General features: G+C 43.6%; 1 protein-coding gene across 2 annotated transcripts; it reads left to right on the forward strand.

Annotated features, from left to right (window-relative positions):
- Positions 1-46,182: 46,182 nt before the first annotated feature.
- Positions 46,183-59,925, forward strand: LOC115170153 (chromodomain Y-like protein). Of its 2 annotated transcripts, none has more exons than XM_029726495.1 (8): positions 46,183-46,472; positions 51,700-52,504; positions 53,168-53,433; positions 53,802-53,974; positions 54,334-54,544; positions 56,417-56,518; positions 57,058-57,633; positions 57,801-59,925. In XM_029726495.1, exons 1-7 carry the CDS (start codon positions 46,449-46,451, stop codon positions 57,214-57,216), a joined length of 1,740 nt encoding a protein of 579 aa, XP_029582355.1. In that variant the 5' UTR covers positions 46,183-46,448; the 3' UTR covers positions 57,217-57,633; positions 57,801-59,925. The 2 variants fall into 2 exon arrangements, with proteins under 2 accessions (XP_029582355.1, XP_029582353.1); XM_029726493.1 differs by having other exon boundaries at positions 46,186-46,472; positions 56,417-56,560.
- Positions 59,926-60,948: the final 1,023 nt, after the last annotated feature.

Here is a 60,948-nt window from a genome sequence, read left to right on the forward strand (position 1 = left end):
TCTGGACTTGTCTTCATACCCTTTGTCATGGCAAACCTAAACGAGTCACTTGTTTAACATTTCTTCAAAGATGCACTGTGCAGGAATTGCGCTGCCATTTCCTGTTTGCAAAAGCACTAATAGTTCCCCTAATTTTAGTTTGTGACAAAACAAACAAGGATACTGTAGAGAATCATTGTACCATCTAAACCGCTGTGAAATATATATTTCCCAAACTGTATTTTCAGCTGGTGTACCAAAGCAAAAGTAATAATAATAGAAATAACGCACATAGAACAGATCTACCACTTCTTAGACTTGCTTTCAATAAGAATGACAGATCTATAATGTACATTTCTGTGAATTTTGTCAGGTCACCCAAAAAGTTACATATTGCAGCTTTAAGAAGGCACATAAGTTGATTAGACTCTTCCTGTGCCCAATCACAGTGGTTGAAACCATTTAAATACACCAATGAGAAGAAACAAGTTCTCTCTATGGTCCCCATTTTATTAAGTGAATTTCCAGCAAAGATCAAAATTTAAGGAGGAAGAAACTGCCAAAAGAACTCTGATAAGGTTGTTGAAAGATTAGGAGAAGGCTACAAGGAAATGTATTACTCATTGAATATTCATTTGGGCACTGTTAGGGACATTATTGTAAAGTGGAAAAAGTTTACACCACCCACACATGACCTAGATCAGGCTGTCGAATTCCCGAATTCCAAGAAACTGAAGGCATGTGCAGCCTGTGTGGAGGTGAAGGCCTCACGTTCTTCCAATGTCAAGTGTCCGACATAGCAAGAAGAGATCCAGCCTCTAACCCAAAGCCTGACGAAGAGAGAGCCCACAGCATTTAACCCAGCACCCCAGACAGTCAGCGAAACCACTACCGTGACGTCACCGCTGCTGGTCCAGGGACTGTGAGAGAGTGATCCCAGCAGAGAGAGAGATGGAACCATGAATGTCGACCACCAGAGCTCCAAAGCAGATGTCTCCCACCAGCCTTCGAGCTGCGATATGAAAGAAAGTGACAGCAGTGAGAGCGAGACCGACAGTGAAGATGAGATGAAGACGTCACCTGCGAAAATGTGCAGACAGCGTGTACACCGACCACTCCCCACAGTCCAACAGCAAGTAGGAAGATGACCCTGCCCCCGTCCCCTCCATCCCTACCTCACAATGACCAGACCACCAGCATCCCCATCGTAGAAAGTATGAAAACAATTAAACTGAATTATTTATTACAAAACATTTCAATAGTCTCTGCAATGTCACTATTGAAAGAGGTATAATCTCTGGAAGACTGAATGATTGACATTTTTGTCAAGTCAGTAATTACTATGGTTAAAAATAATACGAGTTTTGGAAACTTCATGTGAAATGTCTGGAAAACAAAGATTTAAATGAATTGAAGTATGAAAGACAGAAAATATGTTAACTGAAAATATTAACGAAATCTGACAGCTTATCCAGAACAGTAATTAAGCATAAAAAAACTTTGAAGAGGAATTATATTAATTGAAAAATGAAAGATGCTTTTAATGACTCATCTCTTTTCAACATTCACATTTAAGCGGGTTTTGCCAGAATACATGCACCTAATGCCATATCAATGTGTAACAAGAAAAATAATGAAAATAAGACGTGAAACTGTTACTGATGAGAATGGGAAAAGAAAAGCTGTAAAATTTAATTTAAAAAAAACATGCTCTGACATGTATAATAAAATTGTCTGAAACAAAAATGAATATATACATTTAAAAAAAAACTCTTCAGCCATTAGGGGGGAAATAAATTATCTTTTGGGTGAAATTACCAGAGAAGTTTTTCATGCATTTATTAAGCAACCTAACGCGGGAAGTCTCCTGGCCCCAATGGTCTACCTGCCAAATTGTATGTTATTTATCAAGGATGTGATTGACTAACGACTGCTTTTAAATCAAGGTGTAAAACAAGGCAATCCATGTAAATCATTTTACCATGGGGTGATTACAATGCAGGACAGTAAACAAATCCATGTAAATCATTTTACCATGGGGTGATTACAATGCAGGACAGTAAACAAATCCATGTAAATCATTTTACCATGGGGTGATTACAATGCAGGACAGTAAACAAAGTACCGCGGCACCTTTTGAACCTTTGATATCCAGTCACACCTTTTTGTTTTGCACACACAATTAGCATGATCCAGCACACAAACTCAAGAAGAAGTTAACAATTATTGTCTTTTATGTTATTGAATTTGTATAATATGAAATGCCTTTCCTCTTGACGTATTTGTGCAATTAGGATTAATAAAAGCTCTTTAAAAAGCACAAGGCCTCTGCCAACTCTTGGCAATGTTGCTACAAAATCCTTTAGTAAGGGGGAGGCATTTCTCACGTTGGAGCCTTGCTATTGTGCCTCTGTTTCCATTCCACTACCTGTCATTATCTTCCTCCATCTGGGCTGATTTTAGGAGACTATAAAAAGGGAAGTCACTGTGAGGCCTATGACAACTAAAAGCCCTACAAAAGTCGCTAGCAGAGAAAATGTTGACGGTTCAACAACGTGGAACTCCCCACAAAACTGGCCTGTATGGGAGGGTGGCAAGAAGAACCTTTAAAGTAACTGTCCAATGAAAATCGCATATATATGTTTGCTCATACCCAGATAATGTTGTTGACTTGTCCTTTACTTGTATTTGTTTCCAATGGATGTAAAAACACTTTGTTTACTTGCTGTTTGAGGTGAAGGAAATACTTTGAGAAGCTCCACAGTTCAGTAGTGGTGGTGAGTTAAGACGATCAGAAATACTATCAGATCCCCAAATGGGAACATTTATAAGCCTACATTTGTGCGCAGGCCAGGTAGCCTAGGTCTACTTCTATGCGTAATCAGGTGAACATCCTTACTCAACATCTGTCACGCCCTGATCTGTTTCACCTGTTCTTGTGATTGTTTCCACCTCCAGGTGTCGCTTATTTTCCCCAGTGTATTTATCCCAGTGTTTCCTGTCTCTGTGCCAGTTTGTCTTGTATGTTTTCAAGTCAATCAGCGTGTTTTCCCGGGATCCTGTTTTCTAGTCTTCCCGGTTTTGACCCTTGCCTGTTTTTTCTGGACTCCATACCCGCCTGCCTGACCCTTCTGCCTGCCCTGACATCGAGCCTGTCTGCCACACTTTACCTCTTGGACTCAGAATCTGGTTTTGACCTTTTGCCTGTCCACGACCATTCTCTTGCCTACTCCTTTTGGATTATAAATAAACTACAAAGGACTACCATCTGCCATCTGTGTCTGTGTCTCGCCTTGTGCCCTTATAGTACGAACTGGCCAGGACAGATCCAGTGGACTTGGACCAGCTCTGCCATGCTGTCTCCCTGCAGGGAGCCGCTATTGGGAGACATGAAGAGCTGTTACAGGACCTTCTGGAAGGGCTCCGTTCCTTGACAGAACGCCACGACCAAGGGTTTAAGGAGATTATGGAGCAATCAAAGAGTTAGCTCAGGCTGCCTGCTACCTCAGAAACCCCAACCACCCAGTCATTTTCCCCCTATTAGTGGTGGTCTTGTACAGCCTACCTCGCTTACCACCCCCGGAGCAATATTCTCGTACCTGCCGGGGTTCTCAGTGCTCTCTTATTTTTGAGCTACAGCCATCTTCGTTTCCTTCAGACTGATCTAAGATAGCTTATGTTATTACGCTAATGTCAGGAAGGACGTTCTCCTGGGCTATGGCAGTTTGGGAGCAACAATCCGCCGTCATCTGGAGTATTTCATGGCAGAAGTTAGGAAGGTATTTGATTCTCCGGTATCCGGGAGAAAGGCGGCCAGTAAACTTCTTGAATTAGTCAAAACTCCCGTAGTGTGGCAGACTACGCAGTTGATTTTCGCATGTTGGCAGCTGAGAGTGCCTGGAATCCAGAGCCTCTTTTCGATACCTTTCTTCACGATTATCTGAGGTGGTAAAAGATGAGCTAGCTGCTCGGGAACTACCAGTGGACCTCAACTCCATCGTCCTCACCATTTAGAATTGATGGATGCCTAAGGAGTTGTAATTTCTCATATTAGGCCAAGAACATACAGGCAAATCAAAATTACAAACAAATGGCTTATCTTTCTGGGCCAGATTACCCTGGACAGTTGTTTTTACTTGTTAGATCAAATCCCCAGAGACTTGGATGGTCCCTTTTCGGGTTCCATGCGGATGTCTGATAGTGAGTGACTGTGGCTCAGAGTCCTATAATATAGCAGAGTATATAGACTTACATTAACCCTCTCTCTCAAACATTCCAGTTATGCTAAAGGTACTTATGAATTCGTAAGGTTGGCTTGTGAATACTCTTGCTTTAGAGACAATTGCCCTTCTGATTCCTAATAAGGCCCCTGGACAGGCCCGTAGCACTTATGCTATTTGACAACCTTGGTTGGATTGTTTGAATACCTATAGCCTGTTTTGGGCATGCAGTGCTTATTACTACTGATGCCTTCATTTAAAGACTTGGCACTTATTTTTCCTTTTTGTTTATATATTTAAATTCTTCTTCAGACACTGCATGGTCTCAGGTCTTCCCACCACAGCGACAAATTACTCCTTATATGGGACCACTGCGCGCCTCTTGGGCTCTAATCCCTATCTTTAGTTCAACCTTAACCTCCGCATCCTGTCTTCTAACCCATCTTCGGGCGGTAGTTCAATAGCCCCCTAAACCGTAACTAACCCTCATAAACTTAACCTCCGAAACGTCTCTTTTTGGGGTGGATAAAATGATAAAAACACCCATTCCACCTTTCAGTTTAATGTCTTATTTTAAAATGTATTTACAAAAAAAATGGGGTATGATGGACTTCCCTATTCCCCTAACCTTAATCTCAACCCTAGCTTCATGTTCAAAATCTGTCAGTTAAAGCTAGAGATATGTTTCTCTTAAAGTCAGTTATGCTGGCCTACTTCTGCAGCCAGTAGTAAGAAGCACAGTACAGCCTCAAGTACACAGGGTAAACTCATCACAACATGGTCAGGGGTTCGAGAGTGGTAGAGCTGAGGCTCATTTCAGCCCAAATCCTAACCTCAATCTTGAAGGGGAAGGTAGCTCACCCGATCAACCCTTGGTTAGATCTGAGCCTAATCTTAACCAATCAGGGGAACATGGCTTACTCCCAACACCTTCCAGTTACCTCAGGCCCTGATTAATTTGGGGCACTGGTTCCAACTCTAATCCTAACCTGAACCAAACTGGAGTAAATGGCTCACTTCCAGAAACCCTTGGTTGATTCTGAGACTAACCTTAACCATTTAGAGGAAAATGGCCTACTCAGCTCTAGTCATGACTCTGCCAATTACCTTTTACCTGGGCAATGACCCTAACCTCAACCACACAATATTTTTTTTTTACCACAGCAACCTTTGGTTAGCTCTTATTTTGATACTAATCTTAACCAGTCAGGACATGGCCCACTCCACTACCCCCCAGTTGGTTCCGGCCTTGGTATTGACTCTGGCCTAGAATCCAACCTTAACCACACAGGTAGAGACAGCTCCCTTCAGCAGTTGACAGACTGATTTGATTTTTGTCAATTTTGAGTTGGGAATCTTGGCTGATGCCCCACCCCATTCGACATCATACAATCCTCCAGTGACTTCAGGTATAGGAATAAGTGGGGTAACTACTAGTAATGTGGCGGTAATTATGTCTGACGACATTTCTCTTTCCCCCTGTATAGCTGGAGCGTTGGCACCTGGGAGGGGAGCCGCCAAAAACACCCACTCCCGTGCATCCCACACCAACTTCCAGTGGTGGCCCTTACCGAGAATGAAATGAAGGGTCATTCTGATAAAAAGCAAATGCTGGCAGGAAACACCTATTCTGAGTCCTCAAACAGGAGGGTTTCCATCACTAATACTTCCGGTGCTGCTCCCTTCGAGACCTACATCACATGAGAATTCAACTAATAAAGTAAGGGATTGGTCAATAGAGATTAAGATTGTGATAATAGGAGCATTGAATCTGTCGAGAATCAGTAAATATAATAACCCATTAGTACAAGTGGATAGTTTTCAGACACATTTTGTGAGTAAAAAATAAATAAACTGGATCCCCAGGAAACTTCCCAAAAGGTTCTCTTTGCCTTGGGGTATAACAACTATCTTAGTTTTAAATCATGTTGAGTCAACCACAAAAAAAACCCCAGCTCCAGCAGCCTTTGTGTCTGGCTAGGAGGATCTTCCCCCATGCTGAGGTCTTTTGATCTGAAAATTGTATAAGTGACCAGCTGACAGAGACAGCAGGCACTCAGATAGGCAAATTAAAATCATTAAACGATACTGTGGGGAGCTGAATGATGTGCATGAGCTTACATTTTAGGGTGGAATCTCATGAGCTGGTCCATTGGACTGTGGCGACTGCAGATCAGATGCTAGAATCATGGCATAAACAGTTATACTAGAGGTTGGACGAATGGGAGAACCCGCCACCACCCAGTCTAATATTCTTAATTTGTCTCTGATATTTATATTACGAGAGTCAGAGGGATTTGCTTGACAGGGGACTTTTATTCCTACACCTTCAACGACAGACAGGAGGGTTCTGAGAAGGGACCTGCATTCATAGACGTATGAAAATGTGTGATATGATGATTATACTACAGATTCAACACCAATACGGTTTATTAAAAGATCAAAATGAGAACCTGAATTGGACTCAGCCAATACATCAGGCAGGATGAAGAAGACTTTTCTAGTATGTCATATAGAACAGTGGATAAGGACAATCTGACTGGAGAAGAACAGATAGCGTTAAAGAATGAGAAAAAAAAAAATCAAGTCATCTTGATAAAACCAGCAGATAAGGGTTCAAAAATAGTAATAGTTCCCTTCCAGATACCCCCTGGCCGTCCCATTGTTTCAGATTGCGGGAGTGAATCATGTAATGTGTCAGAGTATATTGATTCCTTTCTCAGAAGCACCCCAGTTATGAAAAAGGATATCTATGCATTTGTTAATAAGCTTAAAGAAAGTTTATTCTTGATTGATGTAGACTTGCGACTAATATCGACACTCAATTAGGACTTAGGGACATTTTCCAAAAATTACAGGGATACAAATAGACCAGATGAGGATATCCTTTCTCTCTTAGAAATGGGAATAACACATAATGACTTTGAATTTGATTCTAAAAACACTACTTACAAATCTCAGGTACTGCTATGGGGAAGAAGTTTGCTCCTGCGCCACTCGGGGCTCCCGAGTGGTGCAGCGGTCTAAGGCACTGCATCTCAGTGTGTGAGGCGTCACTATAGACCCAGGTTCATTCCCGGACTCTGTCACAACCAGCTGTGATTGGGAGTCCCATAAGGCGGCACACAATTGGTTAGGGGAGGGTTTGGCCGGAGGGGGCTTTACTTGGCTCATGGCGTTCTAGTGACTCCTTGTGGTGGGCCTGCAGGCTGACCTCGGTTGTTAGTTGAACTGTGTTTCCTCTGACATATTAATGCGGCTGGTTTCTGGTTTAAGCGGGCAGGTGTTAAGAAGCACAGTTTGGCAGGTCATGTTTCAAAGGACACCTTTGCCTCCCAAGCCCGTTGGGGAGTTGCAGCGATGAGACAAGATCAAAAAAGGGGGTAAAATACCACACAAAGAAAGGCTAGGTTGTAGCAACCTCATGGTGAGTATAGGGGACATTTTTGTATCATGTAGTAGCCTAAACCTATCAATGTTACATTGAGCTGGGGTGAATGGAATATGAATGACAGTCCAATATATCCAATATGCTTTAAAAATAATAAGACCATGCTCATATTTTTTTTTATCTCTAATCTCAAAAAGCACCGACCGCCACTGCATACTACCATTAGGGATCCCCTTGCCTACCTACCCCCAGTTAATAATGACCTCCCCACTACCTGACCCTGGTGAATTCATGGACAACTGAACTGAGGAGGAATTTCCAACACACCACAGCCCAGACTAAGACCATTATGGTCCAGGCGCAGGTGATTCACAGACCTTGATGTCAACTTGACCCCCTGAATGTCGCCCCATCGACTGTGCCCCTGGAGACAGCACAACCACCCCACACCAATAATGAATAAATGTAGCCACTCATTCTGACCTGAACATCTACCTATTTAACTCAAGACTAACATCTCACCACTTTTGTTCTCACAGAGACCCAACCCAATATACCCCAACACTCCTCTGAGGTGGTGACTATGGAGAAAGGGGTAAAGGTGGAGAAAGTTGTGATAGGACAAAACAAAGAGAAAACCAATCCCAACAGTTTCCCTTCTGAATCCTCCCCACTCTAACCTCTCCACATATTAGCTACCTCTTACCCACCCCACTCAGACTGTGTCCACAAAATAGGGTTCTTCCAGGGGTGGCAGGTAGCCTAGTGGTTAGAGCGTTGGGCCAGTAACCGAAAGGTTGCTAGATCCAATCCTTGGGCTGAAAAGGTAAAAATCTGTAATTCTGCCCCTGTACAAGGCAGTTAACCCACTGTTAGTAGGCCATCATTGTCAATCTGAATTTATTTTTATTAACTGATCTTCTTGGGGATAGCCCACTTTTTCAATTTTCACCTAAATGACATACCCAAATCTAACTGCCTGTAGCTCAGGCCCTGAAGAAAGGATATGCATATTCTTGGTACCATTTGAAAGGAAACACTTTGAAGTTCGTGGAAATGTGAATTGAATGTAGGAGAACACAATAGATCTGGTAGAAGAAAATAAAGACAAAAACCGGTTCTTTTTCTACCACCATCTTTGAAATGCAAGACAAAGGTCCCAGTTCTAGCCATCACTCTAGTGATAGTGTCCATAAGATGGCAGCAGTATATGTGCAAAGTTTCAGACGGATAACTTGAAGAATGAATGAACCACAATACTTTTAGTCGCCAGGTACATTTGGGCAAATCGTGAAGGAGACAGTCGCTTTTTCATATTACATTTTTCTGCAAGAATATTGTCAAATCTGTATACTTGGACTTTGATTTAGCTTTCCAAGTATTAGTAGCAATATTCTAAGTTAAACATTTGCAAAACAACCAGTTTTCATAACTTTTGTCCAAAATGAAAAGGCATGCTGTCGTACAAGGTTAGTAGCTACATTTTACGACATAGACATGATATTCCCGTAAAGCCCAGCTCATTGGCTATCTAGCTAGCTTTGTTTGACCCCGATTGGTGCTTATTTGACAAAGATAGTCGTTCAAGTGATGACCGACCGCGTCATCGGCGTGCCATGAAGGTGTTGCTCTCTGACCACATATGGTGTCTTATAGGATATAGAACACCACTAATGATATAGTGAAGTCTTGTTACCTTCTAGGATCTCTGGGGAATACATACGGACGTGATTTGACATCGCTGAAACAACGTTAAGGGTGAGATTTTCACAGATTCCTTTCTTTGCAAATTGAATGAGTGGAAATACAAAAAAAAAAAAAAAAAAATTCGATCATGTATGCTATATGTGTCACGTCCTGACCAGCAGAGGGCGTATTGCTTAGTCTAGGTCAGGATGTGGCAGGTGGTTTGTGCTTGTTTAATTTTGGTGATTGGGACTTCCAATTGAAGGCAGGTGTGTATAGTTGCCTTTGATTGGAAGTCCTATATAGGTGTGTGTGTTTGTCCTTGGGGTTGTGGGGAATTGTTTTTGCACTTGCTTTGTGAGCCTGCAAAACTGTTTGCTGTCGTGAGTACTGTTTTTGGTTTTCCAGTGGATACTTTACTTGTTTTGTTAATTAAAAGAATGAGTGTCCACACTTCCGCTGCGCCTTGGTCCTTCTCTCTCCTGTATGACATTTTCAACGACGAGTATGACTTATTTTGTGACAATATGGACCTTTTTGGGATATGAAAAAGGATTTTATCTAACAAAACTTCATGTTCTCTGGGACTCTTTGGATGATAAATCAGAGCAAGATTTCAGAATACAAGTACACATTTTACCTTCAAATGTGAATTTATCAAACCTATCGCGGTGAAAAAAAAGTGTTTTGTTGTTAGGAGCTCTCAAATAATAGCATGCCATTTTTTCACAGTAATAGCTACTGTAAATTGGACAGTGCTGTTATATTAACAAGAATTTAAGCTTTCAAACGATTTCTAGTGCGTCAGTTCAGCCCCAACCGACATTTGTTGTTTCTCTAAAATCTGCGATCTTGACATAACGTGCTGCATGATTTACAACTGTCCCATTGACAGGACGCCGATCCTTAAGTTAACTGATTTGCCTAGTTAAATAAAAGGTTAAATAAAAATTAATTCCAGAGCTTACTGTGAGACTCTTCCCTTACCTTCACCCAGACACTCCACCCCAATATCCCCAGCCAGCCATTCTTGTACCAGCCCACCTGTCACATCCTGACCAGCAGGTGGAGTAGGTGTATAAGTTTTGGTCAGGGCGTGGCAGAAGAAGTGGTGTTTTCTATGTTCTGTCTAGGTTGGGTGTTTCTATGTAGAGTTAATTGGGGTGGACTTCCAATTGAAGGCAGCTGTGTGGTGTTGCCTTTGATTGGAAGTCCTATATTAGTTGTGTGTGTTTGTGGGGAATTGTTTTTGCACTGCGTTTTTGTATAGCCTGCAAATTTGTTGCACTGTTGTTGTTTATTGTTTTTGTATAGTGTTCATGTTAGCGATTAATGAAATTCAAAGATGAACACGACCTCCGCTGCGTATTGGTCTACTTTTTCTGACGAGGACTTTTCTATTTCTTCGGAAGAGGAAGACAGTTGTGACAGAATTCCCCACCAAACCAGGACCAAGCAGCAGAGAGAGGAGCGGCACGCTCAGTATATGGACTATGGGGAAAGATGGACTTGGGAGATTTTGGATGGGGCTGGACCTTGGCATCAGGCTGGGGAATACCGTCGCCCACGGGAAGAGATCGAGGAAGCGAAGGCTGAGAGGCGGCGGTTTGAAGCCATGGCGAGGAAGCCGGAGAGGCACCCCCAAGATTTTTTTTGGGGGGGGCACACGGGTAGTTTGGCTAGGTCTAGGAAGAACCATAAGCTAGCTACCCGTGAGTACATGGAGGAGCGTAGGAGGTGGAGAGCACTGTGTATCGCTGAGGTGCGCAATATCTCGCCTATACGCACGCACAGCCCAGTCCGCCCTGCACCAACACCCCACTCGTGCAGGGCTACTAGTCTCATCCAGCCAGGACGGGCTGTGCAGGCGGTGCGATCACGGCCACCTGCGCGCCTCCATGGCCCAGTCTTTCCGGTTCCTGCCTCTCGTGCTTTCTCGGAAGTGAGTACCTCCGGGCGGGCACGTCCAGTACCAGCTCCACGCACAAGGCTTCTAGTGCGTCAGTTCAGCCCCGCCAGTCAAGAGTCAAGAGCCGCCCGCCTGCCCTCCGGGTCCGCCAGAGCGGCCCGACTGCCCTCCGGGTCCGCCAGAGCCGGAGCCACCTCCAGATATAGGTGGGTTGGGGAGGGGGGATGGGGTGTAGCACAGTGCCGTCGTTGACGGCAGCCACCCTCCCTTCCCTCCCTGTAGTTAGGGGGATTTTTTCAGGTCACTCACGGATCATACTCACACCTCTTGACAAAAAACATTTTTTATTCACAGCAACACTATTTACAGATTCATGGGACAGCGATGGGTAAGAAGGTCAATCCTGCCTATGCTAATATTTATATGGCAGACTGGGAGATGACAGTTTTGGCTAAATGCCCATTGCGTCCCATGTTTTATAGACGCTTCCTGGATGACATCGTCGGGGTGTGGGAACATGATCTGGTAAACTTCACAACATTTATTGACATACTCAACAACCATCATCCCACCATAACAGTAAAATGCGATCCACGCCCACACAATGAACTCTCAACCTCCCACTCCGGAAAGATTTGCTCCATCAAAGCAGAACCGATCAACTCTGTTGCTTATGGATCGCCAGATGTCACCTTGATGTCATAATTCTTTGCAACGAGCAGATTCGCCTTCGTACATTTCTTGCATCTCCCATGTGGGGTTTTCCACAAATACTTGTGTGCCTGTGTGTTTATGCAACTTATAAAATGGATTCCGCCAATCTTTTAACCCCTCAAGGTGGATATAAAAGTGACAAACTCTACCCAAAAGGATATTTTCAACACTCAAATATCTGGGCACAGCAGAGCTTCAGAGTAGGTGACTAGAGTGACTACCATACGCATGGGAAACAATATCCCGGACTAGCCCCCATTTTGTTACGTTCCCACAAAGGAAACTCAAAATGTCACTCACAAAGGGAACTAACAAAGAAAATCACTGACTACTACACAAAACAGAAAGGGGTTCTGAAAAAGGCACCCATGTGGGTGCCCAATGAAAGATAGCAAAGCCACTAGTAAGGGGTTTTAAAAGACACCCACTATGGATGCCCACTAGGTTTTCCTCCAAAAAGACAATCTAAAAGAAAAACCCACAACAATTTATGACAGGGAGGGAGTAAAAAGAATATGGAGCAAAACAGGGAAATGCAAAACTCAGGCTTCTTTCAAACTTGTATATAGGTTGAGCTTGCACTCGCACCTCAGCTGCCATGACCTGTAGCTTTCCCAACATCTCTCAAACTCAACTGGCGCACTGGGCCAGCCACTCCTAAAATAGCACCTGGGCCAACACAGGTGAAACACCTTCCCACTAACGAGATGGCAACCAGCACAGGTGTAAGATATAATGATTGACGTGGTGACACCAATCTGTGTGCCCTACGTGCTAAAATGCTATACGTGCTTAAAGTCCAACCTCAAAACATAAATGGAAAAACCAAAACCTTTTTAATATATGTAATATTATTTTACACATTTAATACATTTCAGATCCAAAAGATTCTCTCTGTTCATTCTCCAAATTCTGCCGCTAAGTGTTTTTTCTATTGGTGTAATTAAACATGATACCGGAGAATGATCCGATATAATGTATAATTACACCAATAGAAAATACACTTAGCGATAGAATTTGGAGAAGGAAGAGAGAATTTTCTGGACCTGAAATGAATTAAATACATAAAATAATATTAATATCAAATATATTAAGGTTTTGATTTTTCCATTTAGCACGTATAGCATTTTAGCACGTAGGGCACACAGATTGGTGTCACCTGTCACAACGGGTGGCTTGAGTAATCAGGAGAGGTTGAGTCAGGCGTAGGAGACGGAGGATTCAGGGAATAAAGTTTAATAAAATATTCACACGGGAAAATATGCAAAGAACGGAGTGCAGGGTGTGCAAAAATAAAGGCACCACCCTTTAAAGAACATTCACCAGGGACGCAGCCCAAAAACAATACAACGTAACTCCAAGAGGGAAAAACACAGAACTTCATAACAAACAAACAACCCTGACAACGAACAATCCCGCACAAACCTAACTCGCTAGCCTAAATACCCTTCCCCACTAACAATTAACACAAAACAGGTACGTAACTAACCTAGGCCTAACTAACAGAACGTGAAACATAAATCGGTGGCAGCTAATAGGCCGGCGACGACGACCGCCGCCCGGGCGAGGAGGGGCGCCACCTTCCGTAGGTGTCGTGACATCACCACGTCAGTCATTATGTGTTACACCTGTGCTGGTTGCCATCTCGTTAGTGGGAATGTAAAATTAATATTTTATAGACTCAGGGTGGGTCTGTATGAGTCATTTGTGGTACCCCTTAGTCCAGGGGGAGGTGATACCTTTACAAGAGTACAGTATGTGGCGGTGTATGCGACAGATTTTCATAGAGTCGAATTAAAATACAAGTTAAATGGGTTTTCATCACATTTTCAACTCTACTGATGGGTTTTGTCACAAAAATGGTTGCGTTATATAGTGTGTGCGCTCTAGCCAACAGCTCGCAGATACGGTGCAGGTAGGATACCTACATTATGATATTATTATGGATAAGAGCGATATTATTTGTTTTAGTCAAATGGCAGCCAAGCATGAATCATTATGTAACCACAAAAAGGCCCTCGATATTTTATTGGAAAGCAGCATTAAGCTCATCACCTTGCACATTCACCACCCTGTGAAGTTCATCATAACGTATTCATCTGTAGCCTAATAAACTGCATGCTTTCCCCGAGTCGTGGTGGTAGACCACACATTTCATCACGTGACTTCAAGTTCAAGTTTACACCGCCGTTTTTCGCACAATTAAATTTACCGACACAAAAAGATCCCACCATATCGAACAAACAAATTGTCTGTCGGCATTTATACAATTTTACCAGTATTTCATGTTTCAATCAGCCTGATGGTTTTTTTTTTGCCGTCAGGTAATTCGTCTGCATGAAATGACTGGATGTAATCCTGGTTATTGATGAGGAGCAACATTTCCTGTACTTCAGGATAACTGCTTGACGTTTCGATGATCATGTGCACCACATTGTCCCCTTTCATCAATCATGCTCCAACACAATGTTCCCCAATTGAAAGATTTAAAATATTTTTCCTTACTGTATATCCCAGCACATGGACCAAGAAGGCTGTTTTCTAATGTTGAATTGTACCTTACATGGTGAAAAATACACATTGGGTGTTTCTCAATATGCAGACTACCGTGATCCACACTCTCATGCTCCAAGTGCATTCTCCAAGGATGTTCTCTTGTGTACGTTCTTGTGAGGACAAGTGTGTAGAACGCATAAAACATTTAATTTGAGAAACACTCGCACTCCCCCTACTGTATTACCTCGCGCTGTATCTCCCCATTCACTGAACCTTCTTCCTGCCAGGACAATGGCAACAATAGAGACGAAACAAGATATACTCAAAGCAAAGTTTTGATAATTATCAGCTAGATATGTGAATCATAATTTAGCTAGCCAGCTAGCTAGTTAAACAGGCAAATATGACCTAAAACTAATGTCATGCAAGGTAGATGTTAATTCTTTGTGGGTAGCTAGCTAACAAACTATTCTTTATGGCTAGCTAGCTAGCCCTATTGACTTACTATGGACTTACCCATTCACTGAACATTCCTTCTTCTAGCCAGCAGAATGGCAATAGAGAGAAAACAAGCAATGTACACAAAGCAAACATTTAACTTCATAACTATCAGCTACAGTGGTTCCTCCTTTAAAAGTTGCGAGTTTACACCGCATCACGGCTTCATTGCTCCAGACCACCACAAGAAGGAGTTAGAACACTCATTATACATTTGGGTCCCAAGGTTGTTATATGACCAATCATATCGAGTGGTTCCAATGACGAATTTTGACATGAGCCACCCTTGCCTTGTGGCGTTCTTCAACAAAGATGGCTGACAAAACATTACGGTGGAACCAGATGTAAGTTGTTATAACGTCATAACGGGTCAATCAAGAAATGTACAATTGAGAAGAATACGTTAGTTAATGTAGAGACAAACGTTTGTGCATATTTTTTTGTCATAAAGTTCATTTACGAAAATCGCTATTTAGCAAGTTATCTGACTAGCTAACATTAGCCAGCTAGCTAGTGTTAGGAGAATGAATTTGTAATTCATGTTGTTTAATGTTTTAAAGACTCCTGGAAAAACAAGCAAACCAGGCTGTCATCTTGTGAAACAGTGCATGTAAAGAATCTAGCTAGCTAAAGCATTTACTGCAAATTGAATGTACAATTGTGTAAGCTTGCCTTGCAATGCAGCTGAAGTAACATAGCTAGCTAACTATTTACTTGCTTATTGTGTAGTGGAGGATAAAAATAACTGTATGCCTATGGATGTGTAGCTAGCTACAGTATGTAGCCGATCTGTGTATGGACCCTAAAACGTTAGGTTCTGAACTAATATTTATACCAATCTATGAACCTCAGCTATCATAGTTGTTGTACCAACTTCAAGTCTGAATGGCATTAATGAAGCCTATGGATAGAGTAGAATATAATAACTTTATTGTGCCAAGGATGCAAGTCCAATATACACATGTACTGTAGTTATTACCATGCATGAGATTCCCACATTGTAGACTGTACATTGAATATATTCACTGATCATGTACTCTTCCTTGGCAAATAAATGTGCGGTTCAGGTATGAATCTCTTAGACATTCTTTTTCAGTTATATCAAACTCCATTATTTGAATGATGCTGTGTCTGCATGTATGTATTACAATTATACACTTCAACAGTGTTTACCACTCCTGCTCCTGGGACATTAATGATTACACATTGTAACTATGCAATAGACTACAAACATGATTGATTTGTAATTCATATATACAGGGGGAAAAAACTATGCATATCTAACTCCCTTCATCTGCATTAAACTGAGGACACAGGATACTATTTCAATGAGATACTTAATTTCAACCAGTGGAGAATGTGAAACGCTTTATTGAAGTTCATTATCCAGGTGTTATAAATACATAAATGCATTATAATTATGATAATTGTAATATTATAAATACAAGTGTCACGTCCTGACCATAGTAAGATGTTATTTTCTATGGTAGAGTAGGTCATGGCGTGACAGGGGGTGTTTTGTGTTTTTCTATGTTTTGTATATCTGTCACGTCCTGACCAGTAAAGGGGCTGTTTGTTATTGTAGTTTGGTCAGGGCATGGCAGGGGGTATTTGTTTAGGGTGTTTCGGGGTTGTTTGGGTTATGTTCTATGTTAGTGTATTTCTATGTTATTTCTAGTTGGTCTATTTCTATGTGGTGTTTATTGGGTTGACCTTCAATTGGAGGCAGCTACTTCTCGTTGCCTCTGATTGAAGGTCCTATTTATATGGGGGTTTGTGGGTAGTTATTTCCTGGTTTAGTGTTTGTTGCACCTGACGGGACTGTTTGGAGTCGTTTGTTTTGTATACGTGTTTATTTTGTTTTCCTTCTTCAAATAAAAAAAGATGAGTATACATTTTCCCGCTGCGTTTTGGTCCACTCCTTACGACAATCGTGACAGAACTACCTACCACAAACGGACCAAGCAGCAGAGGAAGGAGCAGCAGGAGGAATATAAGGATTCATGGACATGGGAGGAGATCCTGAACGGGGCAGGACCATAGCACCAGGCTGGGGAGTACCAGCGCCCTAAGGAGGAGCTGGAGGCAGCCAAGGCGGAAAGGCACCATTACGAGGCGTTATACGCGCCAATTGGCAAGTGCGAGAGGCAGCACCAAGAATTCATTTTGGGGGGGCACACGGGGAGAGTGGCTAGGTCAGGTAATAGACCTAAGCCAACTCCCCGTGCTTATTATGGGGAGCAACGGATCATGAGAGCACCGGTGTATGCGGAAGTGCGCACGATCTCGCCCATGCGCACGCACAGTCCGGTGCAAGCGATCCCAGCCCCTCGCAAGTGCCGTGCTAGAGTGGGCATCCAGCCGAGTAGGAGTATGCCTGCACAGCACATCTGGCCACCAGTGCGCCTCCTAGGCCCAGGCTACCCTACACCTGCTCTACGCACGGCAGCCATCAGGCCTCTGCACAGCCCAGTTCGCCCTGTGCCAGCGCTCCGCTTGTGCAGGGCTACTGTTACCATCCAGCCAGGATGGGATGTGCAGGCGGTGCGCTCCAGACCGCCGGTGCCTACTCATGACCCAGTGTATGCACTTCCCGCTCCTCGCACTAGCCTTGAGGTGCGTGTTTCCAGTCTGGCGCCTCCAAAGCCAGCCCCATGCACCAGGCCTCTAGTGCGTCAGCCCAGTCCAGTTCGTCCTGCTCCTGCTCCTCGCATTAGCCCTGTGGTGCGTGTCCCTAGTCTGGCGCCTCCAAAGCCAGCCCCACGCATCAGGCCTTCAGTGCGCAGTCCCCGTCCAGAGCTTCCGACGACAGTTCCCCGTCCAGAGCTTCTGACGACAGTTCCCCGTCCAGAGCTTCCGGTGACAGTTCCCCGTCCAGAGCTTCCGGTGACAGTTACCCGTCCAGAGCTTCCGGTGACAGTTCCCCGTCCAGAGCTTCTGGCGACAGTGCCCCGTCCAGAGCTTCCGGCGACAGTGCCCCGTCTAGAGATGGCCCACAGTCCGGAGCCAGCAGAGACGGCCCACAGTCCGGAGCCAGCAGAGTCGCCCTCCAGTCCGGATCACCCAGAGTCGCCCTCCAGTCCGGAGCTCCCAGAGTCGCCCTCCAGTCTGGCGCTCCCAGAGTTGCCCTCCGGTCCGAGGTCTCCAGCGACGCGCATCAGCCTGAGGTCTCCAGCAACTCCAGCGACGCGCCTCAGCCCGAGGTCTTCAGCAATGCGCCTTAGTCCAGAGACTTCGGGAGGGGTAAATAATAATAAGCAGTTAGCGGGGGTGGACAGGTTAGGTTGGGGAGTAAGGCCGGAGCCTGAGCCACCTCCGTAGTAGGAGGTTGGGGAGGGGGGTGTAGCACAAGAACCGTCGGTGACGTTGGCCACCCTCCCTTCCCTCCCTTTAGTTAGGGGATTATTTTTGTGTCGGGGTTTATTTTTTTATTTTATTGTTTAAGGTGCATCCGTGGTCTGCACCTTTGGGGTGGGTACTGTCACGTCCTGACCAGTAAAGGGGCTGTTTGTTATTGTAGTTTGGTCAGGGCATGGCAGGGGGTGTTTGTTTAGGGTGTTTCGGGGTTGTTTGGGTTATGTTCTATGTTAGTGTATTTCTATGTTATTTCTAGTTGGTCTATTTCTATGTGGTGTTTATTGGGTTGACCTCCAATTGGAGGCAGCTGCTTCTCGTTGCCTCTGATTGAAGGTCCTATTTATAGGGGTGTTTGTTCTATGGGGGTGTGTGGGTAGTTATTTCCTGGTTTAGTGTTTGTTGCACCTGACGGGACTGTTTGGAGTTGTTTGTTTTGTATATGTGTTTATTTTGTTTTCCTTCTTCAAATAAAAAAAGAAGATGAGTATACATTTTCCCGCTACGTTTTGGTCCACTCCTTAAGACAATCGTGACAATATCTATGTTTAGGTTCTAGTTTTTCTATTTCTATGTTTTTTTTTTGGGGATGATCTCCAATTAGAGGCAGCTGGTCCTTGTTGTTTCTAATTGGAGATCATACTTAAGTAGGGTTTTTTTCCACCTGTGTTTGTGGGTAGTTGTCTTCTGTTTAGTTTATGTACCTGACAGAACTGTGCGCTTTCGTTTTCTCTTTGGTATTTTTAGTGTTTTGAGTTAAAATAAATATTTATCATGCGCAAACAACACGCTGCACTGTGGTCCACTATCTACGACAGTTGTTACAGAACTACCAACCACCAAAGGACCAAGCTGCGTGATCAGGAATGGACCTGGGAGGACATTCTGGACGGGAAAGGACCCGGGAGTGAGGCTGGGGAGTATTGCCACCCAAGGGAGGAGATTGAGGCAGCAAAAGCAGAGCGGCGTTATTATGAGGCGCTATACCAACCACGAGGCAAGTGCGAGAGACAGCCCCAAAATACATTTTGGTGGCCTGCACACGGGGAGATTGGCAGAGTCAGGTTGGAGACCTGTGCTTACCGTGGGGGGCGAGTGATCGAGCAAGCACCGTGTTAGAGCCCGGCGCGCTCGGTGCAAGCTTCCCACAGTTGCCGTGCTAGAGTTAGCATTCATCCAGGAATGATTGTGCCTGCTCAGCGTTCCTGGTCTCCGGTGCGTCTCTTCGGCCCAGGTTATCCTGCGCCAGCTCTACGCACGGTACCCCCAATTCGCCAGCACAAACATGTGCGACCTGTTACAACGCCCCACGCTTGCCGGGCTACGGGGGGTTATCCAGCCAGGACGGGTTGTGCCAGCCATAAGCTCCAGACCTCCAGTGCGCCTCCACGGCCCAGTATACCCTGTGCCTGCTCTGCGCACCCGGCCTCCAGCGACGTTCCCTACTCCAGAACTCTCAGCGACGTTTCCCAGTCCGGAGCCTCCAGCGACGTTCCCTAGTCCGGTGAGACCTATTCCAGCTCCACGAAAGAAGCCTCCAGTGATGATCCATGGCCCGGAGCCTGTAGAGATGATCCATGGCACGAAGCCTGCAGTGATGATCCATGGCACAAAGCTTCCAGTGATGATCCATGGTGCGAAACCTGTAGTGATGATCCATGGCGCGGAGCCTGCAGCGACGCTCCGCTGTCCGAAGCCTCCAATTAGAGGCAGCTGGTCCTCGTTATCTCTAATTGGAGATCAAATCAAATCAAATGTATTTATATAGCCCTTCTTACATCAGCTGATATCTCAAAGTGCTGTACAGAAACCCAGCCTAAAACCTCAAACAGCAAGCAATGCAGGTGTAGAAGCACGGTGGCTAGGAAAAACTCCCTAGAAATGCCAAAACCTAGGAAGAAATCTAGAGAGGAACCAGGCTATGAGGGGTGGCCAGTCCTCTTCTGGCTGTGCCGGATGGAGATTATAACAGAACATGGCCAAGATGTTCAAAAATGACCAGCATGGTCAAATAATAATAATCACAGTAGTTGTCGAGGGTGCAACAAGTCAGCACCTCATGTCAGTTGGCTTTTCATAGCCGATCATTGAGAGTATCTCTACCGCTCCTGCTGTCTCTAGAGAGTTGAAAACAGCAGGTCTGGGACAGGTAGCACGTCCGGTGAACAGGTCAGGGTTCCATAGCCGCAGGCAGAACAGTTGAAACTGGAGCAGCAGCACGGCCAGGTGGACTGGGGACAGCAAGGAGTCATCATACCAGGTAGTCCTGAGGCATGGTCCTAGGGCACAGGTCCTCAGAGAGAGAGAAAGAAAGAGAGAGAGAATTAGAGAGAGCATACTTAAATTCACACAGGACACCGGATAAGACAAGAGAAATACTCCAGATATAACAGACTGACCCTAGCCCCCCAACACAAACTACTGCAGCATAAATACTGGAGGCTGAGACAGGAGGGGTCAGGAGACACTGTGGCCCCATCCGATGATACCCCCGGACAGGGCCAAACAGGAAGGATATAACCCCACCCACTTTGCCAAAGCACAGCCCCCACACCACTAGAGGGAAAGCTTCAACCACCAACTTACCATCCTGAGACAAGGTCGAGTATAGCCCACAAAGATCTCCGCCACGGCACAACCCAAGGGGGGGCGCCAACCCAGACAGGAAGACCATGTCAGTGACTCAACCCACTCAAGTGACACACCCCTCCTAGGGACGGCATGGAAGAACACCAATAAGCCAGTGACTCAGCCCCTGTAATAGGGTTAGAGGCAGATAATCCCAGTGGAGAGAGGGGAACCGGCCAGGCAGAGACAGCATGAGCGGTTCGTTGCTCCAGAGCCTTTCCGTTCACCTTCACACTCCTGGGTCAGACTACACTCAATCATAGGACCTACTGAAGAGATGAGTCTTCAGTAAAGACTTAAAAGTTGAGACCGAGTCTGCATCTCTCACATGGGTAGGCAGACCATTCCATAAAAATGGAGCTCTATAGGAGAAAGCCCTGCCTCCAGCTGTTTGCTTAGAAATTCTAGGGACAATTAGGGGGCCTGCGTCTTGTGACCGTAGCGTACGTGTAGGTATGTACGGCAGGACCAAATAGGAAAGATAGGTAGGAGCAAGCCCATGTCATGCTTTGTAGTTTAGCAGTAAAACCTTGAAATCAGCCCTTGCCTTAACAGGAAGCCAGTGTAGGGAGGCTAGCACTGGAGTAATATGATCAAATTTTTTGGTTCTAGTCAGGATTCTAGCAGCCGTATTTAGCACTAACTGAAGTTTATTTAGTGCTTTATCCGGGTAGCCGGAAAGTAGAGCATTGCAGTAGTCCAACCTAGAAGTAACAAAAGCGTGGATTAATTTTTCTGCATCATTTTTGGACAGAAAGTTTCTGATTTTTGCAGTGTTAGGTAGATGGAAAAAAGCTGTCCTTGAAAGTCTTGATATGTTCTTCAAAAGAGAGATCAGGGTCCAGAGTAACGCCTAGGTCCTTCACAGTTTTATTTGAGACGACTGTACAACCATCAAGATTAATTGTCAGATTCAACAGAAGATCTCTTTGTTTCTTGGGACCTAGAACAAGCATCTCTGTTTTGTCCGAGTTTAAAAGTAGAAAGTTTGCAGCCATCCACTTCCTTATGTCTGAAACACAGGCTTCTAGCGAAGGCAATTTTGGGGCTTCACCATGTTTCATTGAAATGTACAGCTGTGTGTCATCCACATAGCAGTGAAATCTAACATTATGTTTTCGAATGACATCCCCAAGAGGTAAAATATATAGTGAAAACAATAGTGGTCCTAAAAAGGAACCTTGAGGAACACCGAAATTTACAGTTGATTTGTCAGAGGACAAACCATTCACAGAGACAAACTGATATCTTTCCGACAGATAAGATCTAAACCAGGCCAGAACTTGTCCGTGTAGACCAATTTGGATTTCCAACCTCTCCAAAAGAATGTGGTGATCGTTGGTGTCAAAAGCAGCACTAAGATCTAGGAGCACGAGGACAGATTCAGAGCCTCGGTCTGACACCATTAAAAGGTAATTTACCACCTTCACAAGTGCAGTCTCAGTGCTATGATGGGGTCTAAAACCAGACTGAAGCGTTTCGTATACATTGTTTGTCTTCAGGAAGGCAGTGAGTTGCTGCGCAACAGATTTTCAAAACATTTTGAGAGGAATGGAAGATTCGATATAGGCCGATAGTTTTTTATATTTTCTGGGTCAAGATTTGGCTTTTTCAAGAGAGGCTTTATTACTGCCACTTTTAGTGAGTTTGGTACACATCCGGTGGATAGAGAGCTGTTTATTATGTTCAACATAGGAGGACCAAGCACAGGAAGCAGCTCTTTCAGTAGTTTAGTTGGAATAGGGTCCAGTATGCAGCTTGAAGGTTTAGAGGCCATGATTATTTTCATCATTGTGTCAAGAGATATAGTACTAAAACACTTTAGTGTCTCCCTTGATCCTAGGTCCTGGCAGAGTTGTGCAGACTCAGGACAACGGAGCTTTGGAGGAATACGCAGATTTAAAGAGGAGTCCGTAATTTGCTTTCTAATGATCATGATCTTTTCCTCAAAGAAGTTCATGAATTTATTACTGCTGAAGTGAAAGCCATCCTCTCTTGGGGAATGCTGCTTTTTAGTTAGCTTTGTGACAGTATCAAAAATACATTTTGGATTGTTCTTATTTTCCTCAATTAAGTTGGAAAAATAGGATAATCGAGCAGCAGTGAGGGCTCTTTGATACCGCACGGTACTGTCTTTCCAAGCTAGTCGGGAGACTTCCAGTTTGGTGTGGTGCCATTTCCGTTCGAATTTTCTGGAAGCTTGCTTCAGAGCTTGTGTATTTTCTGTATACCAGGGAGCTAGTTTCTTATGACAAATGTTTTTAGTTTTTAGGGGTGCAACTGCATCTAGGGTATTGCGCAAAGTTAAATTGAGTTCCTCAGTTAGGTGGTTAACTGATTTTTGTCCTCTGATGTCCTTGGGTAGGCAGAGGGAGTCTGGAAGGGCATCAAGGAATCTTTGGGTTGTCTGAGAATTTATAGCACGACTTTTGATGCTCCTTGGTTGGGGTCTGAGCAGATTATTTGTTGCGATTGCAAACGTAATAAAATGGTGGTCCGATAGTCCAGGTTTATGAGGAAAAACATTAAGATCCACAACATTTATTCCACGGGACAAGACTAGGTCCAGAGTATGACTGTGGCAGTGAGTAGGTCCAGAGACATGTTGGACAAAACCCACTGAGTCGATGGTGGCTCCGAAAGCCTTTTGGAGTGGGTCTGTGGACTTTTCCATGTGAATATTAAAGTCAACACAAATTAGAATATTATCTGCTGTGACTACAATGTCCGATAGGAATTCAGGGAACTCAGTGAGGAACGCTGTATATGGCCCAGGAGGCCTGTAAACAGTAGCTATAAAAAGTGATTGAGTAGGCTGCATAGATTTCATAACTAGAAGCTCGAAAGACGAAAACGTTGTTGTTGTTGTTTTGTTTGTAAATTGAAATTTGCTATCGTAAATGTTAGCAACACCTCCGCCTTTTGCGGGATGCACAGGGGATATGGTCACTAGTGTAACCAGGAGGTGAGGCCTCATTTAACACAGTAAATTCATCAGCCTTAAGCCATGTTTCAGTCAGGCCAGTCACATCAAGATTATGATCAGTGATTAGTTCATTGACTATAACTGCATTTGAAGTGAGGGATCTAACATTAAGTAGCCCTATTTTGAGATGTGAGGTATCACGATCTCTTTCAATAATGGCAGGAATGGAGGAGGTCTTTATTCTAGTGAGATTGCTAAGGCGAACACCGCCATGTTTAGTTTTGCCCAATCTAGATCGAGGCACAGACACGGTCTCAATGGGGAAAGCTGAGCTGACTACACTGACTGTGCTAGTGGCAGACTCCACTAAGCTGGCAGGCTGGCTAACAGCCTGCTGCCTGGCCTGCACCCTATTTCATTGTGGAGCTAGGGGAATTAGAGCCCTGTCTATGTTCGTAGATAAGATGAGAGCACCCCTCCAGCTAGGATGGAGTCCGTCACTCCTCAACAGGCCAGGCTTGGTCCTGTTTGTGGGTGAGGGCCAATTATCTACAAATTCTATCTTTTGGGAGGGGCAGAAAACAGTTTTCAACCAGCGATTGATTTGTGAGACTCTGCTGTAGAGCTCATCACTCCCCCTAACTGGGAGGGGGCCAGAGACAATAACTCGATGCCGACACATCTTTCTAGCTGATTTACACGCTGAAGCTCTGTTGCGCTTGGTGACCTCTGACTGTTTCATCCTAACATCGTTGGTGCCAACGTGGATAACAATATCTCTATACTCTCTACACTCGCCAGTTTTAGCCAGCACCATCTTCAGATTAGCCTTAACGTCGGTAGCCCTGCCCCCTGGTAAACAGTGTATGATCGCTGGATGATTCGTTTTAAGCCTAATACTGCGGGTAATGGAGTCGCCAATGACTAGGGTTTTTTCAATTTGTCAGAGCTAACGGTGGGAAGCTTCGGCGTCTCAGACCCCGTAACGGTAGGAGTAGAGACCAGAGAAGGCTCGGCCTCTGACTCCGACTCGCTGCTTAATGGGGAGAACCGGTTGAAAGTTTCTGTCGGCTGAATGAGCGACACCGGTTGAGCATTCCTACAGCATTTCTCTCCAGAAGCCATGAGAAAGTTGTCCGGCTGCGGGGACTGTGCGAGGGGATTTATACTACTATCTGTACTTACTGGTGGCACAGACGCTGTTTCATCCTTTCCTACACTGAAATTACCCTTGCCTAACGATTGCGTCTGAAGCTGGGCTTGCAGCACAGCTATCCTCGCCGTAAGGTGATCGTTCTCCTGTATATTATGAGTACCACGACTGCAATTAGAAGGCATCATGTTAATGTTACTACTTAGCTTCGGCTGTTGGAAGTCCTGACGAACCATGTCCAGATAAAACGTCTGGAGTGAAAAAGTTGAATGAAAAAAAAGTTGAGTGAGGGAAAAACTAAAAATATAAACGGTAATTAAAAAGTAAAAACCGTAAAGTTGTCAGGTAGCAAAGTAAGGTTGGCAACAAAACGCACAGCAGCACGTAAACAAGTCTGCAAGTTGTGACTGGAAATGACGCTCGAGATCATACTTAAGTAGGGTTTTTTTCCACCTGTGTTTGTGGGTAGTTGTCTTCTGTTTAGTTTATGTACCTGGCAGAACTGTGCGCTTTCGTTTTCTCTTTGTTATTTTTTCTTTAGTGTTTTGAGTTAAAATAAATATTCATCATGAGCAAACAACACTCTGCGCTTTGGTCCCCTCTCTACGACAGTCGTTACAACAAGTTCAATCTGTACTTCAATGCACATTTGGTGTGCATTCTAAAACGAGGAAGAAAGACGAGGTGGGGAGAGAGGTGTATAAGACAAAAAGGGAAAGAGGTAAGAACAGCGGCAGACAGCATATGATTCATGAATTACAGTGCTACCCTAATATTCTCTCAGTTCATCACAATTGCCGTGTCTCCTAACCAGCCTTGGGCCCCCAGTTGGCCCGAAGGTTATCTTAAGAGTGGGTGAGGTGGCGATGACAGGAATGGCTTTCTCTCTCACATCAAAACATACCTGCAGACGAGAGAGCATGATTAAGCCTTGTTTTTTTTTATTCTAACACGGTCAGTCATCATAATCATAAGGAGGTGAAATGCAAAACTGACCTTGGATCATTAACTCTTGGACTACAACATCTCTATCTGTATTTCAATGTAAAGCATCTCTTTAATAATACTTCCTGTTGACCCGACCAAGTGACATCTCACCTATGATCATTCTGTGCCCTCTGTGTCAGCCAGTTAAAATGCGGGAGGGGTTCACCCAAACAGCTGATAAAACCTAGAGGAATTAGGGAGAAACGGGAGAGGGATGAAGTGAAGAGAGACTGTTATGGTGTGTGGTCTCACCTGGTGTCCACACTAAGTGGCTACAGAGTACTTTATGCTGAAAAACAGACACATGAGGACAAACAATAGAAGATAATGTCAATAGAAGATACTGTATGTGAAGCAGATGTAGTGTGGTTCGTTCTGCGTTGTGTCATTTAATGAGGACACTGCCACAACTGGAGGTCTGCTTGTTGGATTTTTATTTGCCCTGCGCACGAAGAGACAACTGCACAATATGTTAGCCCTTGGCGCAGTCATAGCTCTCAGGCACCTCGCTAGCTGAAGGTCAGGCAAAAGAGCGAACCAAAAAGAAATAACAGGTGGTGCATGCACACATTCAGTGCACAACAGCACACAATACAAGGAAAATGATATACAACATAATTCGGACAAAATAAAAGACATACCTGCGCACGAAAGACAAAGCACAATATGTTAGCCCTTGGCGCAGTCACAGCTCTCAGGCACCTGCGCGAGCACATGGAAACTCACTCAAACACTGTCTCAAGTACTCACAAGTTACAATAGGTACCCTAGTTAGCGAGCTCGGTGAAACTTGTTAACATAAATATTTATATTGTCCACATTGTAACAAAATGTATGGTAGCATAACAGCACATTGTGTAACATTACCACAGTTTTATATTGAACAATTGCGGAGCCAAGGACAACATACCTCGCTAGCTGAATGTCAGGCAAGACAGAACAATAGGGGGGTACAGAAATACAGATAACCCACGATGGACCAAACCAAAATATACAAAACTTTTACAATCAAGTGTATTTACAATATTGATATGAAAAAGTGTTTGTACACAAAAAAATAACATTAGCTATGCAGCTGTAATTAAATTAAAAAAACACACTGAATTATTATTATTATTAAATTATTAACACCCCCTCTTGACCTGGCCTATTTGAACTGGTCCTTGTGTGCAACTTGGTGCATAATCTAGGGGAACAACATCACACTGCTACATTAGCAGTAGCAGTAGCAGTAGTAGTAGCAGTAGTAGTATAATAATAATCTAGGGGAACAACATCACACTGCTACATTAGCAGTAGTAGCAGTAGCAGTAGTAGTAGTTGTAGCAGTAGTAGTAGCAGTAGCAGTAGTAGTATAATAATAATCTAGGGGAACAACATCACACTGCTACACAGACACCTTTCTGAGTGTACCTGAAACATTTAAGAGGGCTACAGAGGGCTATGTGTCTCACCACTTGGTTATTGCAAGGCTAACCCCTAGGGAAATCATGACTTGGCAGCAACAGATAGTCCAGTGAAAATGGCTGTGTTTATATGGTGTAAATCTGAAAATTAGCAGCTGACATCTTAATGTTTTTTTAATTAATGCATGTGAGACAGGTTCCATGTACAACAAGACAGGCAGAGATGGAGAGAGAAAAAGAACACAGAACAGTTTAATTACCTCTGGTTATGGACACTTTTGCCAGCAATAACATTTCCACAGCATGTTCCTCGGACAGTGAACATCTGGCAATATCGACATGTTCGACCCCTTGATCAGCTCGCTCTCTGAAAGTAAAGAAAACATCTTATTTTTTTATAGATATGAAAACAATAACTGACATATGACCGTTCAATCTAAAGCAGCAGATGTCATTTTTAGGATACGTCAATACAGCCCAGTGCTGCTTACCTGAGATGCCATGTTCGTAGGTGTCCGCATTGACATCCTTTATGTCGGAAAGAAGTTGCTTTCAGAACAGTTATTTTTGATTGAAAATAAAAAAGGATTTGCTCTCGACAAAAAGACACAAATGTACCTCCATAGCATATAACAATTTGCCTGTGAAGAACCACAAATTCATACAAACATGCCATTGTATGCAGAATTCTGGACATTCGGGTGCTTTCGTAAATTCGCTATCTATAGGCTGGACAATAGAACGAGTCAAAATTCACCCAAGGCTGAAAAATGGCTTAAGAACGTTGGCTAAACTGGAACACTAGTGTCGAGCCCATAGCAAATTAATGGAACCGAACGTTCGCTGAACCTGTTTTGACTGGAGTGATGCTTAGAATTACATTAAAAATGTATCCCTTTTTATTTTACCACCACAATCTGTTCATCAGACGAAACTGGAAAAAACAACTTGTGTAGAAAGTAAACATCCGCACCTCGATGGTGTCAACTGTGCTTATGTCTGCATGAAAAAGTAGGGGGAAAAAATTAAAACTTATGACTATTTTTGGTCTAGCGATCGATGACAAACGAGCTCGCTGCCCAGATTTACATAATTACAAAGAGGAGATTCTCCTGATTACAATGGAGCCCATGTAACAGTTTTGCTTCAGTCCCTCTCCTCGCCCCTACCTGGGCTCGAACCAGGGACCCGCTGCACACATAGACAACAGCCATCCTTGAAGCATCGTTACCCATTGCTCCACCAAAAGCCACGGCCCTTGCAGCACACACCCCACTAACTAGCTAGCCATTTCACACCGGTTACACCCGACTTGAAAAAAAATGTAAATATACATATTGTGAGATATTTGGCAAAATAGACAGACATGCCTATATTTCCCCAATAGGAAACAATGGGAACACCGCAGATTTCCAATATTATTTTTGTTGTTTACATTTTAATTATAAAACAGCAAAACTCATTGCCAACAATAGCGAAGCAGACATTGTGACGTTGAACAATAAGCTGGGAATAGAATGTTCGGAAGGCGAGTTGGTGCCACGGTGCTCATTTGTGTCTGGAAGTAGCTAGCCAACGTTAGCTTGTGTGCTTGACTGCCGTTGTAAGGCCAGAACGCTCAAATCAACCCTACTCCTCGGCCCGAAAATCCACAGTGTGCGCTCCAAGAGCGAAGTGGTCTGAATTTACAAACGGACAATTTTTCTCGGAATGGAAACACCATAATATTAATAAAATTAATTAAGCCAAATTTCTTAAAATCAATCCCATATACTATGTTATTACAAAAAAGGTTTTAAATTCTCTGGTAATGCCAATACGGAATACTATCAAATGCTTCTCAAAGATGCCCTCTGGTGGTCAAATTAGCAATAACGTGCAGTAACAGAAGAAATGGCTGAGAATTAAATGACGTGCCACAGGATGCTGCAGCAGCATGCAAGGTGTGCCCAGTATGACGCAGTTTTTAAAGGAGGAACCACTGTAGCTATATGTGAATTGTAATATAGCTAACCAGATAGTATAACAGGCAAAAATGACCAAAAACCAATGTCATCCAAGGTAGCAAGCTAACAATTCTTCGTGGCTATGTGACTAGCTAACAGTAGTAGCTAGCTAGTTAGCTCTATTGACTTATTGGCTTACTACCTATGCACATTACACTGGGTATTGTAGGGCCAAAATGTATTTATTAACGTATCAAGACAAAATATTGTAGTCAGGCAACATACAGTATGAGATGTGAATAAGCAATATTTCATGCCAAAGTCAGATAATGACCACAAATCATTTTTACGTGATTGTGTCATATTTCTTTGCATACTTTCCATTGAAGCTTGCATCGATGCATGCTTCAAAATATGTATGAACAGAGTATGCATTCAAGAAGTGCCCTGCGTGCTCCATTTCGCATACTCTATTTACACACATGACAGCACACATCACTCAATTCAATACTTCCTAGTTCCATATATCAAACAGTTATTTAAGTTCTATTAAAACCAGTAAAATCTGGAGAGTCCCTTGCTGATTAATGATCCATAAGTTTAATCAAATCAAACAGGGTTTATGAAAAATAGACAAATACAAGAACATGTTTCAGTTTCAGCAAAAAAACCAAGATATAGATTTATCAATAATGCTTTCAACTTTCCAGCTGAAATAATAAATTGTATAAAAATGTTATATAAATGTCCCAAAGCAAAATTATATGCAAATAATACATTATGTGATGAATTTGCTTTACAAGACAGGGATGTCCCCTTTCCCCCTCCTGTTTGCACTGGCAATTGAACCGCTTACAGACAGAATTAGACAGGACCCAAACAGAATTAAACAAGACCCAATCAGTATTTGATACAATAATTAGAAACGCTAAAATGTCAATTGGTCTTTAACCACAAGACTGAACAACCTCATTTCAACTCTCCATTATTTGTTATATATATATTAAACAATTGTTTACAGACAGTTCACATGTTGCACACACTTTAGTAAAATTATTATATTTTTTTATATACAGTGTGTTTGTATATTTTAAGTGATTTTCTATAAATATATCTATATTTATACAAAACCACTTAAAATTGAATAGCTCCTTGACCATGTGATCCAGGTGTCACGTCCTGACCAGTATAAGGGGTTATTTGTTATTGCAGTTTGGTCAGGACGTGGCAGGGGGTGTTAGTTTTATGTGGTTCGGGGTTTGTTGGGCTATGTTCCTTTGTAAGAGGGGTGTTTGTTTAGAGTGTTACGGGGTTTTTGGTCTATGTTCTAGGTTAGTGTTTTTCTATGTTCAGTCAAGTTTTCTACTTCTATGTTTAGGGTTTGTTGATTGACCTTCAATTGGAGGCAACTGTTCCTCGTTGCCTCCGATTGAAGGTCCTATGTATAGGGGTGTTTGTGCTATGGGGATTTGTGGATAGTTGTTTCTTGTTTAGCTGTGTGCCTGACAAGACTGTTATCGGCGTTGTTTTTGTATACGTGTGTTTTGTTTTGTTTTTCCTTCTTTCTGCCTATTAAAAATGTAGCCTTCCCTGTAGCTCAGTTGGTTGAGCATGGTGTTTGCAACGCCAGGGTTGTGGGTTCGATTCCCACGGGGGGCCAGCACAGAAAAACAAAAATGTATGAAATGAAATGTATGCATTCACTACTGTAAGTCGCTCTGGATAAGTGTCTGCTAAATGACTAAAATGTAATTGTAAAAAGATGAGTATACACATTCCTGCTGCGTTTTGGTCAAATCCTTACGACGCCCGTGACACCAGGCCCCTTAAACCGACTTTATATCGTTCACAGGGTAGAGAAACACATTGCACACCCTGTGATTTTCGCAAATTGAAAAAAGAAAAAGATTTTACCTTCATTTACTAGTAAAATTTTATCACTTCGGAATTTCAATAGTTCTTTGATCGCATGACCTAGGCACCTTGTACAGTTGAAGTCCGAAGTTTAAATACACTTAGGTTGGAGTCAATAAAACACATTTTTCAACCACTCAACAAATTTCTTGTGAACAAACTATAGTTTTGGCAAGTCGGTTAGGACATCAACTTTGTGCATGACACAAGTCATTTTTTTCAACAATTGTTTACAGACAGTTTATTTCACTTATAATTCTCATAATTTGTAATATTGCAATTCCAGTGGGTCAGACGTTTACATACACTAAGTTGACTGTGCCTTTAAACAGCTTGGAAAATTCCAGAAAATTGTCATGACATCATTTGAGTGAATTGGAGGTGTACCTGTGGATGTATTTCAAAACCTACCTTCAAACTCAGTGCCTCTTTGCTTGACATCATGTGAAAATCAAAAGAAATCAGCCAAGACCTCAGAAAAACAATTGTGGACTTCCACAAGTCCGGTACATCCTTGGGAGCAATTTCCAAATGCCTGAAGGTACCCCGTTCATCTGTACAAACAATAGTACGCAAGTATATACACCTTGGGACCACGCAGCCGTCATACCGCTCAGGAAGGAGACGCGTTCTGTCTCCTAGAGATGAACGAAAGTTGGTGCAAAAAGTGCAAATCAATCCCAGAACAACAGCAAAGGACCTTGTGAAGATACTGGAGGAAACAGGTACAAAAGTATTTATATCCACAATAAAACAAGTCCTATATCGACATAACCTGAAAGGCCGCTCAGCAAGGAAGAAGCCACTGCTCCAAAACCGCCATAAAAAAGCCAGACTACGGTTTGCAACTGCACATGGGGACAAAGATCGTACTTTTTGGAGAAATGTCCTCTGGTCTGATGAAACAAAAATAGAACTGTTTGGTCATAATGACCATCGTTATGTTTGGAGGGAAAAGGGGGATGCTTGCAAGCCAAAGAACACCATCCCAACCATGAAGAACGGGCGTGGCAGCATCATGTTGTGGGGGTGATTTGCTGCAGGAGGGACTGGTGCACTTCACAAAATAGATGGCATCATGAGGGAGGAAAATTATGTGGATATATTGAAGCAACATCTTCAATATATCCATGATTTCCTATATGTGCCTATTGGAGAGCCATGGCCCCTCCAGCAGCCTCACAAGACTCTTGACTACGTGCTGATATCCATCAACCACATCAGGTCCTATGTACTCCTAGATAATAGAAGAGTCATGGGGAAGGGTTGGATTAATAGTTATGAATGGAAAGAAACTTAAGCAATGTGAGCTGCTTATGATGTGGATAGACACTTACGTCATCCTCTGTGTCCTGACTGGCAGCGGGTGCAGTGTCCACCTCCTCTGTAGTGTCATCGGGGTGTGATGACAGGTAGCTGGGATGGGTTGGGTTGACTGGGCTGACATGTGGTGGGATCAGTGGGTGGTGGAGTGGCCTTCCTGAGTGAAGGGAGTGGTGGGAGACTCTCATCGGGGGCGTGCAAGGAGATGGTGGGGTCATCCTCCTCATCAAGCTCTCCCAGGTCGTCCTCCTCTCCCTCTTCTCTCCCAAATAGATCAGGTGTCCCGTCTGGGACATCCGGGTCCTTACAGAGGTTGGACTCCAGCTTCTGGTCACCATCGGTCTGGGAGAAGAGATACTCGACCCCAATGAGTTCCCCTTAAACAGAGGGACAACAAAATAAATAGTTGTACATAAACAGAACCGCACATGTTTTAGTGTGTGTATAATTTCTATCATTTATAAATACATACCAGTGTACTTTGCAGGCCTTGTGTGATCCTTCACAGGACTGCAGCCCATGAGCTTCAGGCTCATTGATGGTGTACCATCATAGCAGTGCAGGGTTTGCTTCTGTCCCCCCCCTGCTCCGCTGCAGTTTCGACACGGTCCTCATTCCACCGAACCAACCCTTCAAGGAGGTAGGCCTGAAAGTGCTACTTGTTCCTATAAATGACAACAACAACAAATAAGAACTCCTCACATGCACACAGTTGTTAATAACACACAACATGACGTAACAACATGACCCAGTTTTACATTTAACATACCAGGAATGAAGCAGTTGAGGTGGAAAGATTCCAGGGAGGTGGACCCATGTGAGCAGCGCAAGACAGGACAGGATGACCTCTCCCTTGGTCACGCCCTTGTTGGTGTAGAGGTTCACACCAGGCGGGTCCTGAATGCAGACCAGGTGTCATCTCTGGGTCTGCCAGATGGCCAGCATCCTGTCACAGTCCAGGAGCCAGATGCCTATGGTGTCTGTGGCATCCATGAAGGTCTCCAGGAGCTCCCCGATGAGACGCTCGGTCTCCTCCGCCCCAGGTGTGTGTGGCGACGACAGTGCCGAGCCATCTCCTTGGAGCTGATCCTCTTCATCACCTGGGCATCGCTGAGCCCCGTGATGTGGCTCTCCTTCAGCTCCCCTCGCTTGGCCTCCTGCATATTGGAGCGTCTGCGGAAGGGGAGCCGCTACATAAAGAGAGCACACAGAGGACGGTTCTCTGTGGTCACTCCCCCAGCAAAACGACGGATGAGGTGCCACACATCCAGTCGGACGATGAGCTCATCCCACTGGCTGAACATGGCTGCCATCTTCCCCTTGCCCATCTGGGTGCAGCAGTCCCGGTCGACATAGAGAAGCTTGGGGAGGTGCCACTCCAGCTCTACTGTAGCTGCTGCTGGAGGCCAGCTGCCATGTCAAGCAGGCCCTCTCCTTCGCTGTCAGTGAGGACCGTAATGAGCACCTGGCCGTTCGTACTCATTGCCCACGTTTGTAGCCCAGGCTGCTGTCTCGTGTGCTGCCCCAGCTAGTTTCTTAGTCACCTGAGGGCAGTCAAACAAACACAGACAGACAAGACAGATAAACACACAGTCATGTCAGTGAGTGGAAAACTAAGTTTCATGACTACAATACATTTATTAAGTCATTATAAAATAAGTAATAAGTTATTATTCATTTGAATGTCTCTAACTAGTATTATTTGTGGTCAAAATAACTTAAATCACCTTCTTGGCTGAACAGGATGGACCCAAACGTGGAGGTGACTCTGGCCTTGAAGTCCTCTAGCTGGAACAGAACGTCATAGCCGTGGACAGTCAGCAGCCACTGGGCTGAGAGCACATTCAAAAAGGAAGGAGGTGTTACCTTTAGTGGTGCAGCACCTGGGACTACAAAGTGGTCAACGACAGACAGGTAGTTCAGGGTCCAACTCATCCAGGTCAGGCTGTGTTGCTCCCTCAGCTGGTTGTACAGCCTGGTCACGCTGTTCCCCAGTGTCCTCTCTCTCATCAGCCTGACCACCTTCAGGTCACAGGACAGCCTAATACACAGAGACAATTGGAGGACTAAAGAGGAGGAGAGGAGTGTGTGGAGGGGGGGTTCTAGAAACACTTTGATAAGGGAAGGAGGGGCTTGGGGAAAGGGTGACTTTGCTTTGTTTGGAGAGTTTCTGATAAGAGATCAAAGGTCAGACATTCAGATCAAAGAGCTAATTAACAGTTCAATGGGGCTTTGAAACATCAAAACCTCAGTGTTGACAAGAACCTCCTAACCGCCTCTTTTTATCAATATGATCATTCTTTTTTTAAATGTACCTCAACGTGAACAAGTGCTTTGATTTTCAGATGTGTGAATTACTAACCTGTAAGTCAAGATGGCTGGTAACATGGAGCGATTTCTTGCGTCCAGCTGGTTCCAGAAATCCAGCGACCATTCTGCTAGCTTCCTCTTACAGATGCAGCACTCCAGGTATTTCGTCCCCATATAATACCAGCCATCCACGTCAAGCACCCTCTGGACCATCTTGTACACCCCTCAGCCTGTGAGCTTTTGGCGCTTGCACTGTGGTTGGGTCCACACCAACTTAAAGGCCCACAGGCAGTAGGGCATCCAGAGGCAGAACGGCTGGAGGAAGTAAGCGGTGGGAGAAGCTGGAGGCTGATGGCTGATGTTAAAAGGCAGAGGAGGGGAGTACCACAGCTCGAGCTTGCTTTTCAGGACACATTTGAGCTGCTTGTCCCTTGTGAAGATGGCCCGACTGACCCACTCTTGCTGCTCCTTTGGGAGGGTCTGCTTCCATCTCTCAGGGAGATGCACCTGCTGCAGAGCAGAGAATCAATACATTGTTTTTCCATCCCCACACAACCAAAAGTGAAATGAAATAGCCAAGTCATAGGTGAGATAAGACGTTTACCTGAGCGCCAGCAGCAGGATACACTGGTCCAGCTGTTGGCTGGGAAGTTGACCGGGTCTGAGGGGCAGTAGGAGCTGGCACAGCAGAAGGGGGGGGGGGGGGGGGGGGGAGAGTGGGAGCAATAGGAACTTCTACAGGAGCACAGGCATTAGTCTCACAAAATATTTCAGTGAAATAAATGAAATAATTCAATTAGAATAGAGCTTCAGCTTCAAAACATGTTAACAGCCTGTTGACAGCCAATGCACTTTGGTTTAGTTTTGATTATTGTTGGTAGAGGTTAGGAGCCCCAAAGATGGCTCAAATGAATTTGATGTAAACATGTTAAGGTATTGATTTAATTCTGTAATATTCATGTCAAAACATGTTAAATAGGCACACTGGGCCTTTAAGAAACTTATAACAGAGGATGACACGCAAATTCGTGAAGCGTTCCTGACCCCTTTTGCCCCTATATTTGGGGGGGACATTATTTTCCCGCTAGTATTACCCATAAAGAAAATCAATATTTTTTTAAATCCCATTGACCTCAATATCAAGTCAGTTGTTGAGGAAATTGCACCATAATGGCAGTTTATCTGTATTTTTTCCACATATTTTCCCCAAAATATATCCAAAATAACCCCTAGATATTATTTTTTTAATTCTTCCTTTGACTTTTTGTTAATTTTGTTCCAATAACGCCATCCGGTGGCCATATAGCGCTATTGCATCCATTGGCTTTAGCCCTCGTCTCTATCACTGACACTGTCAGTCAATCCGATGACTAGCTTGTCTCGAATACCTAAACGCTACCAAAAGCCACAAACGGGGATGTGAATTTGTCTCGATTAACTCGAACCAACCACCGTCGCCGATTTGACGTCTGGTCCAATCATATTCGGGCGGGGGCAACTGGTGGGTCATGGAGCCTGGGTCGAGGGAGGCAGTTAGTATTGATTTACAGTTTCATACACATTGGTGTAGGTGGGGACACATACAGTTGAGACTTGCCTAGTTAAATAAAGGTGAAATATATATATATATTTTAAGCCGAGATGTACAGCTCAGATAATTTTTCAAAAGATGACGTAATGAACATAAGTCTATGCAACATTAACCAATTAAAAACAGTTCTGTAGCAATGAGGTTTTTGCAGTAGGCTATAGGCCAAATACATTATCACTACGCCTGAATTGCCCTGCCAATGTTGTTCTTCTCAGACCATTTTGAAATTATATTTCAACATGTTAGGTCTATGATCACACTGGTAATAGATAATTTGTTGTATTACTTGTGAAGCACAGCTGAGTGAGCGTAATAATTGGCTTTTTCTTTTTACTGGACTGAAGGCCTGCATCTGATGGTCAGTCAGTGGGGAGGGAGGGAGCAGCGGTAAGGCTGCCTCTCACCCATCTCACCCTCCTTCCTCTCTCCCTCCGCTGACAAACGGGGACACGGTCTTCCAGCTAATGGCGAAACTTCATGCACCAATTCATGTTTATACAATGACAAGAGAAAGTGAAATATTCCTCGATATTAACAAAGACACAAACAATAAGAACTAAAGCTTATCGAAACACGCTCATTTTATGGCGTATAAAAGTGTTGAACAATGTATTGACAGTGCTGAATAACAACTTAAACATGAACTTACTGATAAGGGAATAATATGTTTAAAGGTAAATGATTAAAGAATCCAACCCTGGAACGTAACCAATTAGTAGTTATGTAGCATGTATAATGAATAATTAAAGTACTAAACGTGAGACCCATAAGGTCTAGTAGAGGCCCGGGAGGAAGAGAAATGTGTGTGTGTGTGTGTTAGTGGGCCTAAGAAAATAGCGAGAACAATTAGACTGTGATTGACCCGACCTAGCGAGGAACTTTGAGAAACTTAGAGAAGAAAGGGAGTGACCCTCAAGGTTTCTCTAATCTCGGGGGAAAGGAACAGACAGCGCTGGGTAGTGATTTAACAGTGGTGAGAACTCCGCGGAGGGATACAACTCACCTACTGTCCGTGTGTGTGTATGTATGTGTGTAAGACATATACTGTTTGTGTGGAGGTATGTGCATAAGTGGGGAGTGAGCATAAAATGAGTGTCTTTGTGTAATGGACTTCAGAACGTTCTCTGAATAAACTGTACAGACCTTTTGCAGAAAGCTGAGTCCTTGACTAATTATTCTTAACCCAGTGTCTTACAAACCCTTGGGGATTATTCAAAGCTTATTGATTGTTAATTATTATCATTGGGATAGAAAATTCCTCTGACACTTACTCATTAAAACAGCAGCTCTTTGCTGTATTCGTTGTCTCTCTAGTCATGGTTTTAAAATCTCGTTTTGAAGCCGCGAGGAACCTGTGGAGACACCGTGATCCGAGCTATCTGATTGGCCAGTGGTATCTTACAGGTGCACTTGATTTCCTCTCTGCCTGCCGGGTAGTCGGAGTTCTACCTTCAGACACATGAAATGGTTCAAAATGGGAACACTTTGCCTTCCCGTTGTTGTTTTTTTTTTACATAAATGTTTGATGATCGACTAGGACCGGTAGTAATAGGGCATTCTTTATATTTTTATAATTAATACGCTGACACATTACCTTTAGCTACAGAATATCTCACCACTGTGTGTTTCCATCTCCTCCTCCTCTCTCCTTCATTCCCTTCTCGAGCGTGCAGAGAGGGGTTTCATTTAAAATTTAAAAAATGTACCTATATTTATACAGGTTTTTTGTCATTGAGATAACATATGTTTTCTAAGAGAGACCTGGTCCAATAGCAGTAGAGGGAACAACGTTTCAGACAAAACAACTTACATACACTAACACAACTTAAATAGGTTTTGTTGTGAAAACACGTCACTATCGATGTTCTTGAACAGATTTCACTTGGTTTCCCAAATTAAGCACTGGGTAGCTGCAGGAACAGGGTTGCAGAGTCCATAGCATAGAGTTTCAGTGGAATATCACCTGTCAGGCATCAAGAGGCTGCACCCGCTGGCTTTCTGTATGAATCCCAACGATACTACAAGAACTGGTCCCGAACTGCAGTCTCGCAATGGTATTTTAAACATATGTGATGCAGCTCACTTGCCAGGCATGGTCCCAGCTATTTTTCGCCTTATACGCAATATCAAAATGTGCAAAAATAACCTTAGAAATAGGTTAAATTACCAGTGATTCTCACATGGCCCATTTATATTAGGCTATCCGTGCTTCTACACCTGCATTGCTTGCTGTTTGGGGTTTTAGGCTGGGTTTCTGTACAGCATTTTGTGACATCAGCTGATGTAAGAAGGGCTTTATAAATACATTTGATTGATTGATTGATCTGTATTACTGGGCTATGTCAGCCAATATGCTAGATGTAGATTGAAGAGAGCAGAGTTGGAGAGACATGCACTTTCTCTTGAGCTATTTTTAGAGTGGAGTGATGGAGACAAATATGGTTGATCAATATTTATTTCTAGGCAATGTATTAAACTATAGCCTAATCAAATTTAGGAAGTACATTTCCTTGGAAAGATAACTGCCCATGCTTCTCTGCCCATGCATAGGTCATTGTCCATTTTGGAAGACCCATTTGTGACCAACCTTTAACTTCCTTCCTGACTGCGTCAATATATCCACATCATTTTCCTTCTTCGTGATGCCATCTATTTTGTGAAGTGCACCAGTCCTTCCTGCAGCAAAGCACAATTTATTTTATTTCAGAATCAAGAGCAGGAAGTACATGTCCAAATATGATGATATGCATAAGGGATACTACATGTGGTCCAATAACAAGGAATACAAGGCAGTTTTCCAGGTAGATTTGAAGCCTCTTCAAAGTTGCTATATGAATAGAATGTCAGACATAGAAATGTGTAATCTTTAGTCAGATATTGATTCATTAGGGCAGTAGCTCCCAAACTATTTTTGCCTTTTGATCCATCTAAAAACATTCAAATTGTCTTGTAGATACACAAACATTTCTTACCACAATCCAGTCTTCAGATGAAAAAAGGATTACGCTGTGACTCACCATTTTAGGAAATACATTTGAATATCTGTAGTATAAATGTAGAAACTATGACCGGTACTGTTATTCTACCATTTACCAGAAAACGTGCATGTTTTCAGCATGCAAAATGTATCCACCAACCTGACTATTTCCTGTTACCTCTCATCTGCACAGGAGGACGGTAACTGTCTGACACCGCAGGACAGCGCGATGCCTACCGCCTGTGCATGCAAGACGACTGCAACTTTGTCATGTACAAGAGGGATAACAAGATGATGTGGCAAACCAAGAGCCAGGCTCAAGGGTTTAAGATGTGCCGCATGTACCTGCATAACGACGGTAACCTGGTCGTTGAGAAGGACGGAGAAGAAATGTATTTTTATTTAACCTTTTTATTTAACTAGGCAAGTCAGTTAAGAACAAATTCTTATTTACAATGGCGGCCTACCCCGGCCTCCCCTAACCCGGACGATGCTGGGCCAATTGTGCTCCGCCCTATGGGACTACAGCCCGGGATCGAACCAGGGTCTGCAGTGACACCTCTTGCACTGAGATGCAGTGCCTTAGACTGCTGCGCCACTCGGGAGCCCTGAATGTGGAACTGTTCTTCGTCCAAAGGCGACAATGTCCTGACCCCAACTGGCTCTTTTCCAATAAACATACTTATAAACGCAATCAAACTGTCTTGCCAAGCATGTTTTTTACAGTTCTTGATGATTTGTCTGTATGAGTTTTGGGTGTGAATGGCATCCTTCTTTTCATGAAGAAATAACAAAAACTGGTGGTGAAGAACATCACTGATTTCTTTTTGACGAATCATGATTTAGTGCATCAGCTTCAATGGAAGACCAGCTGTACTCGATGCCTCATTTTTGCAGTGCATGAGGGCTCAAGTGACACGCTCCCATTGCAGTAAATGAAACCGGCTCCACTGTCAGCGTGAGAAGTGTGTGAATGAATCTACCTGGCTTGTGGCTTTGAAGCGTACAATTACTCACGCTTCAAATCTATTTTCATAATATTGAGTAGGGTCACAAGGCTAAACACTTACGCTTCCTCTGGGATGCGCTTTCAGAACGTGTACTGTAGCAGCTAAAATCTTACAATGACAGCCTGCTTTTCTTACACGTAGCAGCTCTGTATTATTTTGGCAAGGTGGTGCTCGAAGTGGGTGCTGGGATTTTTATGTGGTTCTATCGTGGTGATTGGCTGAATCGTCTGTTTCCACTAGTTCAGATTTTGCCACTTCCACCCCCCAGATGTACATCCAAGAAGCGACCTAGTGTAAAGGGCGTCACCCTGGCTTGAACCCAAAACCTCTGCCTAGCTAGCACATGAGACCGCCCTCCTGAAGCCTCTTACCAGTCGGCACAACGCGAAAAGCTAGCAATTCGGCAGCGCAAGTGGTGACACTTCAGGCTGAGGAGTACGTTTCACACATCCCCATGTGCTACACTAGCTCACACAAGATTTGGTTCTGGATTCTGAAATTAGTAATTGGTGACAGTAGCTATGTGAACAAACCCAAAAAGGGGAGTGCAGTCTCTCCTTGTCCATAGATTACTTTCAGGGCAAGGGGAACAAATTAGTAATTATTTAGTCATTTAAGTGAACTAGTTCTTTAATGAAATGAAGTTAATGAAGTTCTTTAATGAAATAAATAAATTACCACACATTGAGGTCAATAGCACTGGACATACTGCTCACCCACGACCAGGCCCAAAATCACGAGACTCGTAAAAGGAAGAGACGGCGTAAGAGAGGCAGACGTGCGGGTACCCTGACAAAATTATGTCGGCAAGTAAATAAACTACCCTCTGTTCTATTGGTGAACGTACAATCACTAGCAAACAAACTGGGCAAGCTCCGTTCGAGACTATCCTATCAACGGGACCTGAAGAACTGTAATATGTTTCTCTGAGTCGTGGCTGAACAAGGACATGGCTAATATAACCTAGCTTATTTTTCTATACATCGGCAGGATTGAACGGCGGCCTCGGTTAAACTCAATTGGGGGAGATGTGTCTTTTGTTAACAACAGCTGGTTCATGATCTCCAATATTATGGAAGTCTCGAGGTTCTGCTCACCTGAGTTAGAATACCTCATGATAAGCTAGTGTAAACCACACTTTTTACCAAGAGAGTGTTCATCTATATTTTTTGTAGCTGTCTATTTACCAGCACAAAATGATGATGGTACTAAGACCGCCCTTAAAAATCTTTATAGAGCCATAAGCAAACAAGAAAATGCTCATCCAGAGGCAGTGCTCCTAGTGGCTGGTGATTTTAATTCAGGGAAACTGAAATCTGTTTTACCTCATTTTTAATAGATCACCTTTACTCCACACAGAAGCGCTTACAAAGCTCTCCCTCGCCCTCCATTTGGCAAATCTGACTCTAACTTCCTGATTCCTGCTTACGAGCAAAACAGGAAGTACCAGTGATACTTCAAACAGAAGTGGTTTGATGAAATGGATGCTAAGTTACAGGACGGAAATATGTTCTGGGATTTGTCCAATGGCATTGAGGATTTTACCACATCAGCTTCATTTAATAAGTGCATCAACGACATCGTCCCCACAGCGGCCGTATGTACATATCCCAACCAGAAGCCATGGATTACAGGCAACATCTGCACTGATCTAAAGGCTAGAGCTGCCACTTTCAAGGAGCGCAACACTAATCCGGACACTTGTAAGAAATCCCGCTACCACTTCTGACGAGCCATCAAACAGGCAAAGCGTCACTAAGATCGAATCCTACTACCCTGGCTTTGACGCTCGTCAGATGTGGCAGGGCTTGCAAACTATCATAGATTACAAAGGGAAACCCAGCCGCAAGCTGCCCAGTGACTTGAGCCTACCAAATGAGCTAAGTGCCTTCTATGCTTGCTTTGAGGCAAGCAACACTGAACCATGCATGACAGCACCAGCTGTTTTGGACGAATTTGTGATCACGCTCTTCGTATCCGATGTAAGACCTTTAAACAGGTTAACACTCACAAGGCTGCAGGGCCAGATGGATTAGCAGGATACATACTCAGAGCATTTGCTGACCAGCTGGCAAGTGTCTTCACTGATATTTTTAATCTCTCCCTGACCGTCTGTAATACCTACATGTTTCAAGCAGACCACCATAGTCCCTGTGCCCAAGAACGCCAAGGTAACCTGTCTAAATGACTATCGCCCCGTAGCACTCAGATCTGTAGCCAGGAAATGCTTTGAAAGGCTGGTCATGGCTCACATTAACACCATCATCCCAGACACCCTGGACCCACTCCAATTTGCACACCACCCCAACAGATCCACAGATGACGCAATCTCTATTGCACTCCACACACTGCCCTCTCTTACCCGGACAAGAGGAACACCAATGTGAGAATGCTGTTCATTGACTACGGCTAAGCATTCAGCACCAAATCATAAAATATAATTTTATTGGTCACATACATATGGTTAGCAGATGTTAATGCGAGTGTAGCAAAATGCTTGTGCTTCTAGTTCCGACAATGCAGTAATATCTAACAAGTAATCTAACAAATTCACAACAACTACTTTATACACACAAATGTAAGGGATGAATAAGAATATGTACATATAAATATATGGATGAGCGATGGCCGTGCGGCATAGGCAAGATTCAGTAGGTGGTATAGAGCAGTATATACATATGAGATGAGTAATGTAGGATATGCAAACATTATTAAAGTAGCGTTATTTAAGGTGACTAGTGATACCTTTATTAAGTCCATTTATTAAAGTAGCCAGAGATTTGAGTCTGTATGTTGACAGCAGCCTCTCTATGTTAGTGATGGCTGTTTTACCAGTCTGATGGCCTTGAGATAGAAGCTGTTTTTTCAGTCTCTCTGTCCCAGGTTTAAAGCACCTGTACTGACCTCGCCTTCTTGATGATAACAGGGAGAACAGGCAGTGGCTCGGGTGGTTGTTGTCCTTGATGATCTTTTTGGCCTTCCCGTGACATCGGGTGATGTAGGTGTCCTGGAGGGCAGGTAGTTTGCCCCCGGTGATGCGTTTTGCAGACCGCACTACCCTCTGGAGACCCTTGCGGTTGAGGATGGTGCAGTTGCCGTACCAGGCGGTGATACAGCTCGACAGGATTCTCTTGATTGTGCATCTGTAAAAGTTTGAGTGTTTTTAGGTGACAAGCCAAATTTCTTCAGCCTCCTGAGGTTGAAGAGGCGCTGTTGCGCCTTCTTCACCATGTTGTCTGTGTGGGTGGACCATTTCAGTTTGTCCGTGATGTGTACGCCGAGGAACTTAAAACTTTCCACCTTCTCCACTACTGTCTTGTCAATGTGGATGGGGGGGTGCTCCCTCTGCTGTTTCGTGAAGTCCACGATCATCTCCTTTGTTTTGTTGACATTGAGTGTGAGGTTATTTTCCTGACACCACACTCCGAGGGCCCTCACCTCATCCCTGTAGGCCGTCTCGTCGTTGTTGGTAATCAAGTCTATCACTGTAGCGTCGTCTGCAAACTTTATGGTTGAGTTGGAAGCGTGCATGACCACACAGTCATGGGTGAACAGGAAGTACAGGAGAGGGCTGAGAATGCATCCTTTTGGGGCCTGAGTGTTGAGGATCAGCAGAGGGGAGATGTTGTTTCCTACCTTCACCACCTGGGGGCGGCCCGTCAGAAAGTCCACGACCCAGTTGCACAGGGTGTTTAATGACGAGTTTGGAGGGTACTATGGTATTAAATGCTGAGCTTTAGTCAATGAACAGCATTCTTACATAGGCATTCCTCTTGTCCAGAGGGGATAGGGTAGTGTGATGGCGATTGCATCGTCAGTGGACCTATTGAGGTGGTAAGCAAATTGGAGTGGGTCTAGGGTATCAGGTAGGGTGGAGGTGATATGCTCCTTGACTAGTCTCTCAAAGCACTACATGATGACAGAAGTGAGTGCAACAGGGCAACAGTCATTTAGTTCAGTTACCTTAGACTTCTTTGGAACAGGAACAATGGTGGCCATCTTGAAGCATGTGGGGACAACAGACTGGGATAGGGATTGATTGAATATGTCGGTAAACACACCAGCCAGCTGGTCTGCGCATGCTCTGAGGACACGGTGAGGGATGCCGTCTGGGCCGGCAGCCTTGCGAGGGTTAACACGTTTTAAATGTTTTACTCACGTTGGCCACGGAGAAGGAGAGCCCACAGGCTTTGGTAGCAGGCCATGTCAGTGGCACTGTATTGTCCTCAATGCGAGCAAAGAAGTTGTTTAATTTGTCTGGGACCAAGACATCGATGTCCGCGACGGGGCTGGTTTTCTTTTTTGTTATCAGTGATTGACTGTAGACCTTGTCACATACTTCTTGTGTTTATGCCGTTGAATTACGACTCTACTTTGTCTCTATACTGACGCTTTGCTTGTTTGATTGCCTTGCGGAGGGGATCGGTCATGTTTCCAGTCGCATTGCCATGATTAAAAGCAGTGGTTCATACTTTCAGTTTTGCGAGAATGCTGCCATCAATCCACGGTTTCTGGTTAGGAAATGTTTTAATAGTCACAGTTGGTACGACATCCCCAATGCACCTTGCTCATAAACTCGCTCACCGAGTCAACATATACATCAATGTTGTTGTCTGAGGCTATCTGAAACATATCCCAGTCCACGTGATCGAAGCAATCCTGAAGCGTGGAATCCGATTGGTCAGACCATCGTTGGACAGACCTGAGCACGGGTGTTCCCTGTTTTTAGTTTCTGTCTATAGGTTGGGAAGTGCCTTAAAGTATTCACCCCCTTGACTTTTTCCTAAATTTGTTGTTTCAGACTGAATTTTAAATGTTTACATTTAGATATTTTGTCACTGACCTACACACAATACCCCATAATGTCAAAGTAGAATTATGTTTTGAGTGAAAAGAAGAAAGCCTATACAGAATTTAAAAAAAATCAAAACATGAATCCTGTTTGAAACAAGACACTAAAGTGATACTGCAGCAAAGTAATATTGCAAAAAAGAAAATGTGGCAAAGCAATTCACTTTATGTCCTTAATACAAACAGTTATGTTTGGAGCAAATTCAATACAACGCATTCAATACCACACATCCAATACCACACATTCAATACAACACACTCCATATTTTCAAGCATAGTGGTGGCTGCATCATGTTAAGGACTGGGGAGTTTTTCAGGATAAAAAATAAATGGAATGGAGCTAAGCACAGGCAAAATCCTAGCGGCAAACCTGGTTCAGTCTGCTTTCCACCAGACACTGGGAGATGAATTCACTTTCAGCAGGGAAAAAAAACTAAAACACGAGGCCAAATCTACACTGGATTTGCTTACCAAGGACTATCTGGTATATTTTTGCTAAGAGAGAGCAGCACTGATTTTTGACATAATAATGCACATGAACTCACTTATCTTCCGCCATCCATATGTATGTGCCTTTGTATGAAGGATTTCAGGTCACAAAGCCTACATGTAAGATGTATAAATGCAATGTATATAGGCCTATGTGTAACTACAACATGAAAGGTTTAAGTCAAGTAATGAAAATGGCTTTAATGCATAAATCCATACAGTCAAAGACATCACTGATACAGTGTAGAGCATATGAAAAAGCAAGAAAGGAAAAGATGTCATTTGTGATCACCCAACAATTGCAAAGGACAATATCAAACAGTCGATTATGAAGGCTAATGTATTGAACATTGACTCGATATATACACTGAAGCGAGAAAAAATATATATATATACATTGTGCATCACTGAGCTACCAGCAGTCTGTCTAGGTTCCAAACCCGCATCCTTATGCGCAAAATATGCGCAGCTGTGAGAGCGCAAAAGAAATAGTTCGGTACACAGACCCCCAGAACAAAAAGTTCACATGCTGGGCTGGACAGAACACCACACCGAGTACCTAGATAGCTAACGTTACGAGGATTGGGCGTAGTCCAAAGACACCTAAATTGGGCTTCGTCACATCTTGAGGAGAAGGTGCCTTAAACCAAATACGTTTTGATATCCAAACGGCGAGATAAATTGCTCATAATGGCCTCGGAAGAGCTTTATGAGGTGAGTTAGCTAGCTACTATCGACTGCTAGTTAGCATTATCTGAAATGTTTTTTTTGTTTTTGGTTTCGTGTAGCTAGCAAGCGACTTAGCCAGCTAGCTACTTGGCTTGAAAACCACTTAACAGCTTCATTAAAATGTAAGCCCAGGACTCGTTGCCTACTAGAGTACTACTGTAGGTCGAAGTTGGGCCACTTTACGATAGCAAACGTTAGCCTTCCATATTTATTAGCATGAAGAGCTGCTGTGTGATTAGCTAGATCTGTGTGTTGTTGTGATTAGATGCGGGCAGCGATAGTCACGGCGTCTGTTGTCTTCTTGACTAGTTTTAAGTTAGTTAACTAGTGAGCTTTTTTTGTACTTTCTGCTCTGTTACAAGTTGCACCCAGATTGTGCCTCACTTCTCCAGGTGTACTCCTAATGATTCACAAACAATTGTGGTCAGGTATTTTTTTTACATGCCAATCCAACATTTTAGGCGTATTCTTTCAGATATAATATTCAAATTACTATTCTATATGCAATTATGTGAACGCTTTCCATCTTTAGTTAGTAGGCTAACTATTATAGGTAGCCAAGTCTACCCCTATCCTTTATCTAGACCATGTGATGTAATGGCGTAAAGTTAGTTTCAAACTCAACATGCTCATTGTCTTTCTATCACGTTCAGATTTGCCATATACTGGGTAGTTAAATTGCCTACATTGGAAATCTTACTCACAGAGCTCTTACACAGCAAGACAGTTAACATAGGCTGACACATAGTTACAGAAATCTGATATATATTAGTACCAGTCAAAAGTTGACACACCTACAAGGGTTTTTCATTATTTTTACTATTTTCTACATTGTAGAATAATAGTGAAGACATCAAATCTATGAAATAACACATATGGAATCATGTAGTAACCAAAAAAAGTGTTAAAACAAATCAAAATATATTGTATACAAGAGATTCTTCAAAGTAGCCACCCTTTGCCTTGACAGCTTTGCACACGCTTGGTATTCTCTCAAACAGCTTCATGAGGTAGTCACCTGTAATGCATTTCAATTAACAGGTGTGCCTTGTTCAAAGTTAATTTGTGGAATTTCTTTCCTTAATGCGTTTGAGCCAATCAGTTGTTGTGAAAAGGTAGGGGTGGTATACAGAAGATAGCCCTATTTGGTAAAATACCGAGTCCATATTATTGCAAGAACAGTTCAAATAAGCAAAGAGAAATGACAGTCCATCATTACTTTAAGACATGAAGGTCAGTCAATCCGGAAAATGTAAAGAACTTCTAATGTTTCTTCAAGTGCAGATGCAAAAACCATCAAGCGCTATGAAACTGGCTGTCATGAGGACTGACCACAGGAAAGGAAGACCCAGAGTTACCTCTGCTGCAGAGGATAAGGTCATTAGAGTTACCAGCCTCAGAAATTGCAGCCCAAATAAATGCTTCAGAGTTCAAGTAACAGGCCTTCATGTTTGAATTGCTGCAAAGAAACCACTACTAAAGGACACCAATAAGAAGAGACTTGTTTGGGCCAAGAAACACGAGCAATGGACATTAGACTGGTGGAAATCTGTCCTTTGGTGTGATGAGTCCAAATTTGAGATTTTTGGTTCCAACCGCCATGTCTTTGTGAGATGCAGAGTAGGTGAACGGATGATCTCCGCATGTGTGGTTCCCACCGTGAAGCATGGAGGGGGTATGATGGTGTGGGGGTGCTTTGCTGGTGACACTGTCAGTGATTTTTATTTAGAATTCAAGGCACACTTAACCAGCATGGCTACCACAGCATTTTTCCGCGATACGCCATCTCATCTGGTTTGCGCTTAGTGGGACTATCATTTGTTTTTCAACAGGACAATGACCCAAAACACACCTCCAGGCTGTGTAAGGGCTATTTGACCAAAATATATTTGAGATTCTTCAAAGTAGCCACCCTTTGCCTTGACAGCTTGCACACTCTTGGCATTCTCTCAACCAGCTTCCAACAGTCTTGAAGGATTTCCCACATGCTGAGCACTTGTTGGCTGCATTTCCTTCACTCTGCGGTCCAACTCATCCCAAACCATCTCAATTGGGTTGAGGTTAGGTGATTGTGGAGGCCAGGTCATTCAATTCAGCTTTTCATCACTTACCTTCCAACAAGTGCTCAGCATATGTGGGAAATCCTTCAAGACTGTTGGAAGCTGGTTGAGAGAATGCCAAGAGTGTGCAAGCTGTCAAGGCAAGGGGTGGCTACTTTGAAGAATCTCAAATATATTTTGATTTGTTAAACACTTTTTTTTGGTTACTACATGATTCCACATGTGTTATTTCATAGTTTTAATGTATTCACTATTATTCTACAATGTAGAAAATAGTAAAAATAAAGAAACCCTGGAATGAGTAGGCGTCCAAACTTTTGACTGATATTGTGTGTGTATATATACACACTACTGTTCAAAAGTTTGGGGTCACTTAGAAATGTCCTCGTTTTTGAAAGAAAAGCAAAACATTTTGTCCATTTAAAATAACATCAAATTGATCAGAAATACAGTGTAGACATTGTTAATGTTGTAAATAACTATTGTAGCTGATTTTTAATGGAATATCTACATAGGAGTATAAAGACTCATGTTCCTATGGCATGTTGTGTTAGCTAATCCAAGTTAATCATTTTTAAATGCTAATTGATAATTAGAAAACCTTTTTTGCAATGATGTTAGCACAGCTGAAACTGTAGTTCTGATCTAAAGAAGCAATACATCTGGCCGCCTTTTAGACTAGTTGAGTATCTAGAGCATCAGCATTTGTGGGTTCGATTACAGGCTCAAAATGGCCAGAGACAAAAAAACGTATCAGTCTATTCTTGTTCTGAGAAATAAAGGCTATACCATGCGAGAAATTGCCAAGAAACTGAAGATCTCAGCGCAAACTGGCTCTAACCAGAATAGAAAGAGGAGTGGGAGGCCCCGGTGCACAACTGAGCAAGATGTCAAGTACATTAGTGTCTTGTTTGAGAAACAGACACCTCACAAGTCCTCAACTGGCAGCTTCATTAAATAGTACCCGCAAAACACCAGTCTCAAAGTCAACAATGAAGAGGCGACTCCGGTATGCTGGCCTTCTAGGCAGAGTTGCAAAGAAAGAGCCATATCTCAGACTGGCCAATAAAAAGATTAAGATGGGCAAAAGAACACAGACACTGGACAGAAGAAGAAGTGTTATGGACAGACAAATCTATGTTTGAGGTGTTCGGATCACAAAGAAGAACATTTGTGAGACTCGGAAAAAATGAAAAGATGCTGGAGGAGTGCTTGACTCCATCTGTCAAGCATAGTGGAGGCAATGTGATGATCTGGGGGTGCTTTGGCGGTGGTAAAGTGGGAGATTTGTACAGGGTAAAAGGGATCTTGAAGAAGGAAGGCTATCACTCCATTTTGCCATGCCATGCCATACCCTGTGGACGGCGCTTAATTGGAGCCAATTTCCTCCTACAACAGGACAATGACCCAAAGCACAGCTCCAAACTATGCAAGAACTATTTAGTAAAATGGCAGTCAGCTGGTATTCTGTCTATAATGGAGTGGCCAGCACAGTCACCTTATCTCAACCCTATTGAGCTGTTGTGGGAGCAGCAGCTCAATAGAAATGCCCATCAAGCCAATCCAACTTGTGGGAGGTACTTCAGGAAGCGTAGGGTGAAATTTCTTCAGATTACCTCAACAAATTGACAACTAGAATGCCAAAGGGCTGTAATTGCGGCAAATGGAGGATTATTTGACGAAAGCAACGTTTGAAGGACACAATTATTATTTAAATTAAATCATTATTTATAACCTTGTCAACGTCTTGACTATATTTCCTATTCATTTTATTTTGCAACTCATTTCATGTATGTTTTCATGGAAAACAAAGACATTTCTAAGTGACCCCAAACCTTTGAACGGGTGTGTGTGTGTGTGTGTGTGTGTGTAAATATATATTATTTTTTTTTAAATCAAAGCTGTTGCAACTGCCTAGTTACACAAACAGGATAGGAGGAATATCAAAAAGTAGGCTAATACAATAAACAGGCCCAATCAGCCACAGTCATCTATTCAGTAGTCACACTACTTGCCTGTGGGTAGAGTAACTACCTTTTATGAACCCAGTGTTTACTGAATATATCTCTGATGTCTCACATGTAGCCCAGTGTGAACCAGGAGTGGTATGGTGTTGATATCCTGTGTATTTAAAGAGTTAAAGGAGCGTGCATTGTGGCTGGTGAAATGATTGACACATGAAGTGGAAAGCTTTTATTTTTGACGCAGGGCACCAGTAAAAGGTCTTCTCTGGTGTTCCGTTGGGCATTTGATAATCCAATAAAATATTCTGTATAGAGAATAGGAAAAAGGAGTAAAGTTAACCTGTATTATTGATGTTGAGTATTTACCACCCTATGTAAAGTTTGGGATATATAAGATACGCCATAAGAGCGTTCGTGCAAAACCCGATGCAACGCAAGTGTAAAATGTTTGTGTCATGTGTTTGCAGACGAAAGGAATATGTTTGAGAGTCTGTGAATGTAAAATGTTGCAACTGTGGTAGGGATCATATATTCCGAATACCCAGAGTTCCTTGTTAGGGTGAAAAAGGTTGAAGTGTACAGCAACTCTCCTATGTGTTGGCGGTGAAGAGAGTTGAAGGGACAAGAGGCCACAGTGCTGAAGAAGATATGGTGGTGGATGCATCTCAACCAGTTGCAAATGTTATACGTCTATCAAGTGATCTGGATACACTTATTGTGAAGAAGGTGGATCTTGTTACATTTTATAGCCACAGATAGTAATTGTACTGCACAAGAAGTCCAAGAAGCTGGACATCCATTATATCTGCAGTTAAGAAGTTTTTGGGCCTCCAAGACTTAATGGCAGAAGCACTGCAAGGACTACTGTCGCCAGGAAATGTCCCATCATCACAGGATTCTGAGCCTGTGTAGGGACCTGATTTTAAAAACAGGGAAGCAGGCTGATTTAGTTTAACATTTCATTATTGATAGTTTGTATGGAATAAATAAAATTACCCCCGCATTTCTTTCCTTTTTAGTAGGTAGCGGAATGCACATATAAATTGTTGCTAATGCCATTATACCGAAGAAACATTTGCCCAGTGTGGGCAATAGCCTAGACGTTTCAGTCTCAATGATCATGACTTAGTGACTGCCCCATGTCCAGTCACTGCCACTGCCAACTCTTTTGTTTTAATTCTGTCACAGGTTGAGAGAATTGTGGACAAACGGAAGAACAAGAAGGGAAAGATGGAGTACCTGGTCCGCTGGAGGGGGTACGGATACGAGGGGGACACCTGGGAGCCCGAGTCGCACCTCTCCGCCTGCATGGAGTTCATTCACCATTTTAATCAGTCACACGGCGAAAGACCGAGAGACGGCACTTTACTGCGCTCCACTCAAAGCTCTCCCAGCACAGTCCACAGCCACAGTTCAAGCAACAACGCCCGCAAACAGATCTGCAGGCCTCAGCCACTCTGTGGCAATAGTGGAGCAGGAAGCCACGCTCTAGTGAAACACGTCTCTTCGCCCGCCACAGCAGCTACGGCCGTCTCCAAACGGCCGCAGCAACCACAGTTGCCACTACTTGACTCCAAAACGGACACACAGCAGCTTATATTGAGCCAAAAGTACAGTGATTGCGCCACCTGTGCCATTTCTAGTCCCAACTTCACAAATGGGCCTGCGGCTTCTCCAGTGGGCACGGCGCGTCGGAGCATGGACCTGGCTAAGTCTGGGATCAAAATCCTGGTTCCCAAAAGCCCCATGAGCAGCTGGGTGGACTCTGAAGAGTCGCCCAGCGAGGCGGCCCACAGTCTGGAGCAGGGGGGTCAGGAGCAGGACTCTGTGCCCCCAGAGGTGGCCCTGTTGGAGAAGCCTCTGGGGTTGTTGCTGGGGCCTGGGGAAGAAAGGGCACGCATGGGGACTCGGCCCAGGACTCAAAGTCAAATCCCATTGATCCCTCAGCAAGTCCCCGTAACACCCGCATCCATACGCACCCTCAATGGGAAAGGTAAGGCTTTTTCAATAGACTGCAATAACTGTTGTTGTTGTGCTGAACCCTGGTTGTACGTTCAAAAGTCATAAAATCAAATGTTGTCAAATGCGCCGAATACAATAGGTGTAGACCTTTACAGTGAAATTCTTACTTTACAAGCCCTTAACCAACAATGCAGTTAAGAAAAATAAGAAATAAAAGTAACAATCAATTTAAGAGCAGCAGTAAACGGCAGAAGCCATTGTTGTGTTGCCTCTGATTGGACCTGTTTTTATCATTGGAGGACCAGATGCTGCTGGAAGTAGTGTTGGAGGACTTATGAAGATACAAACTTCTCATTCTGTAGACCACAATGCCCGAGGGGAGTGATTTGGGGTCACTACCATGCAAATCTTTACTCCAGGCCAATTCCGTTTCTCCCCTTTCGTCTCAGTGTTCACTCATTCATTATCAATTAACTCAAATTTGGTGCACTGTTCATCTACTGTTGAGTGGAACAGAAGGGAAGCCCGGAAAAGCACTGAGACCTACTCATGACATGTAGTAAACTATTCAGCCTGTTCCAAATATTTAATCTAGCTGATTATTACAACAGATAATATTAAGAAAGGCAGAAATGATTCCCATTTCCATCCCCCTGTATCTTTATGTGTTTTTTTTTGTTTTTTTTACCACCAGGTACATCGACACTCATGGAGGCTCTGGCAGTCAATGGGACATCTAACCTGCGGAGTGCCGTGGCGCGAGTCACCACTGTCTCCGGAGTGGCGGGGAAACGGCGCTTCGAAGAGCAGCGCTCGGTCTTCGACAAGCGCCTTCGGTTTAGCGTACGGCAGACGGAGAGTGCCTATCGCTACAGGGACCTCGTCGTCAAGAAGCAGGACGGCTTCACCCACATCCTGCTCTCGACCAAGACCTCGGAGAATAACTCACTCAACCCCAACGTGAGCCATACGCCTGCCTGTCTTTCTGCCTGCCTGTCTTTGCCCTAACAAAACAATTGTTATACAGCGTGACAGTTAGTAGTACTTTTATAGTTTTGTTATGCCAACATTTCCAAGCAGTTGGTAGTCAAATATAATTGATGAATGTAAGCAAAATGTCTGAAAAGTAAAATACTGGTCCTTCAAGAATATATTGGGATGGTTTCCTGGACACAGATTAAGCCCTAGACTAAAAAAGTATTTCCAGTGATCATTCTCCATCGAAAGGGCTTCTTAGTCCAAGATTAGGCTTCATCTGTGTCCTGGGAAACTGGCCCATAAAAATGGATAATATTTTTGAACACCTCTCCCTGTCTTGGCTGCCTCAGGTGATGAAGGAGATACAGAGTGCCATGGCCACAGCGGCATCAGACGACAGCAAGTTGGTCCTACTGAGCGCCGTAGGCAGCTTCTTTTGCTTCGGCCTGGACTTCATCTACTTCATCAGGCGGCTCACCGATGACCGTAAGAAAGAGAGCATCAAGATGGCCGAGACCATTAGGTAGGTGGATGTGGATGATTTTTCAAAAAGGGAGAAAAAAAACATATTTTTAAAAGTTCGGGAAGGATGACTCAACTTCCTCATTTCTCGATTGTCCAAAAATCTGTCCTCATCCTCATCTGCACTGATTAAAGAAAACAAAATGGTGGAAGCTCATCATTAGGCTGGATTTTCATCTCTGGTCAGTTCTTTCAGATCAGTGCAAATGACAGATTTGTAGACAGTTGTCTGGAATCATTGGTTATTTTTGAAACTGGTGAAAAAGACTAGTAGAATGCTGTGTGTTGTAGTGTCAGTCATTGTAATAATGCCACAGAAGACGGTGATTCAGACCCAGTCTGTTGTTCTCATCCTCTCAGGACATTCGTGAACACTTTCATCCAATTCAAGAAGCCTATCATCGTAGCCGTGAACGGACCGGCCGTGGGCCTCGGAGCCTCCATCCTCCCGCTGTGTGACGTGGTCTGGGCCAACGAGAGAGCCTGGTTCCAGACGCCTTACACCACCTACGGACAGACACCCGACGCCTGCGCCTCCATCACCTTCCCTCGCATCATGGGCGTGGCCTCGGTGAGTTGATGCTGAAAATCCTCCACATTCTCAGAGGGGGGGGGGGGAGTTGTTTACCACAGAAATACAGATATTGTTTGGGGAACTGGTTTTAAGTGTAGCACTCACCATTTTTTAGCTGCTTTTTGCTCCAGGACTAGGTTTAATCTGTGTCAGTGATTTGGGGTGGGCTAGCGGTTTCTAGATCACACTGTACTGGTGCGATTGTGGGTTTGAATCAAGCATCCGTGCTTCACAACGGGTAAATGAAGGTTGGGTTTTTGATTTGACTATGTCCATTTTCCCCACTAATGCCGGGTGTACAGTACACCACTTTCAAAATCCTAAACATCGCTGAGCCTCTCACGTTAAATGACCTATCTTGTTTTGCTTTGTCTTGCCGAACGTAGTGGTGTGCACACTAAAAGGATCTGGCTCAGACTACAAGATTCCTCACTTGGTCGTGACGATTCTCCATACCACTCTGTCTCGTGAAAACAATGTTGTGATTTAGGTTGTTAACGTAGCTAGAACGATCTGTGGCTCAAAGCAGTCTCGTAAACGTTTTCAGACAGAGACATTCACGCTTGCCATTACAGAGTTGAAATATCTAGCCAACATTTTGAATTGAATAACATTTCTTGTGAATATCAGAGCTGTAACGATTTTATGCTTTGGTTAAAGGCAAGTACAGACGCATACCAGTAGTAATCATGTCTCCAGTCTACACATCCATACCAGTAGTAATCATGTCTCCTGCTCCAGTCTACACATCCATACCAGTAGTAATCATGTCTCCAGTCTACACATCCATACCAGTAGTAATCATGTCTCCTGCTCCAGTCTACACATCCATACCAGCAGTAATCATGGCTCCAGTCTACACATCCATACCAGTAGTAATCATGGCTCCAGTCTACACATCCATACCAGTAGTAATCATGGCTCCAGTCTACACATCCATACCAGTAGTAATCATGGCTCCAGTCTACACATCCATACCAGTAGTAATCATGGCTCCAGTCTACACATCCATACCAGTAGTAATCATGGCTCCAGTCTACACATCCATACCAGTAGTAATCATGGCTCCAGTCTACACATCCTGGGTGATGTCATCATCTTACTGGCTTTTCCTCTGGCGAGCTCTCATTGGCTACTGCTGATCACCGTTCTCAAAACTTGTTGTTGCACATCTCACACTACAAGAGCATTGCAGATTTTGTCCCGATTTTTACATTTAAATGTAAAATGTTTAAAAATACTAGGACTGCCCGAAGACGGGATCGGCCCTCAGATTGCGTCCCTGACCTGCTCACATTAATCGAGCGTCGGTGACGGCCGCACCGCAACGACATGGGGATTTTGTCTCTGATCTCAAACTTGTCTGGAACAGGCCAAATCGGGGCAAAAATCGTGTAGTGTACACCTGACTTCACATGGGGTGAAAAGCTGCGGTGATTTGCTCTCTAATCCAATAGTATAGACAGTGAGACAGACGGGTCCATCAGCACAGACTTTGTTTACATAAGACAATAGGTTGCGCATTTCTTTACTTCAGAAATACTGCACCAAACACCTTAGCTAGATGTCAAATTGCTTAACTAAAACATCCTCGGCAAAAATGTCAACATTTTATTACAGATTTCTTTATCTTAGATTCATTCTGGGGATTTTGAGGAAGTGAAATAGGCTTCCTACAGTGTCTCATAGGGGACAATCATCATTAACCAAACTGAATCGGTCAGGAAACACACCTCCAAGACTGAAATCTAGTTTGTCAAATGAGCAACAGAAAAACGTGCCAATCGTCATGTTCAGTGGCTCGTTAACCTCCCTCCCTCTTTGTTTCTCTCTCTCCCTCCCCTTCCCTCTCTCCCTCCCGTCTCTCAGGCCAATGAGATGCTGCTGAGTGGGAGGAAGCTGACGGCCCAGGAGGCCTGTGCTAAAGGGCTTGTCTCCCAGGTGCTGTGGCCCGGGACTTTCACTCAGGAGGTGATGGTTCGCATTAGGGAGCTAGTCTCTTGTAATTCAGTTGTAAGTCATCCTCTTTCATTTGATTTTTGAAGATTTAAAAAAATATTTCTACACAGTCACAGTACGCCCACGGCCCTCCCCAGCCCTCGTTGTCCTCCCTCTTTTTTTATTCGTTTTTGTCTCATCAAAAACCATAAAACATTATGTCGCTGACACTCATATACACATACACACTCTCTCCTAGCCACAACAGTGGCCACTTGAATTGTTAACTTTTCAACGTCTCCCCAGCCGAAACGGAACCGAGAGTGTGTTTAAAAAAAATGATATAATACTTTTAGGAGTACATTGAATTGAGATCAAGTCACAATATCTGGATGTTGCAAAATTTCTCATGAATCGTCTGTGCAGACATTGTTAACATAAGAGTGACCTCATGTCCCACAATGAATGGTTAAGCGAGTCTATGCCAATATCCTTCAATGCATCCATATCCATCAGTCATTTTCTTTTCCTTTTTCCCGCCGGGTGGGGTGGGGGCCTCTGCTGCACTGTAGGTCCTGCGGGAATCCAAAGCACTGGTCCGAAACGCAAACCGGTCAGCCCTGGAGCAGGCCAACGAACGCGAGTGTGAGGCGCTGAAGAGAGTTTGGGGCTCCTCGCAGGGGATGGACTCCATCCTCCAATACCTGCAGAAGAAGATAGATGAGATTTAAGGAAAGCATGTACCCTCCATGTTCCCAAGCCCTATTCAGTGGGGGAACCAGACAAACCGTACTGGGAGTGCAACGGGTTCAATCTGCAATCTGTGTGATGAATTGTGTGTGTGTGTGTGTGTGCCCATTGAGATGTTGCTGCTGGACCTTTAAGTCTTCCTAGCATCCTGGTGACCATGTGTTGACCCTTTACCCAATAACCCCCGGCCTTCGACCCTTTATCCCAGTACCCCAACCCTGGTCCTCCAGTAACCCCCAACAGTACACATTTTTTATTGTAACCCTAGACAAGCACACTTGATTCAACTTGTAAACGAATCAAGCCATCAATGAGGTGAATGAGGTATGTTTGTCAAGGGCTACAACAAAACTGTGTACTGTTGAAGGTACTGGAGAACCAGGGTTGGGCTGTTGAAGGTACTGGAGGACCAGGGTTGGGAAACAATGTTGGGGGGTACTGGAGGACCAGGGTTGGGCTGTTGAAGGTACTGGAGGACCAGGGTTGGGAAACAATGTTGGGGGGTACTGGAGGACCAGGGTTGGGCTGTTGAAGGTACTGGAGAACCAGGGTTGGGCTGTTGAAGGTACTGGAGTACCAGGGTTGGGAAACACTGCTCTACCCAATAGCCCTGACCCGCCCGAAATACCATTCCACATTACAGGTTCAACTAAACGTGGCCTAGATTGAAAGGGATGGAGGGATTGGAGGAGGTGAAGACATTGATGAATACACAAAAAAGTGTCTTGCATAGTGGGGTGCCTGTCCTACTCACCTCAGGATTGATTTGGGTGGGATGTTGTATCAACATGGACCAGAATTTATGACACAACAAAAGTGCACATTGAAAACTTTGACAAAAACCTAGGCGACTTTCCATTGTGGAGCCTGCAATAAGATGTAACGCTCTGAACTCTTGGGAAAACAGCGCAGCCCAGTGGATGGGAGGCTTATTGGATTCTCCATATTGACGCCTGTAAAGCGTTCCATTCAAAACAGGACTTATTGCTATTTGAACTGAATAGAGGCCATGATTAAATTAAAGGCGCGTTGTCGAGAAGTGTACTGCACTTGACTTTAAAAGGTCATTTTAAGCTTGAGCCGTCATCTGTAGCGTTCACCATGAATGCCATCTTCGAACGGCAGGGAAATTGCCTTTTAAAAGAGTCATTGTCAACAGTGAGTGCCTTATGAACAGCACGCCTTTGATTTAATCCAGTACAGAGTCTGTCAGATTAATTTTTAACACAGCTCCTGACTGTATTTTTACTTTTTGTCTAACTGATATCTTTTGTAGATATTTCACCCAGGTCATCTTTTTGTTGTCGTCTTATTTGGCTTGGAGGACTGTATTTTCCACCGAACAGTTTCTATGGTAAACATAATTGTTATGTTTTAAGTTGAGACTTATTACAATATAATTTAATTTAATATTCCATCCATGAAACATACACGCAAGGGAGAGACAATTACAAGATTCTGATACAATGTTTATGAATGCAGTTGTGACGAGGCTAAGGTACATGGTTCAAGGCTCAGTTGTGACGAGGCTAGGGTACATGGTTCAAGGCTCAGTTGTGACGAGGCTAGGGTACATGGTTCAAGGCTCAGTTGTGACGAGGCTAGGGTACACGGTGCAGTTGTGACGAGGCTAGGGTACACGGTGCAAGGCTCAGTTGTGACGAGGCTAGGGTACACGGTGCAAGGCTCAGTTGTGACGAGGCTAGGGTACACGGTGCAAGGCTGTTGTGACGAGGCTAGGGTACACGGTGCAAGGCTCAGTTGTGACGAGGCTAGGGTATACGGTGCAAGGCTGTTGTGACGAGGCTAGGGTACACGGTGCAAGGCTGTTGTGACGAGGCTAGGGTACACGGTGCAAGGCTCAGTTGTGACGAGGCTAGGGTACACGGTGCAAGGCTCAGTTGTGACGAGGCTAGGGTACACGGTGCAAGGCTCAGTTGTGACGAGGCTAGGGTACACGGTGCAAGGCTGTTGTGACGAGGCTAGGGTACACGGTGCAAGGCTCAGTTGTGACGAGGCTAGGGTACACGGTGCAAGGCTCAGTTGTGACGAGGCTAGGGTACACGGTTCAAGGCTCTAGCTAAAAGCAGTGCCTTGTTCTTTACTCCATTTTCTAATGACAAAATGTGTGTTCTGATCTGAAGTGATTATCAGTGAGAATAGCCTTTAATCTTACCACTCAGTACCATGGATATAGGACTTTTGCAGCTTCAGGATATCGCACCCTGTTTTTTTGTTGTTGCATTGAGAAAAGGTTACTTCTAAAATGCTGTGGAGGCATTCTATTTACATTAGTCAAAGCCCTGAAGAAAAAAAAAAAAAAGATGTACAGCTTTTGAGTTTGTAAAACAAAAACGTTATTCACGTACAGTTTGTTTGTATTTTTATATATGAATTCTGACTTGGCCAATGTTTTGTGGCCTCAATCATTTGTCCATATTCCTTATTTCACTGGATTTATAAAAGTAGCAGAGCTCGGGGTAACAGATGACATCGCCCAATATCTGGACAACTGCTGTTACCTTCGCCTATTTCCATAAAGAATTATGGAAAATGTCATTTATTTATATTGTCCATGAGTATTTAAATATTTAAAGTGGAGATGGTTTGGACAAAAGTAGTGTCTGTTTTGAGTCATTGCTCATGGTTTTTTTTTTCCACAGTTGATTTTATTTTATTGAAATGTGAAGTATCTTCTCGGGGCAGTCTACTCGTGGACGTAGTATGATTTTAGTTAGCACTTTCGGCTCTAGTCTATTACAGCCCTCTTCACGATCTTCGTCAGAATTTAGTTTTCGCGCATAGATGTATAAAATTGTTAACGCCGCAACTGCACCTGTCATCTTGTTTTCTTAGCATATTTTTTTTCTTCTAGAAGGGATAGAAGTCAGTATTTTCTTAAGGCAAATGTGAAGAGGTATTGCGTATCAATAAGGCGATGCTCTTTGTAAAACATGTCCTTTTGCTTAGTTTTCCCAAATTGTGTCTGAGAAGCATGTCACCTCGGAGTGCTCCAGAGTAGCGAAGCGGGTCTAAGGCACTGCATCTCAGTGCTAGAGGCGTCACTACAGACCCTGGTTTGATTCCAGGCAGTATCACAACAGGCCGTGATTGGGAGTCCCATAGGGCGGCGCACAATTGGCACAGCGTCGTCCGGGTTTGGTCGGGTTAGGCTGTCATTGTAAATAAGAATTTGTTCTTAACTGACTTGCCTAGTTAAATAAAGATATAATTTTTTTAAACATCATGTTTCACTGAATGCTGATTTTTAGAAATATTAGCAGCACCTTCAACACTTGTAATGTCCATGTTTTTCTCATTGAAAAATTGACTGTATTTAAAAAAATATATAATTTGTCTTGTTAACACAGCATGATGATGATGAGGCTTGTCTAGTGTACACAGAATTCACTCATTCTGTTGGAAGATTCCAAGAAGCGTTGTTGAAATTGACCGCATTTTTGTACAACAGCGAAATAATTTTTAAGTCTGAATCGCATAACCCTCACCCTTCTGAAGAACTGTGTGAACTGCCTTGACTCAAATCCTGGTACAGCATTTTTGCATACATGTGACCTATTTTGTAGTTGAACTTATATAAATATACATGCTGTACAATCTGAAAGTGCTTTTTATTTATAGATATAGATTACGGAAATATATACTCGCTGTGAAAATAAACGGTCTGAACCTGTTAAAGTAATATCGTGTTG

Source organism: Salmo trutta, chromosome 31 (assembly GCF_901001165.1).
Source record: "Salmo trutta chromosome 31, fSalTru1.1, whole genome shotgun sequence".
In the NCBI taxonomy this organism is placed as follows: domain Eukaryota; kingdom Metazoa; phylum Chordata; class Actinopteri; order Salmoniformes; family Salmonidae; genus Salmo; species Salmo trutta.

Excerpts from the sequence above, each read along its gene's own strand:
- LOC115170153 (XM_029726493.1), top strand. The coding sequence starts at position 46,449 with ATGGCCTCGGAAGAGCTTTATGAG. Across the intron at positions 53,975-54,333 it reads AAGATGGCCGAGACCATTAG|GACATTCGTGAACACTTTCA; the intron begins GTAGGTGGATGT and ends TCATCCTCTCAG. Across the intron at positions 54,545-56,416 it reads GCATCATGGGCGTGGCCTCG|GCCAATGAGATGCTGCTGAG; the intron begins GTGAGTTGATGC and ends CCCGTCTCTCAG.